This window comes from Haliotis cracherodii, unplaced genomic scaffold (genome assembly GCF_022045235.1).
Source record: "Haliotis cracherodii isolate W230 unplaced genomic scaffold, xgHalCrac1.p SCAF_16, whole genome shotgun sequence".
Lineage (NCBI taxonomy): Eukaryota > Metazoa > Mollusca > Gastropoda > Lepetellida > Haliotidae > Haliotis > Haliotis cracherodii.
The window spans coordinates 29,626,254-29,683,926 of record NW_027266271.1 but is presented as its reverse complement, the minus strand read 5'-3'; the positions used below and the strand labels follow the sequence as shown (position 1 = coordinate 29,683,926).

Below are 57,673 nucleotides of genomic sequence, written 5' to 3'. Positions count from 1 at the left end.
GATAGACGCATGAGGTAAAATGTACTAAAAAGATCAAGATCTCAACGAAATCCACATTAAAAATGACAGTCTTACAGCATCCGATATTGGCATGACTCCCGAATTGAGGTGGGGTAGCAAAATCAAGCTCTCAACGTAATGAACACAGGGCACACATATCTAAAATCGCTCAAGTTCAATGACACGTCACATTTATAGCGTCCCCGACATCAGGTGGGATATTTCGCCATTCCTCTTGGAGGGCCTGGATCAGTTCTTGTCGGTTGGCTGGAGGATGTTGTCGCTGTCGAACACGACGATCCATGACATTCCAGAGGTGTTCTATGGGGGACATGCAGGCCACGGCAACACGTTGACGTTGTTGGTTGCAAGGAAGTTTAGAGGGCTTTTTGAGGTCTGGAGTTGCCATGCTGATAAAGCACACTTCTTGGCAGCTGTTGTAGAAATTGTAGGACAATCGGACGAAGAATGTCATCCATGAAACGCTGAGCTGTCAAATGTCCATTAACGATGACCAGTGATGTTGTCTGCTGCCCGCAAATTCCTCAGCACGCCGTAACACCCCTTTCCACCACACGGCACGACCTTCTTAACATGCCCCCGTTCGTTCTCCCCATCAGCTCTGTGCAGACAGAATCGGCTTTCATATGTGAACACGACCCTCTGCCAGTCACGTCGATGCCAACGACGTACAATCCGGGCCCATCTCGATCTCTGACGACGATGTTGTGCTGTCAATAACTGTCCTCTGTAAGATCTCTAAGCCCTAATTCCTTGAGCCCCGAGTCGCCTGGTCTTTGTCTTTCGACTAACCACATACCCTAAAGCATGCGTCGCTGATGACGTCACTGTCAGGAATCGATTCCGGAAATGCAAACGCATGTGCCGGTCTTCATTGGGCGTAGTTACCCTGGGTCTGCCTGTTCTTGGTCTTTCTAATGTATGCCCGGTCTGTCTGTGAATTGTGCATCAGGTTAGTTACAGCAACATTTTTATACCATTATTGCACGTGTTGTTTCGGCTGCCCAAGCGGCACGTGTATTTAACTTTTTTCGCATTTTCTTGAACAAATTCGCCGTGGACGTGTATCACTTTCTGCATAGAGCTTTGTTGTGGTTTTGCATTGATTTAGTTTGAACTTGTGTCTTAAATTGTGGCAATTCTATTTTTAAAGTGGTAAAGTTTATTTTGGCCGTCAGTTTATATGGCCTTTAAGAGATAATTATATGCAAGCCACAATCACCCCTGGCGACAACACAATCTGATTCAGTTTTTTGGGGGTGAGTTAATGTAGGACATGTTCATCAATAATATTACATCTGAACAGTCAAACCTATCGGCAGTGTTACTTTCCATACATGCTCCACTGCGGCCATGCACTCCATGTATCATGTTCACTCCAGAGACAAGATCGTGGGGGTGTGGCGTCCCAACCGGGGGTGGTGATCATCAGGAAGGGAGAAGATCTTTGAATCTGTATCGTGTTCTTGTCTTGATTGAATTGTGTAAATGAATACATAAAATACAGCCTAACCTCACTGTCTCGAACTCTGATGAGTCGAATTCCTGGTTGTGTCGAACCCAGAGTCCGGTCCAGGGTATGTCTGATAGTAATAAGGTTTAGTCGGATGTGCAGACATTAGACATTTCCGCCAATTGAACACCTTTGGGATATTCTGGGTCAAAGGGTTCGTAACCGACCTTGGGGTTTCCAGAATTTACAACACCTTGGACAGGCCTTACAAGAAGCATGGCGAAGGATGCCACGGGAGACATTCCGGCGTTTGATATCCAGTATACCCAGAAGATGTTGTACCTGCATCGATACAGTAGAGGCATGGACCAAACATATTGACTTGTATATGTGATATAAGGCATATAACATCATCATTTGTTTATATACAACATGCATATCTGTAACATGATCATATATAACACGCATACATATCACATGATCATCTACAACGTGCACGTATATAGCATGCATGTGTATAGGTGAGGTGAAATGGGATTTAACGTCGCGCATTTATATAGCATGCACGTGTGTGTGTGTGTATGTGTGTGTGTGTGTGTGTGTGTGTGTGTGTGTGTGGCTGTTTGTACTAGTTCGGACTAATGCCGATTTTATAGTGCTCGCCTACTGAGATACCATGCCGCAGTTTAACATGAATACCCCACTCAGACACAGTATGCTGACTCCGAGCCGACCAGTCCTTGTTTTAGCCCCTTAATGCCGAGCGCCAGACAGGGTAACAACAAGTACCATCTTTCAGAGTCTTTTGGTATGACGCGGCCGAAGATCGAACCCCAGACCTTCCGCTCTCCGGGCGGACGCTCTACCACTACACCACGGACGCGGTCTGTACATATATAACATGCGTAGGAGTTGTAAGTACAACATAAAACATTGTATAATATATAATAATCAGTTAACAGTATTTATTAAACAATAACAAGACTATTCACTTGAAACTGTCAGTGGTTACCTGAAAGTATGTACAGTCAAACATGATAACTTTATTTTAATCGTGTACAGTCTCCTATAGCTACCCGCATCAACCGCTTCCTGTTTACATAGCAACTGACGTTACTTTGACTGTTACTACAATCTCATTAAAATCAGATCTTAGTTCTCGCTATCGATAAACAAAGCGCGAGGAAAACCCGAAGTGATGCAGGTTTCAGGCGTTTACCACTTTGGTGAAACCCACGAGCACGGGTATGGTGCTGACAAACCTAGAAACATAATTGGGGTGAACCGGGATTCGAACCCATAGGTTTCTGGCGTGCCCAAGGGACGCAACTCTGCACAGCGAATCGCAGCCCCCTACACTATACAAAGAAAACTCTGATTACATACAGAAGTCACGAGCCACAAGTATAGTCAAGTAAGCCGAAAGTATGTACAAATATCACGTAATGTTATGTCAACCTTTGTAAGATCAGTCTGAGTGTGATTTGTTGACAGGAGATAGGGACAATGAGAGTCTAGCACCGCATGGAACTGTATTCCAGGTATATCACGGCGTGTCATATAGAGAGCAGCTCACTCAAATAAAGCATTGACCTTTACCCTCCAGTAAGGGGATTCTTAGAAACCGAGGATCATAATCGGCCGCAGTCTGGGAATCTGGACTACTAGCGGATCCTGATCCGGTGTGTTGAGGAGCCCTGGACCACGAGATTTGCCCCAGGTGTCTGCTCGATTGTCAGAGTGGGGATAGACTCTCACCGACACAGTTCCAACATCAGGATACTCTGCTGTAACCATTTAACCCATGTCCCAAATGACACCATGACACAATGATCACATGTTCGGTCTTTGTTGTATCTCAAAGTGAGGATTTTTGGGGGATGGGTAATAATTTCTTACTGATTATAAATTTGACATTTAACCCTCCTTCAGCAGTCCTGTTATTGTAAACGTATATCTAACAGACAGTAATTTTGACAAAGAAGATTAATGAGTTGCCAAATGTAGTTATCGGCGTCTGATAAGAACATCCACACACCAAAATATGTTTAGTTTTATAAATAAATGTATTTTTAAGATTGCTGAGATCAAATAATTTATTTATCGTGACGAATTCCTCCCGTCACCCGAGTCCATTTGTCACAGCAGACCAGGGCTGTCCCAGGGGCTGTCCAGCTCTCACACAGCTACAGATGTGATGGCACGAGTGTCGTCCCTGTGCACCCTGGTCTGAAGCGCTCCCTAGCACCTGCAACCACCATGCCTACGTTGTTCTCGTGCATCAAAAAACACTTTCCCTGTCTGTGATTGTTTTCTTGAGGTCATGTTTTTCTTCCTCCAGCGCAGCGTCCTCTGGGGGTGGTTTGTAGAAATACTGGGCGAGGAAGAAGAAGAGGACGGCGAAGCCTTTGACCAAGATCCACCAGACAAAAATACGGATCCCCATCTCGGACTTCTCGTAGATCCAGCACGACCCCGTCTGCCCGCAGATGTCCTGCCACACCCTGCACGCACTGTCTATGATGGTACCCAGCATCAGGGGCCCCGGGGTGGTGCCTGGAGGCAGAACAAGCATGAGACAAGGCCAGGAGTGAGTGGGTGGGTGGGTGTGAGTTAAGGGGTGGGTATGTGAGGGAGGGAGGGAGGGAGGGGCGAGGGTGGAGCATTCAAAACATGGGAATGAGCGTAAGGATGAATGGGAGGTGTGTGTGTGTGTGTGTGTGTGTGTGTGTGTGTGTGTGTGTGTGTGTGTGTGTGTGTGTGGTTTGGGGGGTGGGGTGGGGTTGGTGTGTTGTAGTAGTGTATTATATTCAAATTGTATCTAATTTACAAATTCATAGGTACAGTAAACTACGGTTATAACGAACTCAAAGGGACCGCTAATTTTAGTTCGTTGTAGCCGTGGTTCGTTATATGCATATATACAGCATAACTACAGCAAATAGTCGGGACAAAAAAGTAAGTTCGTTATATCCGTCAGTTCGTTATAAGCGTGTTAGTTATAACCGTAGTTTACTGTATTTCTTACCATAACTGTCCTTTGATTACAGTAATAGCTGTCACAATGCAGTTTTCAACCAGCCCAAACAATAAACACACACCCAGAGAGCATCCAGTACAATAACCTATTCATCCCGTTTCCTAAGCTGATGTAACACCTGCAATAGTTTTACAGTACTGAATATTTTACTAAAAAAAAGACCCGCCAAGTTTCGTTACAAAAACTTTTTTACTAAACATTCTATCCAGCGAACAAGGAATCTAGGTTAAGGAACAGCAAGGGACACATCCCTCGGGATACCGGTGTATATCTACCTCCAAGTCTCAGGAACAACCACTGGAAGCCAATAGCCAGAGACCGTTGTCCGCTCGGGACGCACCTGGAAAAAGTGTGAGTGAGTGAGTGAGTGGGATTTGATGTTGTCTTGAGAAGTACACCAGTCATAGCATGGTGTGGCAGCTTACCGTTGGACTTGACGCATGTCGTTGATGTTAATATTTTGGTCTAGAGCCCGGGTGTTTTCATATTACATTTATCAATTCAACACAAGGGATCCAACAACACTAGATCTCTTCAACGACCTCTTGGGCTACTTGGGAAGCTATTACGCCTGTTGTTGCTACCCCTGCTACTCCAGCTACGTCTCTCTACGACCACTGCTATCACCATGACTACAGCTCTACACTACACTGCTGCAGGGTGAGTGAGGGAGTCTTAAGTCGCAATGCAGCATATAATGGACTATAAACAATCTGGGCTAGTCCAACTAGTAGTTCACATCATCCTCGCTGGAACCATGCGCACAGCCAGTGTCGGATCACACACAATCAGTCAGCTCATACCCGATCCCCACCCTGGCAGATGGTCAGTATGTTTGTGGACACGACTCATTCATGATCACCTATGGCGCCACAATTGTCTGTGCGGATTTGCGTCCCTTCGGCGGACCAGGAACCTATACTCGAAGGTTCGAATTACAGTTGGTTATATTATCTAACACCATAGCCATGCTGCTCCCACATAACAACGTTTGTTTGTTTGTTTGTTTTTGACGCCAGGCTCAGCAATATTCCAGCTATATGACGGCGAGCTGTAAATAATCGAATCTTGAATATTAGGGCAAGCATGGGTTACTGAAGACCTATACATAAAACTGACACGTCGAGATATAAGTGAAATACTGTTCAATAGGAGATTAAACCCAACTCACTCGCTAACAGCTCTCGTCGCTATATGGCTGAATTAAAGCCGAAGCAACTTTAAATTTTAACTCACTCACTCACTCAGTCTACCCGTGAAGATCCGGGTAGAATAGGTCTTCAGCAACCCATGCTTGCCGGAATAGGCGACTATGCTTGTCGTCAGAGGCGACTAACGGGATCGGGTGGTCAGGCTCGCAGACTTGGTTGATGCATGTCATCGATCCCAATTGCGTTGATCGATGCTCATGACATTAATCACTGGATTGTCTGGTCAAGACTCAGTTATTTACAGACCGCCGTCATATAGCTGGAATATTGCTTAGTGCAGCGTTAAACAACAAACCAAACAACCAACACTCACTCAGTATGAGTACTAGGGATGAACAAGCTACCGAACTAGTATAGGTCAAGGTCAACACGATGTACATCACACACACATACACGTGCACGACACAGCTGGAACGCACCGGAGGGTTGCTGTCTGTGACGGCGACACGACCGTGAACGTCAGCAACATCCCCAGGAACAACAGCGGCGCCACCACGTACAGCAAGTAGCAGTCTGACGGACAGATGCCGGCCAAGGCGCCAGGGGCAGTGATGTTGTTGGTTGATGAAGTCGTTGTGTGCGCACCCGCTGTGACGTTGTCAGACAACGTTGATATGTTCATCAGGTGTAAACTGCTCTCCACACAGGAACATTTCTTATACATCTGAAACAAACACCAGTCATCTTGGGTAATGCCGAGCCGTAGCTGCTTCATTTTCTGCTTTCATTTCCTTCAATCTAACCTCCATAGTCTTTCCCCAGAGTGGGGCGGTGGGGTGGCCCAATGGTTGAAGCGTTCACTCGCCACGCCGAATACCAAGTTTCGATTCTCCACATAAGTACAATGTGTGAAGCCCATTTCTGGTGTCCCCCGAAATGATTTTGCTTGAACTCATTTTTACAAGAGCTGGGAGATGGGATAGCCTGATGGTTGAAGCGTTCGCTCGCCATGGCCCAAGTTCGATTCCCCATATGGGAGCAATGTGTGAAGCTCGTTTCTCCGGAATACAGAATTCCTGTTGGAATACAGGAGTGTTGAACAAACTCACTCACTCACTGTAAACACCATTATGTCTCTAAAATACAAAGAAAGGTAGCGATTGACTATATGTCAGTTCACCATTAACCATTAATACTACAGCCATGTATCTTCGCCTTGTACAGGATCAAGTCTCGGCCTAGCAAAACCTGTGGTTGATAGCATGAACAATGATCCAGACCGTCAGGGACTGATGACACAACATAATACAACAAGATCCCGACTATAGTCAGCTCATACGATTGATCACACTCAAAAGATGGCTGATATCACGAGCCCCAGGGAGCGACCATATATAATTACATTTTATTCGGTCAGGCGTTGTAACACAACGCATTATCAACCCCCGATAACAAGCACTGTCAATCTCATTAAAATCAGATCTTAGTTCTCACTATCGCTAAACACAGATCTCCATTACGGATCACATCAGAACGACCTTTCATCCGACCAAACAAAGCGTCGCTTACCAGATCATGAAAGTGACAGTCGGAATGTGTTTTCTAATTATGCAACCTCGAAAATGTAACGACAGTTACGGCCCATACGACTGATTACGTCAAAATTATCGTCTATCTCTCGTCTCCGTGGGATAAAAATTTGAACGGAGGAGGCGTTGCACAGAACCTGGGAAGCACTTTCATACAATCTCAACCATATATTGGACATTGTGGAATGTTCGTTTGTTCAGTTTTCAAAATTTCAATCCAGAACTGTGTCAACATATTTTTCAAGCGTAGTCTGAAATTGAAGTCGCCAGGTTGAAACGAGTGCCATAAAACTCAAGAAAGCTGCTTTCTAATTGGTTGATGTCGACCTCTTGTCAGTCGTTTCAGTGGTCGGTCAAAGTTCGGGAAAGGTCGTTCTGACGTGACCCGTAATGGGATGTCCTTGGATTTTTGTTTAGCTGCAGCGAGAACCTAGATCTGATTTTAATAAGCTTTGTTTAGCGGCAGCGAGAACTCAGATCTGAGATTTCAAGCACTGTACAGTGATTTCTTTTTGGAATCAAGCGAGGTCAAGGTCAAGTGTTACCTTCATGGGTCCCATCGGCCCATCCGTCCAATCATATTGCAGGGAACATCCCGCGTGACACGGCGAGAAGTAGATAACATTGTCCGCCCCACACACAGGTTCGTAGTTGAGCTCGGAGCAGTGGCAGGCCGAGTTGCAGGGGCCCATCAGGCTACTCTTGCCTTCTCGAGATCTGAAGTAAACCAAGAAGGTGAGGTGAAATTGGTTTAACGTCGCGTCCACGATTATTGCACTTATATAGCGACGTGCATGCACGTGTGTGTGTTTGTGTCGCTGCTTGTAATAGTCCGGACTGATGTCGATTTATAGTGCTAGCTCACTGAGATACCATGCCGCTGTATACATCACTCAGACACAGTATACTGACTCCGAGCCGACCAGTCCTTGTTTTAGCCCTGTAGGGTAACAAGAAGTACTAAACCATGTTTTAACGTCTTTTGGTATGACGCGGCCGGGGATCGAACCCCGGACCTTCCTCTCTCCGGGCGGACGCTCTACCATTAGACCACGGAGGAGGTCTACACCAAGTAGAATTAGCAGTTCTAATGTAACTGATGATGGTAGTAGGTAGCTGATTATAACGACGTGGGAAATGATGACGATGACGGTGATGGTGTTACTGCTGCTGTTGTTGTTGTTGTTGTTGTTGTTGTTGCTGCTGCTGCTGCTGCAGCTGATGATGATGATTACGTTTTACCGAAGTCTACAACGGCACATTTGTATCGCAGAGACAGTTCGGGTCTGGAGCAAGCAAACCAGTGGTCGATATTATGAACAGTGAGGTGTCTGCAGATGCTGTGTATTATCTGGCATATCCCCTAGTCTCGCACCGCGTCAGACCGACTGTTGTTCCTACTTTAGGAATGTCCTCATTAACTTGAGACATACTTGTCAACATGGCCACAAAGGGAATAAGAACTGTCAATATATTTTAAAATTGAATACGCAAGACGTGACTGTTGTATTATGCCGCAGTCACAATAGACAAACTATTGTGGGGCTGCCTGGCTACTCACTCTAGTGTGCTGTACTGCACCGTCACGCCCGCCATCTTGGGTTTGGGACACTGGATGAGGAACAGGCCACCCACGACGAGGGCGATGCAGCAGACGGTCATGCTGAGCCGGATGATGCCGCGACACTTCAGATCCATCTTCTTGACGATGTATCCCCCGAGCAGCATACCTCCTCCTGCGCCTGGCACAGTTATCGCCCCTGGGAACAAAAGAATGGCGCCATCTTCAGGAGAGTGAGTGAGTTGGGTTTAATGCCCCTTTTAACAGTATTTCAGTTACATAACGTCACGTCAGCTTAATGTGGTAGGAAAGCCCGGTGAGCGGCCCTACTGTCTCAGTCTGAGACTCAGCCAATAGCCTGCCGCCAGTGATACATGTCCCAGACGTTGACGACTTTGGTGAAACACACAAGGTTGGTTGGCTGGTTTGTTGTTTAACGCCGCACTCAGCAATATTCCAGCTATATGACGGCGGTCTGTCAAATAATCGAGTATGGATCAGACAATCCAGTGATTGATATCATGAGCATCGATCCACCCAGTTGGGATCGATGACATGCATCAACCAAGTCAGCGAGCCTGACAACCCGATCCCGTTAGTCGCCTCTGACGACTAGCATAGTCGCCTTTTACGGCAAGCATGGGTTGCTGAAGACCTATTCTACCCCGGATCTTCACGGGTCGAAACACACAATGACGGGTATGGTGCTGACAAACCTAGATACGGGGCGAACTGGGAATCTAAACCACAATCATAGGTTTCTGGTGCGCCCAAAGGACGCAACTCTGCACAAAGAAAAAATACGGCACCTTAGATGACTGAGCCACAAAGTGACTGATGATCCAGATGGAATGTTTGTTTGTTTGTTTGATTTCTGCACGATAATATGAAAATAATACGATATGTACCATATATATTTAAAACATCATCTACTGGAAACTACCAACCTACCCATGATCATACTGGCGTAGGCAGCCTGCAGATTGAACTGCTCCTGGAGAAACTTGGCCCCGAACGCCGCCATGCCGCTGACAGCCATCCCTCCCATGCATGACGCCAGCGACAAGAAGAAGAACGTCGGGTTCTTGATCTGTTCCAGGGAGACAATGCTCAGTTAACTACGGTTATAACGAACTCAAAGGGACCAATAACTGTAGTTCGTTTTAACCGTAATTTGTTATAATTATATATGCAGCTTATATACAGCAAACGGCCGGGAATACATAAACCCCAGTTCGTCATAAGCGTGTTCGTTACAAACGTAGTTTACTGTAGACATATATTTGTGCCGTATACGTCACTTTTGAGGGTTTCAAAGCAAGGAGACCAGAAATGGGATTCACTCATAATACCCGAGTCGTTTCAGCGCATATTAACCCTCACCCGAATGGTACTTCTGCTTAATTCATGTCAGAATAGCTGATAATCGAGTACTCTGTACTGGAATTCGCGCAGTGGGTTCTTCCGAATGATGGCGAATGTTGCCGAATGTTGCCGAATGCATTTGTTTTACGTACCAAGCTCCACATCGCCCTTGGGAAGTCCCTCCAGGTCTTGCCGAAGTCATCTCGGCCCGTTTCGGAGTCGCCATCTTGATACGCTTCTGACCTCCTGGCTGCTTGAATAGCGGCGCTACCTGGAAATACGGGTAGGAAATGGGATTATTTTGTTTGTGTGATGCCATCCTACAGGCTGAATGTGGGTTAGTTATGACGGTAATGTGGTTTTTTTATTCAACCATGTTGGGTTGAATAACGTGAGTGAGTGTGTTGGGTTTAATGCCACTCTGAGCAGTGTTTCAGTTGTCCCGAGTAAAAGTCCAAAGTGATGCCGACCCTAAGCATTTAATAGGGCTGGGACGGGTAACTCGGGTACCCGGGTGGGGTGGGTACTGAGTAGGACCCGGGTACCCACAGGACTACCCGGACCCGTGGTTAGTCATGTGATAAAAAGTTTAATTACAAAAATTATCTAGAACTCTATGGTTACACTACAAGTCACTAATGTTCGCACTTCTTTCTGAATATGCACCCATTCGTTCTGACTTTTCATATGGTTGAATAAATATATAACTTAAGTCAACTTCAGTGACTACACGACCAGGTCGTTAAATGCATGTATCAAAATTCGATTTGCAAGTGCTGTGGTAAAAAAGAATTCCCAATCGGACATTTTGTATCTCCAGAGACCTTCAGTGGGTACCCGGGTAGGGTCGGATAATAGTGGGGTGGGGACCCGGGTAGTAAATTTGGACTCGTCCCAGCCCAAGCATTTAACCCCTTTGGTAAAATCCATGGGCATCGGTATTGTGCTGACAAAACCAAGATCATGATCAGAATGAACGGTGTTCAAGATTGTTGCACGTTACAGCGACGTACATGCACGTGTGTGTGTGTGAGAGAGAGAGAGAGAGAGAGAGAGAGAGAGAGAGAGAGAGAGAGAGAGAGAGAGAGAGAGAGAGAGAGAGGAGGCTACCTGGTAACACTCGTGGGTAGGCCAGCATGGGGATGGCGATGATGAACATCACACCACCGCTGATGATGAAACTGACCCACCATGCCCCAACCCAGCGGGGGTCAACGGGGGTCAAGTCTATTCTGAAACAGAATTAAAATTAAATTAGGAGGCGGTTTACTTGTTCTACACGTATTGAGGAAACAAGTTAAATGTAGCATTGCTTTATTTAATTGAAGTCCTTAACTGAAGAGGCATGTCGCTTTATTCTGCCCAGATAATGCCTCGACCAGCTAGAGCATACTATTATATGGATCACTGGAAACAGAGTAACGCTAACTCTTGTCGCATAAAGTTCAAAGACACGATGACGTAATGAAGACGATTATTGTTTAATGAACGCTCATATTTGGCCGATATGAGCTGAGAGGTGTCTGTACGTTTAAGGGTGTATTGTTACATCGTTGTACTTACTTGGAGACGTCGACCTTGTCAACGTCGGTGAAGATGGTGAGGAACTGTCCGCCCACTGTGTAACCTGCAGCAACACCAACTGATGCAGCAGCGTACACAATACCTGCAACATTCCACATGGGCGTCATTTGCAACATTCCACACGGGCGTCATTTGCAACATCACACACGGTCGTCATTGGCAACATCACACACGGGCGTCACTGGCAACATAACACACGGGCGTCATTGGCAACATCACACACGGGCGTCATTGGCAACATCACACACGGGCGTCATTTGCAACCTCATACACGGGCGTCATTTGCAACATCACACACGGGCGTCATTGGCACACACACGGGCGTCATTTGCAACATCACACACGGGCGTCACTGGCAACATCACACACGGGCGTCATTGGCAACATCACACACGGGCGTCAATTGCAACATCACACACGGGCGTCATTTGCAACATCACACGCGGGAGTCATTGAAAGCATTAAACACGAGCGTCATTTACACACACACACGGGCAGAAATTTTAACAGACTGCAGTGGTCCAACTATTTGATGTCTGTGATAGACGCAGTGCTAAGATAACTGTGGGCAACCGAGCCCTAGAATCATCCATAAAGAAAATACGATAACGGCACGCAGGTCAGCTTCCTGGATTGTGGGACGAAGCAGAACGCACGACACACGATGGGCGACGCATCATGGGGTTGCTGGTATAGTTGTTTGAGAATTCTTTTCGGTCACTGCTTCAAACTATCATCCACCCAGCATGCCAAGTGAACAGGTTCATTGTTGGGTTAGAACTTCACGACAAAATATTGTTTAAATAGCAAGAAAAAAACCAAAACATACCATACTTCACCCACCCTTCTGGGACGCCGGTGCCCTGTGTTGAAGTCCATGGGGTGGAGTCACCCGTCAGACCGTCGGCACCCCCGCAGACCGTGATGAGATACAATGAAGTACTCACCGAGATAAAGAGACGTCATCTTGGCCTGCGTGTTCTCGTCAATGAAGGTCGTCCCCAGGGTAAACATGGGCGTGGCTCCAGCTCCGTGCAGCGCGTTACCTAGCATGAAGATGTAGACGTACTTCTGTAGGTAGGAGTCTCTCCGTTCACCGCACTCTGTAGTGTTGCCAATCTCTCTGCATGATGTTTCGTGGACATCTGGAAATACAATGCTGAGTGAGTGAGTGAGTGAGTGAGTGAGTCAGTGATTCAGTGAGTGAGTCAGTGAGTAGGTCCTTGGTTCACACGTAATCTGTTTTCTAATTTAGTTCTGAACATCAACGGACAGCCACAGGTCACGTACCCTGACCATGAAAGACCACGTGACTACCAAAAGGCTGTTAAGCTAATTGATTCTTCATGAAGGTATTGCGCAGTTGACGATGAGGTCAGAGGTCATGAGACGCCATCACCCGCCATCAGACAAGGAATTTGAGTTGACCTCATAACAAGGTTTATACATCATTTGATAAATGATGCGTCCTAAATTTGTGACTGTAATCCACAGGAGCAGCTAGGTACAAAGGCCGCACGTTGCCAACATTTAGATTAATGCACTACCCCAACGTGTGACTGACAATGGATGCCGTAACGTGATATAAGATGTCTAATAAGTTTCAAACATCATACCTGTACGATTCCAGAGAGTAACTCAACCTCATTAACCATGGTTTGTTTGTTTGTTGTTTAACGCCAAACTCAGCAACATTCCAGGTACATGACGACGGCCTGTAAATAATCGAGTCTGGACCAGACAATCCAGTGACTGACATCGTCAGCATCGATCAACGATGGGATACGAAGACGCGCATCAACCAAGTCAGCGAGCCTGACCACCCGATCCCGTTAAGTCGCCTCTTACAAGCTGAGTGTGTCACCGTACTCCATGGACGTTCCTCATGCTGTCACCCAGTGTCCCGACACAGACCTCAGTATGTACAAGCCGCCGTTATACAGCTGGAACCCGTTGTCCTCGGCGTAAAACAACATTCACCCACTCACTACAAACCACCAGCGACCAGAAGGCAAGTCAAACATGATCCTACTAATGATAAGCTATTTACCAAACCTCCCAGGACATGTTCTGACTATCTACAAATCACAGCCTCGTCATACACAAACTACTTATCGAGAATATAGTCCCGAGTCGCACAAAGCGACCTTAATCCTAAGATGGTCGTAACTCCAACGCTTAACGTAGGATTAGGACAGTCGTAGCGCTAAGAATGCTTTGAGAAACGGGATCCTGGGCCCACTTGCACAAAGCGATCTTAGCGCTGAGTCTATCGTAAGCCTACGTTAAAGCGTGGGAGTTATGGCCATCTTAGGGTTAAGGTCGCTTTGTGTGACTCGGGACTATATTCGCGATAAGAGTTTGTGTATCATCTTTTTGCTAAGATCGCTTTGTGCAAGCGTATAGCACTATAGTGTATACACCAGCAATGTATACAGTTTTCACTCACCCGAGGTGGTAGTTGCATACACCGGCAATGTATACAGTTTTCACTCACCCGAGGTGGTAGTTGTAAACACCAGCAATGTATACGGTTTTCACTCACCCAAGGTGGTAGTTGAAAACACCAGCAATGCATACAGTTTTCACTCACCTGAGGCTTTGTAGTTGTATACATCAGCAATGTATACAGTTTTCACTCACCCGAGGTGGTAGCTGTATACGCCAGCAATGTATACAGTTTTCACTCACCCGAGGTGGTAGTTTTATACACCAGCAATGCATACAGTTTTCACTCACCCGAAGCCTTGTAGTTGTATTCACCAGCAATGAAGTGTGGCAGAGCAAACACAAACGACCCCAGCCCCAGGATCAGGATACCGGCAGCGATGAGACGAGGCTTGTTGCGTGTAGCACCGTAGTAGCTGATGACGAGGACGAGGAAGAGCGCGAGGAAGTCGTTGGAGCTGATGATGAGGGCGGACAATGAGCTGGGCAACTCAAACCGTGTCTCTAGAGAGCTGATGATGGCGTTCGTGACACCATTGATTGTGAAGCCTTGGAACAGACTGAAGACCGACGTCCAGAAGACGTACCAGCGGATACAGTTGAACACCTGCAGACACCTTGGGAAGAAAGAGCGGAGAACGTCACACTCAGATCATGTACGTGTATACATGAACAACATACAAAACCGTTAACAAAATTAAAACATCCAATCTTCAATAGTTTCTCTTAGGAAATCACTTAATGAACATGCGGGTGTATACGGATTGGACATTACACAACGTACCAGTGACAATATGGGAATTGTCATGAGAAGGCTGTTGTTTTTATGAACTGTTTCAAACCAAAAGTGACACTGCATTTAAATGTTGCATTCGTGTCACAAGATTCACTCAAGTTTTCATCAATCGGCGGATTATCATATCACCCATTTTCGAGCGTCACCGCACCCAGTGTACCTATGTAGATGGCATATACCTTCAATGTAAGGTTCTACGTCAGAAGGCTCCCCAAACCCAGTTTGTTATCGTCTGTGTCTGTGACTCGGTACATGTGATGGATGTACACCTTCTCCAGCACAGGGAAACAAGGATGGGAATCAAATGTTCAGTATGAGGGACGTGGTGAATCACAAAACAACATTAAACATTAAATGCTGATCCCAACTCGGAATATAAATGTGTATTATCTACACGTGTTTCCTGTGTACACTATTACGTGAATACAGAACATGAGAACTATCAAACCTGGTTCACTGATTGTCATACACTAACAACATTTACACATTTAACATTAATCAATATTCAATAATTTTTGCTTTAGAGTTGTACACATTATACATGTACATTGCGTTGAATTTGCATTCTAAGGTGAGTTGAAATGGGGTTTCACGTCGCGTTCACGATTATTGCACTTAAATATCAACGTGCATGTTGTGTGACCCTTGACGAGTTGACCCGCAACCCTAACATAACCCAAAATTGACGCAAACATGACCCAAACATGACCCGAGGTCAACAAGCCAAGTATTATCTGCAAACAAACACCCCCTCCACAGATTCATAAGCACCTATCCCGACATGCTGGCTGAGAAATGGTCATGTTTTAAATCAAAGACCAAGCAGTTAGTTAGATTGACTTACATAGAACTCAGTGAAAGACCGTATTGCTTTTCTTTTATTTCAGTTGAGATATATCAGACACAATACATTATATTTTTAGCTGTGTTAGAATATGGACAAGAGATAAGGAGACGTTATCTGGTGGTTACATTCTAGGTAGTTCTTCCAATAAGCTGGTGACTTTACACAAACAGGTACCATTATCTCCAGAGCAATCGAATGAGTTGTTATTCTTAATCTCCACCTTCTCAGAAATACTTTAGAGGTGGTCGTGATTGTCATGGACGGGTTTCCTGGTAACACTATAAACCATAAGAAAATCGAAAGTAATAAGTCTTTTTCTGTATCCTCTTTTGAGTTAAATGTCGCACAGAACAATATAGTTATTACATTGTAATGATCTAACTAGATGTAGAGACATTTTCAAAGTACCTACTTTGGCTTCCACGATCCCCATCCGTATCTCAGCTCTTCCTCTTCGTATTCCGGATCTTCCTCCGTCTCCGCATCAGGCCTGAACTCGTTCTCTGTGGCGCCTCTGCCTGCCGTCAGACTGTACTCGCTCTTACTGCATGGCGGCATGTCTCAGCGATACTATCTCCTGGGCTCGCTTGTAACCTGCCGTGCTACATTGAGGACGTTCATACGATAATATTACTACTACTACTACTACTACTACTACTACTAATAATAATAATAATGTCAAACAATAGATCCCACCAACCTCGCTCTTCCCTCAATCGCTTATATTTACCAATCATTATGGGAGGACGTGGTTTGATCAACGTTGGGGCTCTTCATGATAGAATTGTTTTGTGCACTTTTGCACACATTTATTTGTCTGATGATCCTCTTATGAAGCATGTCAAGACTCATGATGAAAACAAGGCATTCCACAGTTTTCTAAAACGAGCCAAGGATGTGGGACATAATCTCAATGTCGGTGTTGATTTTATTGATGGTTCTGTACTGCTGGACGGTACAGAAATCAGTCTCAACCAAGCGAAGTGCCATATCAAGTCGGCCCAGACTCAGTTTTTCAAGGAGAGGCTATCTGAACGACCATGTTATGTGCAGTGTGTTGAGAAGATCAGCAAACCTGCAGAGTCCTTCGCTTGGATGAAGTCGTCTGGCCTGAAAAGTGGAACGGAGGGCTTCCAACTCGAATCCGTCAATGTGTGATTTTGCATCAACATATGAATATGAAATGTAGATTATGTAATGAATTTAATGAGACTGTCCAACACACTGTCAGTGAATGCCCAGCTTTGGCACAGACACAGTATCTTAAACGACATGATGGTGTAGCTCGATCATTTTATTACCGTCTTTGCCATGCTTGCAGTTTTTGACACATGGGTCTATCCATAGTACGATCCGGAATATGTAGTGGGCGTCTTGAAAAATGATAAATACAAAATCCTTTGGAATTGTCCAGGCCAACAAAACTGATCTTGTCCTTTTTTATCAATCCAATGAAATCATTTATATCATTGAATTTACTGTCCCTTTTGACAATAATGTGATTGACGAGATTGAGGAAAACATGGCAAATATGCAGACCTTGCTTTCGAAATGTCACGCAAGTAGTATAACATGCACTTTTTCCCGATTTTTAATCGCTGTCCTCTCATTGGCTGATGTCTGCCCGCAGGGTCCCCCTAATCCAGGGTAGACAATTATTGATTTATAAAGAGTACACCATATATCACACAAGAGTGTATACAATAATAAAAAAAAGAAGTTCTAAAATTACAAAGTGAAATTCTCCAGCTGAAAAAAAGAAATAGAGAAAGGATATCTTTATTGAAAGCGTCTCAGCAAAATGTTTCAAGTTTTCCTTTGTTAGATTTGGTGGTTCCATAAGGAACCTGTGTGTACGCTGTACACGTGGATGTTGACGACGTCTTATATCATCGTGGATGGTGAGCCAAATACGGTCTTCAGGTAGACGCAGTTGGGGGAATGTCTTCTATGTTCTTATAAGATTTTGTCTTCATATTTCCATTTGTACAGTTTAATACCGCACATAACGCAATCTTTCATTCCCGTGTAGAATAACCCGCACCTGGCCAGCTCGAGAGGAGTCTGCTTAATTTGAATAGGAAATTTGTAGTAGGTATCTAATCGATTTTTTAAATACCTGATCGGGAATATCCATAATATCCGATCCAACAGTCCACGAACTCCGACATCTATCCGCATCCAAACATTTACATCAGTAGTCGACACTAGCGTCGCAATCAGTGCTTAAATCCATTTTCACGTCCGATATCGCAAACAGCTCGAGCCGCAAATGATATAACCGCGATGACAGTCCGGCGATCAAATCACGTGTCCAGCTGGATAACCAATGAACGTCCTACACCGGACAATCACGTAGGAGTTCCGGGTCAATGACCCGCACTCAAACCCGGTAACTTAGATTTATATAACACCAGTTTGCGAATTAAACAGTATACACGAAACCGGCGAACGACTAGCTAATTCAGCAGTTGAGAAAACAAGGAACAGCCTGTTGACGAACCTCCCATGATCGCTACCACTAACTGCGGATTGTTGGGTAGAAATTTGACCATTAACGGAAAGAAACGTACATGTATTATAATTATAGGTGCATCTATCCTGATGTGTCTTCTCACCGGTTCTTCGGTAACCGAATGGATCACTGGGACAACTAATAATTCTACGATCGAATCCTCTAACGCTATTTTCCAGACATTAAAATATCTACCCAGATCTGAGGCAATAAAAAGTCTGAACACCCGTGGCGAAAAGTGTTCGCTTAATCAGTTCAAATTGTTGGCAGTGACCAGACTAAACGTATGTTTGGACGTGAGAATGTTTCTGGCCGGTAAGGCGACCATTACAGGAATAGCAATTACTATGGAAGAATGGAGAACGATGCTACAGTTGCTACCTTTGATAAAGACTGAACTCGGATTGTTAAACGTTACTGCGTAAGGAAAGGGTGTACCTTCCATAATAGGCGAGACTACGTATAAGATGTCGTTCAATTCTGTCATTTGAGATTTAACGTGCGCTTTCCGATTGCAAGCGTATTTCGCACACGCACACGGGGTAGCACTTATACGACTGGGTAAAAAAAGCGTAGTGAATAAATAAAGAAGTGCAACCTAAAAAAATATAAACTTTACAGACCTAAACTAATAAAGGCTAAGGGGGGTGGGGGTTTGGCTGGGTGGGAGTGGGGGATAAAAGAAAATACAATGATGTGGGAAAAAATTGGGTATGGGTTGGAGGGGGGGGGGGGGGGGGGGGGTGTCAATGTAACACTATTCAGTGTGGCCAGAGGCTGTATAGGCAGGTGGACTCTTGGTGATCGGCACACAGAAGAGATAACCAGTGAACCGTATCAGTGGAGGAGGAAACACCCTCCACAGGTCAGGGTTTGGACAGTTACTGACCGACAATTGCCGCCGGCTGATTGATGACCGTGTTAGACAAGGTTGTGCTTTGATTCTCCGGGGACCTTGTGGTCAGGAACTGTGTAAATTGGGAGAGACATCCTCTACACATCAGGAAACCCCTGATTGGTCACGAACTTCATGTACTGACCGATAACTGCCGTCGGCTGATTGATGAATCGTGATTCAGGCTGATGAAATCGTGGTGCAAGCACGTGTTGGGTCATGTTCAGCCAGCCGGGCTATCCACATATAAGCCGGTCCTTCAGTAAAGTCGAGACACAGAGACAGACAGACGCAGAGAGAGAGGCAGGAAGGCACAGGACCAGCAACACCAACCAAGACCAGATCGACAGAGCAGTCCCGGAGAGCAGCCCAGGTCTCTAACAGCCACCACGACTACAACAACCAGTCAAGCTAGCTCCCAGCAGAACAACATACTAGGACATGCTCTCGTCGCGTCTGGTCGTGCCTAATAATCACCAAAGCCTCCTCTCACAAGTCTCTGCCACGTTCGCCCTGGTAAAAACGTATTGTACTGCTAAGTATTTGTTAACAGTTATTAAAGAAAACCACTATAACTCTGAACTACTCTTCTGTTGTGCTACATCAAGTGTGGGAAGGCACGGCTTTGGCTGGCGAGCATGGTGTCTATCGGTGGTTTCCTCCCAGAAGCCTCTTCGCGACTGCCTCTTCCTCTTCTGGCGCCTTGAAGCGGTTCTTGTTCTTGGCGAGGAGGGCGGCGGAGTGGGCGATGGAGTGCTTGCTGGCCTTGACATCGCAGTGCACGAAAAAGTGAGAGAGTTCTTTGAATCTGAAGACCCCATGCTCAAACTTTTCCTTCCCCAAATACTGGATTAGGGTAAGTGGGGCTCCGTCGGTGTTGGAGGATGGAGACAGCTGGTCGTGGGCTGTCTCTATGCACTCCGCGCCGAGGTTGGGATGAGCCTTATAAGTATCTAAGGATACCCTCCGCCTTTCCCAGTAGCGCGACTTTAAGGTTCTTGTCCTTGACCCCGACCGGGGTGGTCTGTCAGGCCGTCGCTGGTGCGGTGGTCTGAGCGCTGGAGTCGTTCAGGATGGGCGTTGAGGTCTGGGATTCTGCTGACGCGGTGGTGGTGGTTGGCCGGGAGGCTGGTTCAGGAGAGTCTCTCCTCTTCCTCTTCTTCCTCCCATGGCCTGTCCCCTCAGGCGAGCGGAAGGGCTCCTTCCCTCTGGATTCGAGGGGAGCGTGTTCCAACGCTGCCACTGGGGGCGGAGGGGTGGAGGGAAGGGTCTCCTCTATCTCCATGTCGAGGACTGAAGGGGGGGACTTCTTCTTCTTCTTGGGTAGCCTGGCCTTCTGCACCGGGCGGGGTGCAGGAAGGGTTGGGGCCGGAGTGTGATCCGCCTGAGGCTTGGGCTTAGCCCGCGCTTTGCCCAGAGGCCTCTTCCTTTGACCTTTGAGCAGTTGTCTTGACTCGCATAATAGGATATTTTGCAGTTATCCCTTTCTGTAAAGCTTTAATGTGTAGTTCTCTTATTCATGGTGATACTTCCACTTGTCTGGCGTAAAATTCCGCTCTGACGATCTCACTTTTATAAGTAGTCCCACCATCGGTGTACATCAACCAAAACTGATCCGATGAACGAATGAGTTCTAGTTTTATATTAACACTGTCTATGAGATAATGGGGTTGTAGAAATATATCGCAGTGAGGAGTGTGTGAAGGGTACGTGGTGCGTGCCATGTTGTAGAGAGAATTTCAAAATGTTCAAAAATTTGGCACGCATCAATTTTCGTGCCATGTGCGTGCCACTTGCATGAACCATGCGTGAACACTGCACGAACTCAGCACGAACACTGCCGACCGTGCGTGTAAATGCGTGCCATGGGAATCCACTACATGCTCTGACACGCCATGCCACGCATTGGTCACGAACTGTCCACGTTGTGGGCGCGCCTGTTCGCACCGCGTTCACGCATTCGAGCGTGTCGCAGAGTGATTGTGCGGTCGTTGGGGTGATGTGACCAGTTGTTCACATAATCATGGAACGCCCAGCTCACGCATAGGTCGCGCACGTCACGAACTGCTCACGAAGTGTTTACGCATTGTTCGCAGGTAGTTCCCGACCAATGAGCGACGACGGCCCTCGTGTCAGTGCGTATGTAAGCGGGTCCTGGTCATTCTGCAATTTGCCAGCAAATGGACAACATGCCTTACAAGGAGAAATTCTGTTGAAGAAGGGGAAGACCAGTGCAGAAAAGACAGGAAGAGGACAGGCCATAGACAGAGAAAGAGACAGAGATTGCAGACAGGGAGAGGGATCTTTCTCCTCCTTCCTCCTGCTCAAGTGTGGATGTTGTTCCACAGACACAACTTGAAGTTATTACAGAGACTTAAATAGAACTGTCAACTGAAGTAGAGCCCACAATAAAACAGAAGAAGAGAATCAGAGTGTCCAGAGTATAAAGGACAGATTGGGGTACCATGTAATTAGCAGAATATGTAAAAGACTACCGACAGTTGTATGACAAAAGACAGAAGGACTGGCTTAATGGGCACCACCCTCTGCCCCAACATCAACATACAAGAATAATACCTAGCATCTGCAACAGCTATGAGTACAATGCTGTGGAAGCCCTTATAATTATAATAGAGGGAGCCTGCTTTGGGTGGCTTCTTCATAGCAACGTGCTTGCCGTCCAGGGCCCCCAGACAGTTGTGGTAGTTCCATCTGGAGCTGAACATCTCAGTTGTGGTAGTTCCATCTGGAGCTGAACATCTCAGCAACCTCCTTCCATTCTTCTTCAGTTTGGGGGCAGCTGAGCACTTCGTCCTTGTAGACCTCAATGATGGCTTTGCACACCTCTGGTAAGAACTTGCAGATTGTACTTGCTTCAACTCTGAAGCTGTACTGTGGACTTGGATAAGAATTTCCAGTGACTAGGAGGCAGAGGGTGGCAGCCAGCTTGAGTCCAACTTCAAGCGGTTTTCTCATGAAAGTGGTCTGTTTCTTAAGGTGAGGGGTTAATTTCTCCACCATCTCTTGGAACAGGTCAGGTGTCATTCTCAGGTAATTTCTGTAGCCTCTGGGATCTTCCTTATGGAGTTCTGTCAATAGCTGATCATAATGTCCGAACTCATGTCTTCTTGCCAACCATTCCCTAACCCACCCTGCCCTTGCTTTCCTTGTTCTAGTTAGGGTTGTCTCTTCTTCTTTCTCATGCTCTTCCTCTTGCTCTTGCCGTGTTTTCTCCTGCTCTTCAAGAAGTAATAGTCCTGCAGCTGCCAGAAATAAACACCTTCTCTGTTCTGCAATAACAGTGTCTCTGGTGTTCAGCATGTTGTATCGTCCACAGCGAGTCGAGTAATGAAGCGTCTCTTCTATTTGGAGTTTATATACATACACCAACAACGTGATTTGAAGCATGCCGCCATGTGAGACAAAGTGTGACCAAAAATTGCCACGACGACTTCATGCATGCGTGAAGTCATCAGGGCAATGCGTGGAGAATCGGGGAAACAGCAGGAACTATGCGTGTTGTGTGTGACACTGCAGGACATTGCGGTACGGTAGACGTGAACAATGCGCGAACAATACTTAACCTAAACAAGTCGTGCCATTGCGTGTCAATGCGTGCCAATGCGGCCCATTTTTGGCCGTGCATTGCATAGACATTGCGTAACTTATGCGTGTACAGTGCGCGAACAGGGCGCAAACGCGGCTTCAAGCTCTGCTGTGTACTACCGAAATGGCACGCCTTGCCACGACACATTGCGCGACATTGCAGGGACCAAAATCGTGCAAGTGTCAGGGTGGCTTAACATCGCGGAAAAGACTGTGAAGGGAATTATCTATAGGCGCGACGTGGTCCGGAGGTATATTATTATCTTGTCCCAATGCTCTTGGGTTTGTATTGTCGCCATTGCTTTTAGTTACTTTGACAACACTTCGCAAATAACACTGCGCTAAATCGATATTACTATTAACGGGATTTAGGATATCAAACCGTATGGGTCCAGACCCGATTGTAGAGGTTGTCGGGGTATATCGCACCCATTGACTATCGGTCATGCTCATCACAACACCCAGTACTGAAAATAAATCTAGTTCAGACTTTGCACATTCTATAGCCTCGGCACAAATCATCGTCTATGTGGTTTATTTCTCTTCCTCTTTCTGTGTATTTTAGCCGGGGGTGGGGGTGGCGGGGGGTGGGGGTGGGGGGCACGTATTGACCCGTTCATGGATTGAACGCCTTCTGACAAAAGTTCCCAAGCTCTTCTCTAAAATTCTGTCCGCGGACTTACACCGTCCTCCACTTCATCTCGAACAACATTAGATCATTTCTTAATTCCTCTTCTGAGCACACTCTTACCTATCGATTTTATCAACGGTAGCGCAATTCTCCCCAAAGCACCCAGTATGTTCTCAAATCCTCAGCCTGCTTCATATCTTACCGTCACTTTCTACAATATGGATGAAGCATTATGCGCGTCTCTTTCGAAAATGTTGACATTTACCCACCGCTTTGAAATGATACACTTCTGCCCGCATCATCTTTAATATAGATACTAATACTTCGCACAGTTTCGTATCTTAATTTTACGTACAGTATAGGGTTAAAGTCTTTGACGTAGACAAAATCGTCCAACATAGCTTTACTAACGGGTATGTGAGTGAGTATTGGAGTTAATGCTTCCCAACAATTTGAAACTTGATAATGTCGCTGTACAGGTACAGGTTATGGAATGTTTGATCTTTAAGGGTATGTAAGGGTAAGGTAGGCCTGTTAACCATAGAGGCGTCACTCAGTAGTGTAACGTAAAAGTTTGTATGGCTTGAATCCATCGCGGTATTACCCCTTTAACCTATCTCGATCGAGTCGTATAAAAGCTAGACTACTCGATTTGTAACATACTATCTTTCGGTAACCACTGATCGAACAATTTTGAGTACTCTTTCCAAGAAACAAACGCCTCGGGCAGTCCAGTTTCAGGATTAATTCTTTCTGATATTATGTTATCAATAATATATATATTCTAATTACAAGATTATGACAAGCTTCATACATGGTTGGTGACTGTCACAACTGCTTAATTAACTTGTGTAAACAAGCTGACAACACTTAACACGGGATGTGTGTTTGAAGTACTGTCTAAATCTAGCACACAATTACATTGTTTATTGAGAGCTTTGTTAATTTAATCCATTGTTTCTGCCCATGTGCACATGGTTCAGTGAATCTAACATGACAACAATCTTCATTCTGTCCATTAACAATGCATAACTTTGCTTATTGCTGGCAAGAGTCGCTCTAATTTGTCTCATTAATTTAATAGTTTATAGTATTTATTAAACATGAACTGTATAGGGTTGAAGAGACAAAAAATCAATGTGTACTGTCACTTTAGTTTTTGAAGACATATCTGTATGTTGTATATTTTCTTCCAGTGTAAGACAACTGCAGTGGGCGGAGGCTTGGGCAGCATTTTACACCGGCCCAGCTGAGTATCATCAAGAGCCAGAAGCGAGAGAACCCCACAGTCATAATGGATCCAAGGATTCTGACAACTGTTGGGCAGATGCGTGTTATGTTCTTGTGGGCGAGATGCACCAGCACAGCCCTGAAGACAATCTGGATGACGTTGTCAGGGGAACTCTTCAACATAGAAGGTATAACAGTACTCATGTTGGAAAAAGACTTTGCTTGAGAAGTGTCACCAACTTGGAGACTCTACAGTCGTTCGAACAAAGGAGGATGCAGTTAACCTGGTCCAATTCTATGACGGTTCACAGTTAGCTCTGAAACTGTCAGTGTCAGTTACACCACCCCTACTTGCATCTGTCTCAGTCCACAGACAGCACATCGGACATGACAATGATTTTTGGATTGGCTTGCCTCATTTCTTTTCGACCCTCACAGATGTCAAGAAACTTTTATCAAAGTTGTCATCTTACAATGTCTGCCTCGGGAATTACGAAGACAAATTCAGCCATCTGGTCCCAATAGGTGTTGGGTTGAGTCAGGCTGTTACTCCTGGCATCTCAGCTTACAGAGAAGAGAAGGTGACTTTGGAATAAACACCAATGGCATTGAAATCAGCTCAAGCACCCGGTCAACAAGTTGTTCCCTGTTGGTGTTTGGGAAAGGGAGATGTAGACATTGTTGTAGGTATCGGTCTACCCTCAGGAAACATCTGTCCAGGGATAGTTTATCTCCTAAACCATGTGAGCCACAGCCTCTTAAACTGTCTCATAAGACACATAAACACATGAACAAATTAGAACTTGTGCTCAAATTTCAAACTATTAAAAGTCATAATCAGTCACTTCAGACCGGTATATGGTCTCTGGACTATCCAACTCTTATCTAGAACTAACATTTCTGCAGTAACTTATATACAAAGGTGGTCTTTCCAGCACCACTACTTCCACTTATCAATACGCGGAAAGGGTGTTTAAACGTGAATATATCCCACGACTGTTCTACGTGTCCTGACATGTCGATGGCAGTCGAACTTATGTCGAACACCCGAACAGAACCGCCGGTTTAGTGTGTATTGTTTAATTCCGCAAACTGGTGTTATATAAATCTAAGTTACAGGGTTTGAGTGCGGGTCATTGACCCGCAACTGTCACGTGATTGTCCGGTGTAGGGCGTTCATTGGTTATCCGGCCGGTCACGTGAGTGTGATCGCCGGGCTGTCATCGCGGTTATATCATTTGCGGCTCGAGCTGTTTATTGGACGTAAAAATGGATTTAAGCACTGATTGCGATTTACAGATGTAAATGTTTGGATGCGGATAGCTGTCGGAGTTCGTGGACAGTTGGATCGGATATTATGGATATTCCCGATCATCCTTCCTACAGGTATTAATATACTACAAATTTCCTATTTAAATTAAGCAGACTCCTCTCGACCTGGCCAGGTGCGGGTTATACTACACGGGAATTAAAGATTGCGTTTAGTGCTATATGTGCGATATTAAACTGTACAAATGGAAATATGAAGACAAAATCTTACAAGAACATAGAAGACATTCCCCCAACTACATCTACCTGAAGACCGTATTTGGCTCACCATCCACGATGATATAAGACGTCGTCAACATCCACGTGTACAGCGTACACACAGGTTCCTTATGGAACCACCAAATCTCACAAAAGAAAACTTGAAACATTTTCCTGAGACGCTTTCAATAAAGATACCCTATCTCTATTTTTTTCAGCCGGAGAATTTCACTTTGTAATTTTAGAACTTCTGCGGGCAGAAATCGGCCAATGAGAGGACGGAAATTAAAAAACGGGCAAAAGTGCATGTTATACTACTCACGCTTGCATCCAAAGTTCCAAATTGTCCGACTCCCCATTGTTCTCGGTGCCTTAGGTTTGGTACCTCCCAATCTTTTGACTGACATTGGGAGAGTATCCGGGTTTGCTACCTGGACTACAGCCCTTCTGACAATCTGGGTAATGCAGAATGCTGCAATGTTGGGGAGTCTTCACATTCTCCGAAAAGTTCTGGGTGGGGTTGACTAGGCAGCGCTTCCTGGGAGAAGTCCCATTCGCTGTCTGGGCTGCGTGTAGAGGGGGCAAGGACCCTGAGCTGATGATCGGCCTAACCAGCCTGACTGTGCAAGGGTAACCCAAACCCTCTTTGCTGCATTTTTTAAATTTTAATCTGTACATAATAATGTTAATTCGCTACCTTATTACCCCTCTCAATGGATTCGCGTGCAGATATGTTATCATATAGAGGACATTCATGCGTTATTATCATACCCCCATGTCAGAATGATGAGATCTGATTGGTTCACGTGCTCTTGATGAAATAGTATGTTTTCCGCCTGGAAGGGATTTAAATTTCAGAGCGGGAGAATAAATCCCTTATACACCGCTACGAAGAAGACAGGCACGTGAATTCCTGAGCGTGAGAATGAATCCCTTATATCGCGCTTCGAAGCAAAAGGCCGCACGCTTTTCCGAGTCAATGAAAGTCATGTGACATAGCACAAGCTAACCTCAGCTCAATCGAACAGCTGTTTTCTGTCAATTTTGAATTTGTTTTACTCCATTTACAATGGCAGATTAAAATATGTCGGAATGATATTTCGTTGTAGCAGGATCAATCTTTTTTCAAAAGATGACATTCAAACGTTATTACATAGAGGACATTCAACGTTATAACATAGAGGACATACAATCGTTATTACATAGAGGACATTCAAACGTTATTACATAGAGGACATTCACAAGTTATTATATAGAGGACATTCCAACGTTATTACGTAGAGGACATTCAGTTAGCAGTACTTTTTACACGTAAGACATCACACTCCGGCGCAGTGGTGACTCAGCATAACACTGCTTATTAATGTCTACAAACTGAAAAAGTTGGAAGAATGATATTGGATGATAAATAAATTCCCCCCCCCTTGTGTCTTTTGATATCAAATATATCAACACTCGGTGAGGATGAGATTCTCTATTTAATGTACACAATCTAGTTATGAAATAAACTAGGCAAGATAATCATTTTTACACCAGTGATCTACTTGAAATAAACATGAAATAAATAGTAAATGTTTTACCATTTCTCACCTTTTCGCGAACACCTTGGATCATCACTATTTGATAGTGATTCATAAACACATGCCCACGATATAGTCGGAATCGTACAATCGATTCTGCTTTTGCAAAGATTTCTTTTATGGAAAGGGTTTTGTCGCTTTACATCTTATCCAACTATGAATACATGTACAGAAACCCCGTTAGTCTGGAACCTCCGTTATCTGGGCAGTTACTGTTATAAACGTCGACAGACAGACAAAGAGACACAGTACAAGATATTTGGTGCAGAACTGCGTGTTCAGCTTTCTGTAATGGGGAATGAAACTGGCTAAGCTATTCCAATTTTTTATGTGTTTTTAATTTAAGAAAGGCTTTGCATAGTTGTACACTGATTGGCTGTTGAATGCCTAGTTATAAGTTGCTACAAGTCTATGGGAAAACATTTGATGGTGTGCAACCTACACCGGGTTCGTTTCCTCACAGTGATGAGACAGGAATAATGCTAACAGGGGTATACAATCATAGGTATAGTACAGGACAGTCGTTCATGATCAACCATGAACAGCCAGGGGTGACACTTGCTACATGTCTCCACTATCTGCGCCACAACAAGACTGACATGTGTGTCACTGTGTAGCGATAAAGCAGCTGATGACTGCTGTCACGCTGAGACGCCGGACGCTACCTTCACATGAACTTGTTGTCTACATCTTCTTGTCATATCTTGGGTCCGCGATAACGTTATTTGTTTATCATATTGCACGTGTGACGCGACACGGGGAGAAGCAGTAGAGCATCAGGTAGGATAATTTGATTTGACTACAAAGTTGGAAACGGTTGACCATGTCCAGACCATTGATTAAAGTAACCGATCAAATTCATGAATCTGAGTTTCCTATTTGACACGGACCTGAAACAAACCATTTATAAATATTTTGTTTGGACATTACGCTACAATATGATTAACTTCATAGTATGATATCATGCTATCTCATTGCTCCAATCTCGTAATCAGATGAACGACTTTTAAAATTGTGTGATTACAAACGAATATAACGTATTATCAGGTATATCAACGTGATATACGTAACACAAACTAATTTGAACATTACATGGTTTTAATTCTTCAATAAATGTAATTGAATTGAAATTCACTCACGTCGAATATGCACAAATCTTCTGTTCACGAATCAGTCCACTCGCGTGCTACTGTCACTGCGACCAATGTCAACCCTGGACTTGAGGAAAACGTGATGTTGCTATTGTAAGCTCACTAGCGGCGGTTTGGACGTCTAATATGGTATCTGTTTGCCTCGTTTTCAGAAAAGACTTAACTTCCGCGCGCAGGTTATCATCGCCGTGTTGGCGACATGACAATGTCAGCCCGCCCACCTCTGTCGGCGCGAGAAGAAGTCATTGTCACGCTCTTTTATCAGCAACAGATGCGGTACTTACTGTAAATACAATTTCTATTTTAATTCTACCCTTTGATGCTTTCGAGTCCAACAGCTGACGTTTTGTTTTCTTTGCCTCAAATCAGAGTTAGATCTGCAGCTATAATGATTGTTTTATTTAGATGTATTTTAATCGTATATTGCTTCAGGATTATGTATGACTGAATGAAAGAGTGGGTGAGTGAGTGAAGAGAAGGAGTGAGTGAAGGAGTGAGTGAGTCAACATAATTATCGCTGACAAGTCAAATGTCCATTCACAATAACTAAATCAGTTCGCCTGTTGTGTTGGATACCCCAAACCCTGACAATACCGCCCCCATACCGATCATGGTCAAGATTTGTTGCCCCGGCTTATCGTAAGATGCCATGTCGCCAACAAACCTTCGTCTGTAAGTATGATGTAACACTGTTACCTTGCCCACTCCAATATTTGCCACTATGGTTAGCTGTAAGGGCCACACGGTTCACAGGATGCATTGAGGAATTGAAGAAATTACATAGAGGAACTGATAATTGCTCTTCTAAGCACTTTTACTATTACTATTATTATCAGGCCCTGATGCTTTGGAAACATTGAGATATAATACACTTTCTCCAACTAAACAAGCATAAAGGGTATAGTGAAAATGGAGTATTGTTTTTAGCAACATTCCAGCATTCTCACGGCGATAAAAAAATGGAATTGAAAAAGATTTTAACAAAAACTATTCATTATTAACTTCACATTTACCAGATAAATGGAAATGTTTCTCTGTGGTTACAGCACATAAGAAGAGGGGTGAGTGAGTGAGTATGGTTTTACGCCGCTTTTAGCAATATTCTAACCATATCACGGCGGGGGACACATTGTACCCATGTCCGGATAAGAAGACGAGCGTTCATGATTGTACGTTGATAAAACCGCCTCTGTCACCAGTTGTTTGTCAAAAGTGTTTGAGAAACGTGTGTTTAAACACGAGTCAAATGTTTTTATAGATGATGGAATAATTACATCTTGCAATTGGGATTTGCAGCTGGTGATTCTACTGGGTATCAGCTAACCTATCTATACAATGGTATAGCTAAGACAATGGACGATGGTACAGATTTGTTTGTTGATTTGTTGTTTAACGCCGCACTCAGCAATATTCCAGCTATGTAACGGCGGTCTATAAATAATCGAGTCTTGACCAGACAATTCAGTAATTGACATCATGAATATCGACCCACGCAATTGGGATAAGACGACATGCATCAACCAAGTCAGTGAGCCTGACCACCCGATCCCGTTAGTCGAATCTCACGACAAGCATTGTGACCATTTACAGCAATAATGGGTATTCTAATCTTGATCGTCACTGGTTACGATGGTAAAGTAGTAGGAGCTGTATAATTGTGACTTAAGAAAAGCATTTGATCGAGTTTGGCAAAGTTTGTTTCAATATACATTGCATCATAGTGGGATACATGGTTCCCCCTTGAAATGGTTTGAAAGTTATTTGAAGAAAAGAAACAATTGACTGTAATAAATGGCTGTGAATCTAATATAAAAACAATAAACGTAGGTGTCAAACAGGGTTCTGTCTAAGGGCCATTATTATTGTTGATATTCATTAACGATATTTTGAATAATAGTCAGTGCAATATCAAATATTTGCTGAGGTTTTAGCTCTATGTAATTATTGATGACCGTGATTAATCAACAATATATTTAAATACAGATTTAGAATTGATAGAAAATGGGGAAAAACTTGGAAAGTTAATTTCAACCCTAATAAGACTGAATCAATTTTGTTTTCTAGGAAGTGAACACCAAGTGCAATGCCAGATCTATTTCTGAACGAAATAAAGAGGGACACTGTTAATTCTCACAAACAGCTTAGACTTACTCTGCAGAATGATGGTCCGAGGCAGATGCATGTAGATAGTATTGTTGCCCAAGTTAGTCTAATGATCAACTGTTTAAGAAGCTTGAAAAACCGTCTTCAAAGGAATAGCCTCCAAACATTGTACAACTTTATTCATTTCACCAATATTTAACTATGGTGATTACATAGGGAATAACTGTACAAAGAACCTAGAAATACTAGACAAGCTTCATTAGATGCATTGTGAATAACATGTGGATCAGTCAGAGGAGTATTTCATTCGAAAATATATAATAAAACGGGCTATTCATCTCTATTCGACTGTCGTTTAATTCATTACATATGTATTTTTCATAAAATTTTCTATATCAGAAAGCCCAATTATCTTTCAGATCTAATTCCGGGAAATGTGTCTACCAGTTCCATGTATGGAACAGGGTTTTCCAACATGTATACTCCAAGTTCCACTTTGTTGCGCGGAAACGTACCACAAATCGTTTTTAACATTTGCTGTTCGCGACTGGAATATGTCGGATGCATTTAGTCTTTGTCTTCATTTAAAAACGTTATAACATATCGAGCAATGTACACCACATATTCAGAACATATGGAACTAGATGTAATCAGATTAATCATTGGAAACTTCGGGGCTAGGACAATTGCCACCCGACCAATTGCCACCTGGGACAATTACCACCGGACAATTGCCACCTGGGTCAATTACCACCCGCACAACTGATACCCAGAACAATTCCCACCTAGGACAATGGCCACCCAGTTAATCTTCTGCAACTAGTAGGACTATTTCCATCCAAATTATTTTTTTATTAAATGAAAGATCTTACACAAACACATGTTCTTGAAAGTAAGATGTAGGCAGTTTTCCGGTTTTCTCAGTAAAAACTTGTGTCGAGGGGATGAGTATTGTGACTCTAGTCAAAAACAAATTCGTGATAATTTAGTTTCAAACTTGAACTACGATATATTATGGGTTTGTGAAACATTTTACAGAATAGCGATTCACTGAGGGTAGATGGGTATATCTTGAATTGAAACAACAGACGCCATATTCACAGGCGAGCAAAGCGGGGCTCCGGAGGCGGAGGTGCTTCAGTTAAACATCTGTATTATAATTACGGACTTCAATTCTCGTGTTGTGTCCATGTGGTGACTTCAATTCCCGTGTTGTGTCCATGTGGTGACTTCAATTCTCGTGTTGTGTCCACGTTGTGACTTCAGTTCCCGTGTTGTGTACATGTGGTGACTTCAGTTCCCGTGTTGTGTACATGTGGTGACTTCAGTTCTCGTGTTGTGTCCACGTTGTGACTTCAGTTCCCGTGTTGTGTACATGTGGTGATTTCAGTTCTCGTGTTGTGTCCACGTTGTGACTTCAGTTCTCGTGTTGTGTCCACGTTGTGACTTCAGTTCTCGTGTTGTGTCCATGTGACAACTTCAATTCTCGTGTTGTGTCCATGTGACAACTTCAATTCTCGTGTTGTGTACATATGACAACTTCAATTCTCGTGTTGTGTCCACGTTGTAACTTCAAGTCTCGTGTTGTGTCCACGTTGTGACTTCAATTCTCGTGTTGTGTCCACGTTGTGACTTCAATTCTCGTGTTGTGTACATGTGGTGACTTCAATTCTCGTGTTGTGTCAACGTTGTGACTTCAATTCTCGTGTTGTGTCCAAGTGACAACTTCAGTTCTCGTGTTGTGTACATGTGGTGGCTTCAATTCTCGTGTTGTGTACATGTGGTGACTTCAGTTCTTGTGTTGTGTCCACGTTGTGACTTCAATTCTCGTGTTGTGTCCATGTGACAACTTCAATTCTCGTGTTGTGTACATGTGGTGACTTCAGTTCTCGTGTTGTGTCCACGTTGTGACTTCAGTTCTCGTGTTGTGTCCACGTTGTGACTTCAGTTCCCGTGTTGTGTACATGTGGTGACTTCAGTTCTCGTGTTGTGTCCACGTTGTGACTTCAGTTCTCGTTTTGTGTCCATGTGACAACTTCAATTCTCGTGTTGTGTCCATGTGGTGACTTCAGTTCTCGTTTTGTGTACATGTGACAACTTCAATTCTCGTGTTGTGTACATATGACAACTTCAATTCTCGTGTTGTGTCCACGTTGTAACTTCAATTCTCGTGTTGTGTCCACGTTGTGACTTCAAGTCTCGTGTTGTGTCCAAGTTGTGACTCCAATTCTCGTATTGTGTCCACGTTGTGACTTCAATTCTCGTGTTGTGTCCATGTGGTGACTTCAGTACTCGTGTTGTGTCCATGTGACAACTTCAATTCTCGTGTTGTTTACATATGACAACTTCAATTCTCGTGTTGTGTCCACGTTGTAACTTCAAGTCTCGTGTTATGTCCACGTTGTGACTTCAATTCTCGTGTTGTGTCCACGTTGTGACTTCAATTCTCGTGTTGTGTCCACTTTGTGACTTCAATTCTCGTGTTGTGTCCACGTTATGACTTCAAGTCTCGCGTTGTGTCCACGTTGTGACTTCAATTCTCGTGTTGTGTCCACGTTGTGACTCCAATTCTCGTGTTGTGTCCACGTTATGACTTCAAGTCTCGTGTTGTGTCCACGTTGTGACTTCAAGTCTCGTGTTGTGTCCACGTTGTGACTTCAATTCTCGTGTTGTGTACATGTGGTGACTTCAATTCTCGTGTTGTGTCCACGTTGTGACTTCAATTCTCGTGTTGTGTCCATGTGACAACTTCAATTCTCGTGTTGTGTACATATGACAACTTCAATTCTCGTGTTGTGTCCACGTTGTGACTTCAATTCTCGTGTTGTGTCCATGTGACAACTTCAATTCTCGTGTTGTGTCCACGTTGTGACTCCAATTCTCGTGTTGTGTCCACGTTATGACTTCAATTCTCGTGTTGTGTCCACGTTGTGACTTCAATTCTCGTGTTGTGTCCACGTTGTGACTTCAATTCTCGTGTTGTGTCCATGTGGTGACTTCAATTCTCGTGTTGTGTCCATGTGACAACTTCAATTCTCGTGTTGTGTCCACGTTGTGACTTCAGTTCTCATGTTGTGTCCACGTTATGACTTCAAGTCTCGTGTTGTGTCCACGTTGTGACTTCAATTCTCGTGTTGTGTCCACGTTGTGACTCCAATTCTCATGTTGTGTCTACGTTATGACTTCAAGTCTCGTGTTGTGTCCACGTTGTGACTTCAATTCTCGTGTTGTGTCCACGTTGTGACTTCAATTCTCGTGTTGTGTCCACGTTGTGACTTCAAGTCTCGTGTTGTGTCCACGTTGTGACTCCAATTCTCATGTTGTGTCTACGTTATGACTTCAAGTCTCGTGTTGTGTCCACGTTGTGACTTCAATTCTCGTGTTGTGTCCACGTTGTGACTTCAATTCTCGTGTTGTGTACATGTGGTGACTTCAATTCTCGTGTTGTGTCCACGTTGTGACTTCAATTCTCGTGTTGTGTCCATGTGACAACTTCAATTCTCGTGTTGTGTAATTATGACAACTTCAATTCTCGTGTTGTGTCCACGTTGTGACTCCAATTCTCGTGTTGTGTCCACGTTGTGACTTCAATTCGCGTGTTGTGTACATGTGGTGACTTCAATTCTCGTGTTGTGTCCACGTTGTGACTTCAATTCTCGTGTTGTGTCCAAGTGACAACTTCAATTCTCGTGTTGTGTACATGTGGTGACTTCAGTTCTCGTGTTGTGTACATGTGGTGACTTCAATTCTCGTGTTGTGTACATGTGGTGACTTCAATTCTCGTGTTGTGTCCACGTTGTGACTTCAATTCTCGTGTTGTGTCCATGTGACAACTTCAATTCTCGTGTTGTGTACATGTGGTGACTTCAGTTCTAGTGTTGTGTCCACGTTGTGACTTCAGTTCTCGTGTTGTGTCCACGTTGTGACTTCAGTTCCCGTGTTGTGTACATGTGGTGACTTCAGTTCTCGTGTTGTGTACATGTGGTGACTTCAGTTCCCGTGTTGTGTCCATGTGGTGACTTCAGTTCCAGTGTTGTGCCCATGTGGTGACTTCAGTTCTCGTGTTGTGTCCATGTGACAACTTCAATTCTCGTGTTGTGTCCATGTGGTGACGTCAGTTCTCGTGTTGGGCCATGTGGTGACTTCAGTTCTCGTGTTGTGTCCATGTGACAACTTCAATTCTCGTGTTGTGTCCATGTGGTGACGTCAGTTCTCGTGTTGTGCCCATGTGGTGACTTCAATTCTCGTGTTGTGTCCATGTGGTGATTTATTGATTGGTTTTGTCTGATTGAATCTAATTGGTATATTCTCAACGGGCGTATTGGCGAGCAAGATTTTACTAATATAAAGAACGGCTCTGCAGTCCCTGACTGTGTCGTATCAGCCCATGGACACCTAGGTGCCTTTAAGTGTTTTGATGTTATTAAGGCCAGGTTCACACAGTGCCGATTACGGCTCCCGTTTGAGATCAGACGGCGCTACGACACGAAAAGTGAAAAAGTCGGATTACTACCCTCAATGATCTTGAATGGCCTATCATTGTCTGAGCGCAGTCGTATACGTTCGTAACAGAGTCCTACGAATCGGGAGAGGTCCAGAGAGGTTGGCCAAGCACCCTCGACAACATGGTGCGTCCCGTAACTCATCTGAGTTTGTCTAGTCAGATTACAATCGTGACTATGTCGTGACAGATTCTGCTGTATCGGATCAAAATCGTAACAATATCCTGTGTTGTCTGGACGTTGTCCTGTGGATCGGGACGCTGTCGTGATGAACGGGCCTGAATTGTTCATTACCGTTTCTTGTCGATTGAGTCCAGATTGCGTCCAGATCTTACCCAATATGCGAAACGTCTTTGTCGGTTCACTGTCCGGTCAATGTCTGATCTCTGTCGGATCGCAGTCGGGAGATCGGTCGTTTTTTTTTACCATGCGGAACATACAAATCGGATCAGATTCGGATTGAGAACGGGAGAATCGGGACGAATTCGTGTGGAAACGGCTGAATCGGGACGCTTCCTGGACAATGTCTGATTGTTTGTGAATCACACGAATCACGGGATCTTGATCAGACTTTTGACAAATTTTAATTAGGAATGGCCCTATCGGCAGTAAAAATCCTGAATGTGTTTGTGCCCTAAGGTGCCATCTCTTGTTGGTGGAAGTAATGTCCCCAATAATATGCCTGATCACTCGATACTTATACCTGGGCCTCATTGACAGTACCCAGTAGTTCACTGCAAGTGTATTTGGTTTGTTGAGGCCATTTGTATGCTAGTGACAACCAGTTAAACGTGATGGGGGTCCAAATGGACACAGAAATGGAAACGAACGAGTACCGAGCAGTCATCAAGTTTTTGACTTTAGAACTCCCCAAATCATTCTGTGGCTGTCCAATAAACTGACTGTTTATTCACTCAGGTGAGAAACCTTACTATCTTGTACTATGTTAAATCTTAACTATACTCAACAACAAAAGTTCCTGTGACACCAATATTTTAGTGTATTTTTCAAACAAGTAAACTTTGGTTTTCAATATTGTAGTACATGTATGGAGTCAAGTCACAAAAAACGCAACTGCTACAGAAAAGCATGCATTCCATGCAAAAGTTGACTTTTATGCAAGCCCCATGCATTTCACTACCCAAGAATGGGTATAAAAACATGTGCGTTAACGGGATTCCATATGCAACAATCACTCAGAAAAACAACACAATTACGCAATTATTCAACATTACGAAATGCCACGCCTGTCCGAAAATGAGCGTCTGCGAGCCATTGGTATGGTTGAAGCAGGATCGAGTCAACGTGATGTTGCAAGACAATTTAATGTCTACAGAAACACCATTTGGTGTTTATGGCAACGTTGGCAACAGACGAAATTGTCAGAGACCATCCTCGGAGTGGCAGGCCACGCGTAACCAATAATCGACAAGACAACTGGATTCGAACAACACACCTACGAAATCGATTCCAGCCAGCAACAGTGACTGCAAGAAGCATCCCTGGCCTTCGACGAATATCTTCACAAACCATACGTCGTCGCCTCAGATGTGCAGGGATTGTCGCCAAAAGACCCGCCAGACGTCACATTTTGACAGGAAATCACCGTCAAGCACGTCTACAGTGGTGCAGACAGCGTCTACGCTGGACGGCCATGCAGTGGGGACAAGTTCTATTCACTGACGAGTCTCGTTTTCACCTCAGCCACAGCGATGGACGGATTCGAGTGTAGCGACGTCGAGGTGAACGTTACGTCAATATTTGTGTCATGAAAGAAGATCGGTTCGTGGGCGGCAGCGTTATGGTATGGGGTGGGATTACAGCAAGACAGAGGACCCGTTTGATAGTGGTAGAGGGAAATTTCAATGGACAGCGCTACCGCGACGAGATCATCGGCCATGTTGTTCTACCGTTTTTGCGTCGTCATGGCCCATGTATTACCTTTCAACATGACAACGCCCGGCCTCATATTGCTCGACTTGTTCAGGTTTCTTTTCAACAAAACAACGTGAATGTCATCCCCTGGCCGGGTCGCTCCCCTGATCTCTCACCAATCGAGCACATGTGGGATGAGATGAATCGGCACCTTCGACGTCAACCACGTGTTCAACAGACACTCCAGGAACTTCGAAACATGCTCCAGCAGATATGGACAGATATCCCACAGTACTTTGTGCGACGCCTGGTCCATTCCATGAGACGAAGATGTGTTGCTTGCATTGCAACCAGAAGGGGGACACACACACTATTGATATGTGAATTGACATTTTGGCATGATCATGTTTTTTTTTATGAAATCACGCATTTTCTGAAGTCAGTAAGGCAAATTAAACCATTTGAACACTTAATGCAGGAGTCTTTCATCTGTTGCAAACCGAAATCGTTTCAAATTTGGTAAAAAACATAACTTTGCATTAAAACTTATTCAATGTCACAGGAACTTATGTTGTTCAGTATATATGAAATTCCCTGGGCAATATCTGTTAGTTTATGGTAACTGAAAATGTTATACTTGATATATTTCCATTTTACCTTCTGGAATATGAATAGGAACTAGAACGTATCTTGTGGGAATGCCCACTCGGGTAATGTATTAGTCAGAGTGTGTCGGGTAAACTATATTCAGTCATATGTAAACTGTTGTATTACGTTGTGTACGGTAGACTATGTATCGTGACTAATGTATCTTGTGTAATGATTCTCTGTCATGTTCATCTGACGTTCCTCGCATAATTGTTCTTCTATAACTGATTAAAAACATTTTCTAATAATTGACTGTAAGCATTATATTGTTGACGGGGCGGTCGGGTAGCCTATTGGTTAAAGCGTTCGCTCGTCACGCCGAAGACCCGGGTCCGATTCCCGACATGGGTACAATGTGTGAAGCCCATTTCTGGTGTCCCCCGCCGTGATATTGCTGGAATATTGCTAAAAGCGGCGTACAACCATACTCACTCACTCACTCACTCACTCACTCACTCTATTGTTGACTGATGAAACACAGATTCTGCGACTGTCTAACAAACAGACTGTGTATTCACTCAGGTCTTGTGTTGTTGTGTAGGCTGGTCGTGTACAACTAACCTGCTAGGCGAGCCGTTTCCCCTCACTCGCGTTTAAATAGAGACATTCGTCACCACTCGTCCATTTCCGTAACCTGCAAGAAGACTCGCCCCTCCTATCGATGAATGTTATGTGCGAAAATACGACAAACCAATCAGAATGCGTGTATGACTTTAAGTACTTCGGTCAAAGAATCCCTCAGGAATAATTATTTATTTTACATATGTCTTGCATTAAAAATATATACCTGAGATACAGTTAAATGTGTTCAATAATATTGTATAATACTGTATGTTACGATGTGTTTTCAATAGCATCTGGAATATATATGCATGGGGCAAATATACCAGAATCATTACGCAACGAGTTAACAATTCTTTTAGCTATGCCCGTTTGCGCTAAGACGGAACCCATTCGCCAGAAAAAGGCAACGAGATTGGCACGAGCGGCTATTTGGCTTGTCCCGGAAAAACCCGAGTTGGTCACGAATGGGTTGGAGAGTGTAGTTGCACGTGCTAAACGTGGGAAATCAGTTGGATTTGATCTACTTTCAGAAGAGTCATAAAAAAATTAAACTTGTGTTAATATTTGTTTTTTCATATTGTTTCCAAACTGTTTTGATAATAAGCTATGCCCTGATACATGGCGATCAAGTCTTATTAACCCCTCCTCAGTTAAAAGATCTGAGTTTAACTTTGTCATTGGTTGTAATCAGATTAAAAGTACGCATGCTCAGAAAAATGTGGGCGTCTGGTTACATGAAAACCTTAATTTGAATTTGACTCCTAAACAAATTGCTAAAACTTGCCAATATAGCTAGTGCCTAGTGTTTTTGATATGTAAATTTATATTGTTGGTGGTTTGGCTTATAATGTATACAGTTCTTTGTATGATAATCTAGTCCAGCGTGTATTATATTATGGCTCAGCTATTTGAGATACAAGGGAATTTAGCTGTATCATTTTTGCTGCTGGTCAATCAAGAATGTTCAGCGCCATTTGCAGGTGGTACGCTAAGTATACCGTAATTCCTGGAAGAACGCATGCCTTGCTTAGCAGCCTTCAGCTATACCTGTTTTCGATTTGTACAATATATCTTGTTCAGACTTTTATCCTGCTATTACGTCTTTGGAATGATACTGGCCAAGCAAATGGCAACAAATTACGTGTATATTGATTTCAAAGTACATCGACTATATTGAACCTTATGTAAGATTTGTAGATCTCAGCGTAGCATTATGAGCAAGTTTCGATGTTGCACAGTGCCACTGCCACAGACCTAGCTTTGTTTGTTTGCTGTTTAACGCCGCACTCGGCAATATTCCATCTATATGACGGCGGTCTGTAAATAATTGATCTGGACCAAACAATCCAGTGATTGACATCATGAGCATCGATCCACGCAATTGGAATACGATAACATGCATCAACCAAGTCAGCGAGCCTGACCACCCGATCCCTTTAGTCGCCACTTTCGACAAGTATATAGTCACCTCTTACGGGAACCATACATTTCCCAGCTGATTGCAGCTTCCACTCACACATGAGGTACGACCAGTGGCAATTAGCATCCCAGCATTATCCCACAGTTTGGCAGATGTCCTCTGTCGAACAGACCGTTCTCCTATTACGGATCGAATGGTTTATTAGACCCTAGCCGCAAGTGGTCATTATCCCCAATGTTTTAGCGAGTGAGTAATTGAGTATGGTTTTACGCCGCTTTTAGCAATATTCCAGCTATATCACGGCGGGGGACACCAGAAATGGGCTTCACACATTGTACCCATGTCGGGAATCGGAACCGGGTCTTCGACGAGCGAACGCTTTAACCACTCGGCTGTCCGACCACCCCCCCAATGTTTTAAAGAAGAAAACAAAAGCTTTCGCTAAAATTCAACTTTCGCCAATGTAAAAGTTATTGTTAACCATGGGAAGCTATGTTTAATTCTATTATGCATCCTGTTATTTTACGAATATCTGTACATATGCTGCTTTGTGTGTCTCATAGGCCTTACGGCCTGACATTGTATACTTTCTATGAACATTTTATTGCTTTACTTGCCTTTTACAATTTGTAACATTTTATTTTTTTAATTCTTCTTCAATATTTGGAGCTTGTTACTTAAAATAACATTGGTTAGAAACCAACTATTGTTTGATAACTCCATGCTGTCAGTTAGCACATAACAGTCATTGATAGTGGCACGAGTCTGTAAATGTTCCAACGGAATAACACGAGTTGGTCGGAGAGAGGAGAGGACCCAAGCAGCTCCCAGCCAATCAGTGGGCTGGGATTATTTATAGCGGCAAGTAGAGAAGAAGCAAGCCAAGTAAGTGTGGTACCATTTTACCTTATTTGTTTGTCATTACAGTATAAATTCTAAACACTGTCAGCTTTTGCCACTGTTACTACTAGAGTCTGTGTAGTATTGGCATCAGTTTACACTACAATGGCACTATGAACTAAACTCGGACTTCGTAGGAAATGTCTGACACGAGGTTCCGGTCATCGCATTCATTATAGAAGTCCGCCATTTTGTCTATGAGAACGAGGTGACTGATACGTTAGACAGACAATTCGCCGACTTCACGGAAATTATTCTGAGACAAATCATCGCATGTTTGTTCTAAGCTGCGTTGGGCATCTGTTCTGATACTTTAGAACAGCTGCCATTCCTAACTGTCTGTGTAATAATCCAATAGAAACCTGCGCACGTGGGTTTGTTTGAACACAACTGTCCGCGTGTCCAGACACTAGGTCACACTGAAATTTCTATGTTGTGATCATGACGCGGGAAATACAAATATCTCCAGTGTTTTAGATACGATTTCATTGATAACTGTAATTGTACTGTAGTATTTCTCGACTGGAAGTCGGATTTGAATTCGTTCGCCTTCAAGAAGCACAAACTGCTTGTGAACTTTGTGAATATTGATCATTGACTGATTTCTTGCCATTTCCAGGATTCATATAGGAGGAATCTTCAATTCTTCTGGAATCAGAGCTACAGATAAGCTGCGTGTTTGCGTAAAATACTTTAATTTTTTTTTTTTTTTTTAAATACATAAAAAAAAATATAAAAAAAATATAAAAATAAAATAAAATTAAAAAAAAGATAATTATAAAATTAAAAAGTGTTCAATTCCCAATAACTTGCGGACAGAAACATATGTATTATGGTACAAATGATGAAGAGAAGATAGTGTTCACAACTCTTTATTGGCCAAGTCCTTCGTAACATTAAATATGTTCTGTAGAATAAAATAAATATACTCGTTAGTGATCATAGAGCAAATAAATCAATTACAGTTCTTGATAAGTATTCAAACATTCATAATGTTCACCCAAAAATCATCCCCAATAAAGTTTACATTACATTTTGAAACAAGGATTTCTCCCTAAATTTAACTCACTCGAAAATTCACATTTCATTAAAAATAAACATTTTCTTGGACTGACATTTACGCAGCAAAGAAAAGTTATACCATTTAGGCGATATCACAATACTTGAAAACATTAGAAATACTTTCAGCATATATTTTGAGCACTCAAAGATGATTGAAAATCGAACAACATGCTCTTTGAAAAATGCAAAATGAATTATCAATAAAGTTGACATATTTCAAAATCTTGCACTTATGACATGATAATATATTAAACAAGAAACAGTATTTCATACCTGAAGATTAGTGCTCAGCCGCTAACTCTCTGCAACACACAGAAATTCTCACACATTTGACCATCGCGGGTCACTCACGCTAATTGCTGGAGCTCGCAAAACACAACAGGGAGTAATCATTATTTTGGAAACACAATACATAGAACAAACCGGCTAACTAAAATATTTCTTTCTTGGCTTAAATGAAATTCAATATTAGTTATTTTACATTCAAATGTCATTTCAACCACATTGAATGAAACACTTAAAAGTATAAAAACAGCATGTGTAAATACCCAATGAAGCTTTTTCAGCATGTGTAGCTGATTACCAAAACACAATTACAAGCTAAGTTACTTTCAAGTCAAGCCTATAGTTAGAACCGTTATACACATCTGAAACATTATTATTATTTTTCAAATCTCAAAATGTTTACTCATATTGGGATAAACCCAAAAGAGTGATGAATAGACGAGTGAAAACATTTTTATTACCCAATGAAAAGTGTAAAAACCCAATTTAAATAGAAACCTTTGAGTACAAACTCAATTTCTCAAAAAGTTATCTGGAGCTCTGTGGAATATCTTGGACTTGGATATCACTTATCTTCAATTATTAAATAATTGTCAACGGTGCTTTGCTTATAAGTGAACTTTGCCATTATGGTATGCCTTAATGTTATTCAAAAGGGACTCGCAAAAACCCAAACAGTGAGGTTCAATCACTAGAGCTACAGATAAGCTGTGTGTTGTCGTAAAATACCAACCCCCCCCCCCCCCACCCACAAGTTCGAAACCCAATTACTTTCAATTAACTTCCTTACAGAAACACATGCATTATTAATAAATGAAAAACTCTATGTAAATACCCAATGAAGCTTATTCAGCATGCGTACAATGGAGCTAATTTCCTAAACACAATTGCGAGCAAAGTTTTACTTTCCAAGTCAAGCCTATAGTTAGAACCGTTATATACATCTAAAACATTATTATTATTTGTTTTAAATCTCAAAATGTTTACTCATATTGGGAATAACCCTATAGAGTGATGAATAGATGAGTGAAAACATTTTGGTTACCCAATTAAAATAGAAAACTTTGAGTAAAAACTCAATTGCTCAAAAAGTTATCTGGAGCTCTGTAATCACTATAACCATGATAGCAACAGCAGTACCGTGGGATATTTTGGGATATTTCCCGGTGATACATTGTCATGATTGTGGATGCAAGGATTTCTACCAATCCAAATGCGCCAAGTTGCAAGAGAATTGGTCACATTTGTGAGTGAAATTTGGAAAATGCTACAAAACAGTTTAAAATACATCTCTCTTGGTGAGTGTGGAAAAACATACACAATCCCTATATTTGTAAGAAAAATGTGTTTGTCTCCCGCAGAAAGAAATCGATACAATCAATTGTATCCCTTCAGCGAATTCGGGTAAAAGAACAGGTGTTAACAATTAAACCTGCTCAATTTGTATTTGAGATAAAAGATCACTGGACAGGATGATTTACCGTTTAAATTGTATTTCCTGTCCTGCTAGGCATTGTTTTATATGCAGAGATTAAGATTACCGGTGTATTGTCTTATAAACTAAGCAATCAGCTGTACACAAGTTTTCTCGGAATCTACCGATGATTCGGTTAATAATACTAGTACCTGATAAAATAGCATTATAGATTTTTGATACAATGATCGGAAGAATTGTATCTGAAACTATTATCTTATCAGGAATAATATATTCCAATATCATGTTATTTTCGTTGCAGCTTTACTATGTACATATTTGAAATAAGTTAATAACCATGCACATAGCACTTTGGTACAGCTGATTGCCATTGTGGGCTATATTTTTCGTATGGAACAATTTGACCAATCACTGTCAAAGGTCCTGCGCATGCAATCGTGAAAACTTTATGTTGACATACATTAGTCAAACTATAGCAAATGTGAATTAACGAGTCAAAGTATGGCGTTTATGATGCGTATATTTATTTATATTAACATTCTCTGTACTCTGAAGTTCGTTTCAAGTCGTCAATAGCGGTAATCTGACCGTGGTTGCTGTAAATAACAGTGAGTTGTGCGATCTACTAATCATTTCACACAAGATATGGCTGGAATGAATATAAACAATATTGAATGAAATTTTGAATAAAATTACTAAAATAGGTTACAAACATAAATCCAGATTTACAGTGAACACTTTTTATAACCAGACAGTGTAATTACAACATTAATTTCCGTACTTCAATACAGATTTGCCTAAATGGTATTTCCGGAGTTACATGCTTTCGGTATCCATGGTATCAGCAAAATTTAGTGATTTTTATCGATCATAAAAAAAGTAACTGCAATGTAGTTCACACCGTATGAATGAGAAAGTGTTCCCACGATCCCTTGTGTAGTAGACTCGTAAACCTGGCGAATCCTGTCAATTTGAAAGGAAATTCAAAAGGAAACCGAATTAGAATGTACATAATATTTTCAAGTTTTCACGACTGAAACCAATAAATCTATCTAGCAAGAAAAGAAATTATAAGTTGCAATACCACAAATCTTAGCTTACAATGTTTCGTCATCTATTGCTGGAAATATTGATTTCGTTAATGACAGTCAGAAGTTTAACTGAGAGAATATTAATGTGCATAGTGATTCTTACAGACATAGAAAATTTAGAGACTACAAGTAATGCAACAGACAAAAAGCATCAATATCTAAATCAGCTATTGCGCTACAGTTTCATGTAGTAGATCTATACCAAAACAGATGAGAAGATGTGGATGAACTAAGGATTAAATTCACTACTGCAGGTTGTATTGGAAAAGAAGGAATGGCGTTTCCAAGTAAATAAGAAAAGAAGTTTCAAATTAGCATAATCATTTATTCATCATTATGATAGGTACAGTTTCATGAGCATATTACATGTCTATTTTCTTTTAAACATATTTTGTTGACATATATGGTCAAGGGGATTGGATAAAAGTTATCCAACTTAAATGGCAGACGTTGAAATATTACATGTATCACGTAGTGTGAATTCGCATGGCCAACAAGTAAAGATATGAACTTGGAGCCCTGCATCATGACTGGATTTAGCCCTGTAAAGACATGCACTTGCTGATCAGGTTAAAGCAATCCTAGATGGTAGATGATGTAGAGTTACTGAAACAGTCAGTCTTCTAAGTAAGGGGAGGCTGCTGCGGAAGGGTTCTAAGTAAGGGGAGGCTGCTGCGGAAGGGTTGTTCTAAGTAAGGGGAGGCTGCTGCGGAAGGGTTGTTCTAAGTAAGGGGAGGCTGCTGCGGAAGGGTTGTTCTAAGTAAGGGGAGGCTGCTGCTGAAGGGTTCTAAGTAAGGGGAGGCTGCTGTGGAAGGGTGCTAAGTAAGGGGAGGCTGCTGCGGAAGGGTTGTTCTAAGTAAGGGGAGGCTGCTGCGGAAGGGTTGTTCTAAGTAAGGGGAGGCTGCTGCGGAAGGGTACTAAGTAAGGGGAGGCTGCTGCGGAAGGGTACTAAGTAAGGGGAGGCTGCTGCGGAAGGGTTGTTCTAAGTAAGGGGAGGCTGCTGCGGAAGGGTACTAAGTAAGGGGAGGCTGCTGCGGAAGGGTTGTTCTAAGTAAGGGGAGGCTGCTGCGGAAGGGTTGTTCTAAGTAAGGGGAGGCTGCTGCAGAAGGGTACTAAGTAAGGGGAGGCTGCTGCGGAAGGGTACTAAGTAAGGGGAGGCTGCTGCGGAAGGGTTGTTCTACGTAAGGGGAGGCTGCTGCGGAAGGGTTGTTCTAAGTAAGGGGAGGCTGCTGCGGAAGGGTACTAAGTAAGGGGAGGCTGCTGCGGAAGGGTTGTTCTAAGTAAGGGGAGGCTGCTGTCGAAGGGTTCTAAGTAAGGGGAGGCTGCTGCGGAAGGGTTGTTCTAAGTAAGGGGAGGCTGCTGCGGAAGGGTTCTAAGTAAGGGGAGGCTGCTGCGGAAGGGTACTAAGTAAGGGGAGGCTGCTGCGGAAGGGTACTAAGTAAGGGGAGGCTGCTGCGGAAGGGTTGTTCTAAGTAAGGGGAGGCTGCTGCCGAAGGGTTGTTCTACGTAAGGGGAGGCTGCTGCGGAAGGGTTCTAAGTAAGGGGAGGCTGCTGCGGAAGGGTACTAAGTAAGGGGAGGCTGCTGCGGAAGGGTTGTTCTACGTAAGGGGAGGCTGCTGCGGAAGGGTACTAAGTAAGGGGAGGCTGCTGCGGAAGGGTTGTTCTAAGTAAGGGGAGGCTGCTGCGGAAGGGTACTAAGTAAGGGGAGGCTGCTGCGGAAGGGTTCTAAGTAAGGGGAGGCTGCTGCGGAAGGGTTCTAAGTAAGGGGAGGCTGCTGCGGAAGGGTACTAAGTAAGGGGAGGCTGCTGCGGAAGGGTTCTAAGTAAGGGGAGGCTGCTGCGGAAGGGTTGTTCTAAGTAAGGGGAGGCTGCTGTCGAAGGGTTCTAAGTAAGGGGAGGCTGCTGCGGAAGGGTTCTAAGTAAGGGGAGGCTGCTGCGGAAGGGTTCTAAGTAAGGGGAGGCTGCTGCGGAAGGGTTCTAAGTAAGGGGAGGCTGCTGCGGAAGGGTTCTAAGTAAGGGGAGGCTGCTGCGGAAGGGTACTAAGTAAGGGGAGGCTGCTGTCGAAGGGTTGTTCTACGTAAGGGGAGGCTGCTGCGGAAGGGTACTAAGTAAGGGGAGGTTGCTGCGGAAGGGTTGTTCTAAGTAAGGGGAGGCTGCTGCCGAAGGGTTGTTCTAAGTAAGGGGAGGCTGCTGCGGAAGGGTACTAAGTAAGGGGAGGCTGCTGCGGAAGGGTTCTAAGTAAGGGGAGGCTGCTGCGGAAGGGTTGTTCTAAGTAAGGGGAGGCTGCAGCGGAAGGGTCCTAAGTAAGGGGAGGCTGCTGCGGAAGGGTTGTTCTAAGTAAGGTATATTTCTTTTACAGGAATATCAGCGTGTGGATCAGACTACAATCACTAAAATGAGTTCTGAAAGAGAAATGAGCAAGTTTCCCCCTATGGAGTTCCCCGGTGTGAAATGGGTGGGAAGGAGGATGAGGTACCCTGTGTGGAAGACTAGTGAACTGACCTTGACAAGATCCAGCAGCGATACCAGTCGGGATTTAATGGTGGACAATGTCCCCTTGCCGGAGTCATATCAGTCCAGGAAGACTCCTGAACCATGTCGGTTAGAAGTCCGTCAGAGAAGTGAATCCTTTGACAGGACAAGGATATCCAGCTCCAAAGGGAGGACAGTCAGAGATACCCCCAGAGGAAGAGGAGTCACTGGTTTACTGTTTCCAGCTGAGAAAAGGCAATCAAGGAAACGGGGGAGGCTGAGTTCATCTCAAGAATCCACTGAACACGTCCAGAAGGTGCAGCGAAGAGTGTTGCCGGAAGTGCCGTATGTCCAAGCTGGGGCAGTGGGCCGCAACAACCCACCAACCTGGAGGCACTCTCCATCCTTGAAGTCTGGACCGGAAGTCAGAAGAAGAGTTCCACCACGGACAAAGTCTGCAGCAGCTTCCAAGCGCTCTCACTGGGGGAGGGGCGACAGGAAGTCAGTGTGCCCACTGCCAGGATGCACAACAAGGTCAAGAAAATTAAAAATGCATGTGCAACAGGCCCACTTGCCTATTTATTTTGAAGAGCGAATCCAACCCCTGACCAAGGAGGTGGTGGAAGATCGCATGAGAGCCCTCAACTGTCTGTCTGGCATGATCCTTGGCCCTGGATCCACTCTGAAAGAACTGCAGCACCATCTGAACACCAGCCGTCGAATACCAGCAGACAGTACAGTGACCCAAGAGGCTTCTGAAAACTTGAGAAGGATGTGCAGAAGCCAGGGTTGGCGTGTGCCAGCCCAATTCCAGTTGCAGCCGATGAACTCACTGGCATGCCTGGTGCACTGGAGGGTCCTGGTGGCACTGCTGGTGGACTTGGATAGGCATCAATTGAATCAGTTTCGGACGCTGTTGGAGCCGGTCGGAGAAAGGGTTCGGCGGCAGCTGGAGAGAATTAATGTCCGTGCTGTAAAGGCGTCCACAAGTCCTGTGGAGAGGCGAACTGCTGACCTGGTTCCTACTCGGTCCTGTCAAGAAAGCTCGGATGAAGAGTTCCCGGTGGATGCTGCGCAGCATTCCTCGCTGAATTTACCGGAGGCAATTGATTCACACTGTCACCATGACCGGCCGAGCGGAGACACCTTGGTCGAAGAATTATGCAACCATCCTCGGGCCCAAGACCAGGTACAGGCTAGTGTGGAGTATGAGGGAGGGGTCATATTCTACTGTCACCCTGCCACCTATCCCCATCAAATCGAAGATAATCCTTCCTGGAAGACAGCAATCGGGATCCATCCTAAACATGCCAGAGATTTTGGCCATACAGAACTGGGAAGGATGGTTGATCTGTTGACCTCTTCTTCGAATGTCCGGGCCCTGGGTCTGGTAGGGCTGGATAGGACCACGCCTCCACATACTTGGGCCCAGCAAGAACAAGTTTTGAAGAAGGTTCTTCGGCTTCCATTGATGGACCAGGTGGTTGTCCTGGAACTAAGAGGTACAAGTCGGGATCCCTATGGCTCGGATGTCCATCGCCATGGAATCCAGCTGATGAGAACAGCCAGACCACCAACTCAAGTGGTCCATGTATACAACTTCACAGGCAAAGTTTCCGCCGTCGCAGCTTGGCACCAAGACTTCCCGAACACCTATTTTGGTTTTAACACCAACGTGGAAACTTTTGACTGGCTGCAACTGGAAGGGTTGCGGGCGGTCCCTTTGAAGAGGCTGCTGCTCGAAACAGACTCGCCCCACCTGGCTGCAGGTGGAGGATGGAGGAATACTCCTCACCACATTAGAGACCTTGCCGTCATCGTCGCCCGGGCTAGAGGCATCTCAGTGGGAGAAGTCCTACATTACACCACCAGTAATGCCAGGGCTATCTACTGGATACGGTAGAGCCTTCGAGTCACAGGGAGCAGAAGTGGTGGGAAGCAGGCCCAGTAGATTTGCTGGGCAGATAGCAGAGACCAGGTTAAGCCTGGTCAGAAGACCTTTTTCTGGAATGGAAACATCTTCCAAGGTGATTGTGACCCAGGTTATAACTGGATACGGTAGAGCCTTGGAGTCACAGGGAGCAGAAGTGGAAGGAAGCAGGCCCAGTAGATTTGCTGGGCAGATAGCAGAGACCAGGTTAAGCCTGGTCAGAAGACCTAATGGAAACATCTTCCAAGGTCACTGTGTCCCAGGTTATCCTTGGGAGCCAAATGTCAGCAAAAGATGTGCAAGAAGCCCAACTGCCATGGAAAAATCCCTGATCGGTATCTGCGGGGGAATGGGTCCCATCCCTTCAAGGGTTCCTGTAAATGGAGGAGAGTGTGGTGATCAGTGATGTTCGGACGACCAGTTGTAGCTATCCGAGTGCCGTGACCCATGCCAGAGAGGCGAGAGGACCCAGTCAGCTCCCAGCCAATCAGCGGGCTGGGGATTCCATATGGTGACAGTTGAGATCAAGCAAGCCAAGTAAGTGCACATACTACTTTACACCTTACTTGTTTGTCATTACAATATTGATTCCACTTGGTGTCAGCTGTTGCCAGTGTTACTACTAGTGTCGGGGTAGTAATGGCACCAGTGTGCACTGTCCTGTGAAGATCCGGGGTAGAATAGGTCTTCAGCAACCCATACTTGCCATAAAAAGCAACTATGCTTGTCATTAGAGGCGACTAACGGGATCGGGTGGTCAGGCTTGCTGACTTGGTTGATGCCTGTCATCGTATCACAATTGCGTGGATAGATGCCCATGATCATGATGATATCAATCACTGGATTGTCTGGACCAGACATGATTATTTACATACCGCCTTCATATAGCTGGAATATTGCTGAGTGCGGTATTAAACAACAAAGAAACAAAAGAAAATGTACACAACTGCAATCACCAGTGACACAGTGGTAAGAATATCACTTTGTATACCTATCTGCTCATAATCGCATTTTCAGAAGCAGAAATGTAAATGTCATTGGCCTATTCATCCTGTCCCACCCTGTAACGCCCTATCTCTGGTATCGGCATATCGTCAATCTAGGCTTGTCTTTTGGTCCTATTAGGATATAACTATTCCCATCACCTGAAGGCTACATATGAAGGATACTTGGCAATATCAAGAAACAAAAATGATCTGTTGCTAAATGTTGTCACACCAAGAATCCACATGCATTACCAGCTGATTACGTGAGTAACACGAAAATAGGATATGTCCTGGTACGTTTCTAAAGTCAGTTCCTGAGTGGAAACATACTGGAAAAATAGATTCTGTTTAATTTTTTCCCCGTATGAATTCAAAATGACTGCCATATTTTCACGATTAGTAACTGGATGTTGTATTTCACACCAGCATGTGCCAGACAAATCTTGTCTATTTCAAATGGTAGACCACTCCATTGATGTGTTTAGTGTTTGAAATCGGTTATATTTAGAAGATCATTGGTTAGGGCCATTGGTTTGTTCTGACAACCATTCATAGAAAATGCATTGCAACTTTGCATGGAATAAGCGCCCCGCTCTTACAAGAGCATCTGACGATATTTACTAATATATTGGCTAATGAGCAATCCCAATTAGCACTCCTTCCGATTGGTCAATGTACACAAGACTTATTTATTCATGTATAATACACACTCATGTTATATGCACCCTTAATTATGGGCAATTCAGTTCTGGAAAAATGTATCTGTGGTATATAAGCTTTTCAGGCTGTCAGCATTAACCACGAAATATACGATCTTTCAACACTGTTTTTTTTCCCCAACATAATAATATTCTAATAAGAGCCCCCTATTTCTAATTTTGAGTGCACTCTGGGCACTTATTACGTTGAATACACTATTAAAGATCCAGCACAAGGCCAGATCTTTAAGAAAATGTTAAACTCAAACAAATAGTGTTAATAATGTTATTAAGTTTAGAAACAGTGGGTGGTTTGAGTGGATCACAAATATGTACAATGTTCACAAAAAACTCATTTGCTGTAATGTTACTATTAATATACCGGTATATGAATTATTCAAAATACTATAATTTAAGATTTTGAAGTTGTAAATCTGCTATTTTTTAATTTCTGACCGCCTGACCTGACGCCTCCAAAAAATTCTGTCGAACTGACTGGAAATATTCACATGCAGGAGTCGTTGGGGGTAGATGACCCTCAGAACTGTTTACATGCTCTGCCTACGTAACACGATCTACGTTTTCAGAGTTTTTAAAAAGGATCAGAATAGTAGTTGTTTATGATTCATAGTGTAAAAAAAGATTTATCAAGTGTAATGCGCTTTCAAACAAACACATCCATCCAGCTAATTCAGGTGAATGAACAGGTATAACAAACTTGGTCAATAAAAATATGAAATTTGACATGAAACATCACTAGACATGATAACTTAACAATTAAATTGTATTTTCTGCTCTCCAAGGCATAGTACATATATTACAGAGTTAACATGGTCAAAGCATTTTCAGCATATTTAGTGAAGACATAAAATTAAACAATTGCATATATTGTATTTTGTTATGAAAATTTAATTTTTTCTATACTGAACCGCAAAAGAAAAAACTCTGAAAACGTAGATCGTGTTACGTAGGCAGAGCATGTAAACTGTTTTGAGGGTCATCTACCCCCAACGACTCCATTTGGTTAAACAGCTGATGGTCTTTAACGCTCATCAATTACCGGGTATTTAGACCCCGAAAGGTAGCGTTGTAGTAAGGGATTGCTGTACTTGGAAATAATTAAATAATCTTGATAAATGTGAAAAATAAAGTTACTTGTGATATTGGTATTGTTTTGACTATGGATCTACATGTACAAGGTAAATACATTTCATGTTGAAAAAATACAAGAAAAATAGGTTTATTTTCTTGTGAACTTGCCCTTTTATGTTTCTCCTTCCTAATACACAACAGATGATGCCAAAACACATTTTATTTGGTTTTTTGATCTGTGCGGTCTTATAATTGATTTTTTATTTCCTTTAATCAAATTTCTAGTGCATATTTTCACAAACAGGGTTGTCAGCTTATATGTAGAATGTGACATCCACTTGACCTTCTAAGTTAGCTTACTTACTGTTTTTGTCAAATAAGAGCTAGGACTGTATACGACTTACGCCAGTTTTTATATTTAATATTTTAAAATTTGTTTTAAAAAGGTAAACAGTTGTGACAGGGAGGATTGTCTTGCAGCTGTGGCGGACAGATTGACAGCCGTTATCAAGTTACGTGCATCACTAAGGGATCTGGACAGTACCAGCCTTGTAGAATGTTAATATTCTTTGAGGATTTCTGTGGCCTGTGACAGACTTAATTCACTATGCTTCCACACTGACACTGCATCAGTTTTATTTCTTTACCGATTATATAACACATACTGACAAGGTGGGGAGCTATACAACATGGCCATGCCCTGTTTGTTAGATACTGCACTTGTTAGACAGTGGAGTAGAGATGGCTCATCAAATCATGTGATGGTATTATGGACGAGTCCTAATAGACTTCGACCGCCTCCGTGGTCTAGTGGTAGAGCGTCCGCCCGGAGTGCGGAAGGTCCGGGCTTCGATCCCCGACCGTGTCATACCAAAAGACGTTAAAAGATAGTACTTGTTGTTACCCTGTCTGGCGCTTGGCATTAAGGGGCTAAAACAAGGACTGGTCGTCTCGGAGTCTGTATACTGTGTCTGAGTTGGGTATTCATGTTAAACTGCGGCATGGTATCTCAGTGAGCTAGCACTGTAAATTGGCATCAGTCCAGACTAGAACAAGCAGCCACACAAACACACACACACACGTACATGCACGTCGCTATATAAGTGCAATAATCTAAACCCCATTTCACCTCACCTCACCTAATAGACTTCATCCTCTGTATCGGTAGGATAATAGAAACGACGCCTACGTTAATGTGTAAAATAATTGATCTACTAATACACAATAGATAATGTATTGTTTTATGTTCTACTCTTATAGAATATAACTAATGAACCATTTGATCATGAAAACAATTTTATTTCTCATCTCTGCTTTTTACAAGAATATCGTGTTTGCTCAATTTACATGTATTTTTCTAAATTCAGAGATATGAGTTTGTCACAAACATGGCAGATTTGAACAAAGTTGACTTTGGGGTATAGCCCTCTGCGTGCAACGTAACACAATTTTAATGTCACCTACACAGGAGGACCAAGATTGGGTGATTCAAAGTTGCAATATTGACATGCTTTCATCGCAAGTTGAATCAATAAATTTATCTATTTTGGCATAATCATTGTAACATGTTAACTAGCATTTATGAAAATATACTCAGCAGAGAAGTTTGCACAATATTAATTTATGAAACATTACGAACATCTGAAATCAACATCAGATGTCACATGTAAGTGAGTGAGTGAGCTGGGTTTAACGCCGCTTTTAACATTATTCCAGTTATATCGTCAGCTTAATGTGGGAGGAAAGCCCGAAGTGGTGCAGGTTTTAGACGTTTACCACTTTGGTGAAACCCAAGAGCACGGGTATGGTGCTGACAAACCTAGAAACATAATATGGGCTGAACCAGGATTCGAACCCACAATCATAGGTTTCTGGCATGCCCAAGGGACGCAATTCTGCACAGCAAATCACGGCGCCTTAGACGACTGGGCCACCCGTGCCCCCCCACATGTAAGTTGCAGTCTGGGTATTTAATATGGAGCTTGAGTATATACCAGGTACCAAATAGCATACCAAAGTGTTATATTTCTTAAGTGTTTTGTTTTATAAAATTAATGTGTTAAAAACGATGAACTTTGAACTAATAACATCCAAAATGAGAACCAGAATCAGCATGAAAGAATGTGTTTTTATGATTTAGTTTATCCTATCGATAGTGTTGAAACAAGCTAAACTTGCTTTCATGAACACAAAAGAATATTATGTTTTAGTCGATGACAACATCTTGCCATTTTCTGTAGAATGACCCAGTTATGAGATTATGTGCTCACTGTAGATGCATCATTAAGACCTGTACAGACGTTGGGTTGACTCAGTAATTGGTTCCAACATGCTAAACGATGTACCTTGATAGAGTAATACATTGCACCTTGTTAAATTATTTGCCTGGCAAATATAGCCTATGATCATGATGATACACAATGAAAGTCTTTTCGTATATTTAATTATCATGACCCGTGAAGATTCGGGTTAGATTAGGTATTCAGCAGCCCATGCTTGCCGTGAAAGGTGACTATGCTTATCGTAAGTAGGCGACTAACGGGATCAGATGGTCAGGCTCGCCGACTTTGTTGATGCATGTTTCCAAATTGCGTAGATTGATGCTCATTATGTCAATCACTGGATTGTCTGGTCCAGATCAATTATTTACAGACCGCCATCATAGCTGAAATATTGCTGAGTGAGGCGTTAAACATCAAAGAAACAAACATCATATATTATGAGTCTTATATTCTCGTGAGGTGTCCGACAGATGGGGTATGACGGAACTAATCCATTTTAACACTTGGATGACAAGTATTGGTTAATGGGACAACTCAACCATGACATTTGTGATGTTAAGGTATCTGACAAAAGGGGTGAGACCGACCTTGTCTGTTGACTAATATATGCTGGGTGGTGCCTTTGATCTTGTCTCCTAAAATACTTGTAATAGAATGAACCTTAAACGGTGACACATCAGGATCGCGGAGAAACAAGCAAGATTCATTCTTGTATATCAAAAGTTCTCTTGGTATATTCTGCCATTGCCCACTCTCAACTGATTTGAAGTACGAAATTAAGTACGATTTTTTTATATCGGCATGTACTTGCTTTAGGGGAGTAACTGATAATTTGGGATTTGCTTATAGTGTTTATAGAAGACACCCTTTGGACTCGACTCAACAGCTTCCCTCCACTTTTGTATAAACTGATCCTTAAAGGGTCACTGTAATATCCTCAAATTGTATTTTGTCTGTACAATCTTGTATTCCATATTTTGTTCCAGTTTCACAACAGGAAGTGATTCCAGGTTTGGTAGAACCTAATAAACATCCAAGTATCTCTTGTGTTGAACATCCATCAATCAGACCAGCATCTGTCACAATCTTACACTGGCCACGAGGATAAACAGACACCTTTATCAACAGAATGTCTGCGCCACTGTTCTAGCAATTTGACGCCACTCTAGACGGCTCTACAGGAGTAAAACACAGGTGAAAAGTCAATGGAAAAACCATGTGTCATAAGCACATGCTATTTTTGTGGTGGAAGTTATCCCCTTGATTGAGCCTGCCCTGCCCCAAAGGTAGTATGTGAAACATCTGCGTGTCAGTATAAGCATGATAGTCATCCCCATACAGCTGTTCACAAATAATGGACACCCTGATATCAGCCATGGTCGAATGCGGAGCTGATGTGAACATTTTTTATGAAGAATCCTATCAATCCTTGAAATCGCCACCCATGTCTGGGCATGTGAAAACTTTCATCTATATCTCTTTGGAACCTGATTTACCCTAGTGACTAATCATGAGCCTCCAGAGCATATCTTCAACAATCCAAAATCAAATGAACACTGGCATGTCATTGTAGGCCTTCATTGTGAAGTATCATCCTGGTAAGGACAATCCCACAGATTACATGTCCCGCCACCCGGCAATAGCAACAGTCAACATCTTTTGCTGAAAGATTTGTCAACTTCTGGCATCACAAGCTATACCAAAGGCTATGACGCTCTCGGAATTCAAACACATGAGTCGCTCCTGCAGGTGATGAGTGCAGTCACCGAAGGATCAAGGAGAGTCCAGTCAACAGATCCTGTTATCGCATCAGGGAGGAGCTTTGTGGGAGTAAACTTGTAGTTCCTGGAAATCTCAACAACGCGTTGTTGATCGCTCACCAGGGACATTAGGGATCATCAAAAACCAAGCCTCTGCTCAGAAAAGGTGTGGTTTCTTGGGATCGACTACATGGTAGAAGAATACTATCCAAATGCATACCATGTCAACCAGCTAACCACACAGATCATTGAGAAACACATCATGTCTGTTCTGCCTGAACGACCATGGCAAAATATCAGCATTGACTTTTGTGAACCGTTTCCTTCTGGTGAATATGAACAGGAAAGCTGCTACGCCCTTACACCACTCACAGTTTCATCGAAGAAAGGTGTAATGGACACAATGGAAAATGAAGAAAGAAGCATTACAAGGAATTCATCCTTCTTCCAAACTATAAATCACCAACCCGATGCCAAAAACGGAAGCATAACATCAGGTGTTGATAAGACAGCAGTTCCAGCCAGAATGTGCTGCAACACTCTTCCAGGGAAACCCAGCCGCCAGTGAAGCATGCAGACTATCAGTGCGACTAATTTACCATAGATAGGGAAAGTGTTGAGTAGTGCAGATGGGAACACACCAACCCCCTTGCTTGACAAGGACGTAAGCTGTCTGACTTCGTTTTAAGTTCCAAAGTAAAAAGTATTCTTATTTGTTATTTAATTAGTATAGTCATGATAATTTATCTAATTTATGTTTTTGCCTTTGTTTCTTAGTAATCAGTTACATACCTCAGAGACGTGTGCAATATCTCTAAAAGAAGGGATGATCTAATATCTATGACTCGTATTCGTTTGTACAATTCTTTATTCCTTGTTTTGTACCAGCTTGATAACAGGAAGTGATTTCAGTTTTGGTAGAACCCAATAAACAAGCATGGCATCCGAGTATCTCTTGTGTTGAACATCCATCGATCAGAGCAGCATCTGTCAAAATTTGACAGGCACTAATCTCTGGTTTCTTCCCTGCTGGACCCCTGAAGATTCGGGGTAGAATAGATCTTCAGCAACCCATGGTTGCCATAAAAGGCGACAATGCTTGTCGTAAGAGGCGACTAACCGGATCGGGGGGTCAGACTCGCTGACTTGGTTGATGCATGTCATCGATCCCAATTGCGTGGATCGATGCTCATGATGTCAATCACTGGATTGTCTGGTCCAGGCTCGATTATTTACAGACCACCGTCATATTGCTGAAACATGCTGAGTGCAGCGTTAAACAACATACAAACAAACAAAAAATCTTCCCTGCTGTCTATCGCTGCCGCTAGCTGCCGTGAGTCGATTTGATCTAACGCGTGACGAGAGACTTGGCTACACTCTGTAAGGGCAGCGTAAATAAGCTTGGAGGCAATATGGATACGCATTTCTGAACACTGATTGGTAACCCGTGATCTATGAACATACCGATTTTACAAAGGGCACATGCTAATTAATTTATTCAACCTAAAGAATCAGCGAAAAAAGGAAGGGTGGAAGCTCATCGGATTTCGCTGTTATCCACGAAGTGGAAGTGGGT

General features: G+C 43.4%; 2 protein-coding genes and 1 pseudogene across 2 annotated transcripts; 2 read left to right on the top strand and 1 right to left on the bottom strand.

Annotated features, from left to right (window-relative positions):
- Positions 1-3,400: 3,400 nt before the first annotated feature.
- Positions 3,401-29,064, bottom strand: LOC139463557 (solute carrier organic anion transporter family member 4A1-like). The gene is made up of 13 exons (XM_071244830.1): positions 28,979-29,064; positions 16,268-16,449; positions 14,504-14,829; positions 12,712-12,909; positions 11,744-11,846; positions 11,291-11,412; positions 10,333-10,451; positions 9,767-9,905; positions 8,816-9,014; positions 7,800-7,971; positions 6,145-6,389; positions 4,790-4,854; positions 3,401-4,030 (listed from the first exon to the last, which is right to left on the bottom strand). Exons 2-13 carry the CDS (start codon positions 16,411-16,413, stop codon positions 3,756-3,758), a joined length of 2,109 nt encoding a protein of 702 aa, XP_071100931.1. The 5' UTR covers positions 16,414-16,449; positions 28,979-29,064; the 3' UTR covers positions 3,401-3,755.
- On the top strand, positions 23,968-25,621 carry LOC139463687 (uncharacterized; annotated as a pseudogene).
- Positions 29,065-40,976: 11,912 nt separating the features above from the next.
- Positions 40,977-57,029, top strand: LOC139463556 (uncharacterized). Its single transcript, XM_071244829.1, has 3 exons — positions 40,977-40,987; positions 47,234-49,813; positions 55,321-57,029. The coding sequence occupies exon 2, from the start codon at positions 47,270-47,272 to the stop codon at positions 49,247-49,249; it is 1,980 nt and encodes a 659-aa protein (XP_071100930.1). The 5' UTR covers positions 40,977-40,987; positions 47,234-47,269; the 3' UTR covers positions 49,250-49,813; positions 55,321-57,029.
- Positions 57,030-57,673: the final 644 nt, after the last annotated feature.

Bases quoted from the DNA above. Each gene is read 5' to 3' on its own strand.
- LOC139463557 (XM_071244830.1), bottom strand. From the start codon at position 16,413: ATGCCGCCATGCAGTAAGAGCGAGTACAGTCTGACGGCAGGCAGAGGC. The intron at 12,910-14,503 runs GTGAGTGAAAAC...TTGTATTTCCAG, and splicing joins ATACAACTACAAGGCTTCGG to ATGTCCACGAAACATCATGC. The intron at 4,855-6,144 runs GTGCGTTCCAGC...CACTTTTTCCAG, and splicing joins TCACAGACAGCAACCCTCCG to GTGCGTCCCGAGCGGACAAC.
- LOC139463556 (XM_071244829.1), top strand. From the start codon at position 47,270: ATGAGTTCTGAAAGAGAAATGAGCAAGTTTCCCCCTATGGAGTTCCCC.